Genomic DNA, 60,948 nt, shown 5'->3' with positions numbered 1-60,948 from the left:
AACCATAAAAAATCACATGATGCTTTGGTTTATTTTCAAATTCAATCCGGAGTTTATTCTGTTGAATTTTTCATACATGAAACCTAATTTGTAGTTTTACATTTATAAGCTGAGATCTGAGCTTTTGTTTATGCAAGGTTATCAACATCCGGTTAAGGTTAGTGAGCGAGCCAAAATTGGTTTAGTTAGCCTTTTAAAATTATGTTTTGAATAGTCACACAACCTCTGAAGTTCAACGAACTCTTGGTTTATATTTCAAAGCTTAAAATTAAACCAATGTAGTCTTTTTTCGGTTGATGAGCAAATGATAGGTAATTTCTTTTTAAAACTGAATTCAATCAACTAAAACGTAAGATCATCTATGCACTTTTATGTAACATTTTTATAATAATAAAGTATTATGTGTGATAAACGTTCATAAACCTATTTTAAACCAGCTTAATAAATACCATTTTAAAGGTCTTCAAAGAAAACGCTACTTGAAAATTTTCACTAATTGATAGATATAGCAAATTTTTCAATTGTTCGTGGGCATTTCAACATTCCATTATTGTCCCTTTCTTGCATAGATATATTTCTTGTACATTGTGAAAAATAGTTTTTAAATGTGTTGTGGTTCCGTGATAGTGTCATGGACTCCTGATCAGAAGGTCCAACGTTTGAACATTGCTTTTCCACATTTGATTCCCATTTTACTAACACAGTTATTAAACCCCTTTAGTTTCGGTCTTCTCTTTCTCCTAGGTAAAAAAACTGCCAGTTAGTTTTTTGGTAACCGATACTTGTTAATAAAGGGAGGTATCAGGAATACCTTAGCTAAAATGTTATAAATACGCCATTAAAAATATCTTCCATACTTTGAAAAAGGCGGTTGCGAGCGGGAATCCAGTTTTTGTGTTTAAAGCTGGAAATTTGCGCCCAAATAGCAAAAAACACACGTGTTTAATGACAAATATGTCAAAGATTATTAAACTGTAAAACTATGAATCATGATTTTAACTGTTTGCACGGGAGGAAAGCAAAGACCAATGAAAATTATTATTGGAAAGATTTGCTAGAATATTTTTATAAAAAACTCTCATACGTTTTCCACGTTATGGGATAGGATTATGCCAAAAAATAATATGAAAAAGTGATTGAAAAAATATGCTACCCGGGGGACCTTAGGGCCCTGCTTTAGAGCTGGAATGGTTAAGAACGTCTCCATATTTTTCTGCTTATGTTAAGTTGGCATTACAGAGAAAAGTTGTTTTTTTGGTTTGACAGCTAGGCTCTGGCTAAATTGTATGATTTGTAGTTAATTTCTATGGTAATAATAAATGCCATTCAATCTTATTTAAAATATTTTTTTTTGAAAAAAAATTTAAACCAATTTTATGAAATAAACTCATGCATAGTTGAATGCTCGTTTCATAAACTTTGTCTATTTATTATCAGTTCGAGACCAAATGTTCATTGAAAATTTACTTTTGACACAGTGGTCCCAAGTTCAAACTCATCTCTACCACAACCTGAGTCTTGCTTTTCAATAGTTTGTTATATTAAATCATTAAAAATGGCCCCCAAAATTGAAATATTTGTCCATGTCATAAGTATGAAAATATTTAATTTTGAAGGTTTTTTGTGTTTAGAGGAAATGAGTTTGTCAAGCATTATAAAACGACCATTATTTGCTGTTATTATGGGAGGGGGAAAATAAATAGTGAGACCTTTAAGGGCTGTAAAGAATAACTGAATTACGTTTTTTTAAGCTAGATTAGTGACTCTTTTATTTCTCTCAAACAAAATAATGCTACACCAGCTAACTCAGCTAGTAAACTTATTTAGGATGTGTAAAAAATCATAACAACAAACCACGTAACTTCCTTTTGTAATACAGGCCCCGGTTGCGTATAGGTATAATGACTGATATTTGATTATTGGATTTGAAAAATTCAATCAACTTCATTGAGGAACCAAGAAGTGTTTGCAACAGTTTAACTTACCTATTTTTAAAGGAAAAATTTCACCTTAAAATAAATAAACTTACGTGCGAAAGGTCACGTATGCATTCAATTCCAAGAATGATTTTTACAATCAATAGACGATAATAATTCATAGTTAAAGCTGATTTTGCTAATTCATTTCTACAAGTCATAACAATAAATCTACTCTCCTTGGGACCTGGTGACCCAGAGAAGTAAGTGAGTACAATTACAGAACCAGTTCTCATTATAGACGCACATCCAGAGGGAGTCAAAGAACTTTAGAAGGTCCTTAATGAGGTGAAGGCCATGTTGTATTTCTACCCAGAATGTTTCCTTAGTGTTTTATTTATTTATTGACACCTGCCGTAAAATTTTTTCCACAACTTTGATGCATTTCAGATAGGTATTTTGGTGGATTTGGTTCATTTTGCTTTGTTTTAAAACTATTTTCAGAATAAGTTGACAAAATAGTAAATGGTTTAATACTAGCAGGCAACACTACGACTGTTAAATGTTTGAGCTTCATATTATTGATTTCAAGCACTTGGAAATTTCGCTTACAATTTACTCTTTGTTGTTCAGAGTAATTTAAACTTAGGTAATAAAGAATAATCTGTCACTAAAAATAATACTTCCATAAAGTTAGGCGATTAAGCGATTAAAATTGAAAAGTGATAATTCTAAAATTTAAAATAATAACAGTTAGCTGATGGTGTGTAAAACATGCTAATAGACTCGGCCCTTTGGGTATTAATGAATCTGTACTCTTGGCCTAAAAAAATCGACCATATGGGACGCAGTTGATCGGCTTTTCGGGCTACGGTTAAATGAGATCTCCGATACGCTTGATAAGTTATCCGTAATACAAATAAAAATCAATATCCATGCATTTGTAAAGCGCCCTTAAGGGGTCGTATTATAAAAATGGTGCTGTTTAGTTATTCATTTTAATAAAATTACAAAAAACTGTAAACTTGGTTCCCATTTTTGTACTATACGTTTTAATTTTTGTTTTTATAATGGTTCCATTGGTGAAAATCTGTCAAGCGGGCCTCATTAGGCTCGGCCCATCGTTGGTTAATTAATATAATTCCACACGCAGATCTGTATTCCCTATCCGTCTGGACACAAAAAATAATACATTTTCATAATACAAATAATGTGTTGTTATTTTCTAATACTAGGAGATCATATGTGTTTATATGATCTTGATAATGATTCTGTAAGCATAATTGTGAGCTTGTTACATTTTCTGACCCACGCGGAGGTTTACTACAGCCGCAGGCGACTATTGACAATGGCCTGTATTAAAAGGTGGGTAGTTGGACTGTACCATGAATTTGGTATGAATATAAACATAAATTTACTAAGCGTCAGCGTCATTTACATGAAAAAATGCAATTAATTTTCACCCTTCCATTATTGAGCCAAAAAAATACGCGCGTTACGGTGCTGTGTAGTCATTACACACGCAAAAAATCAGAGATTTGAAATCGAAAAAAGAAGAGATTTGAAATCGAAAAAAGAAAACATTCATAGGCAATTTCTTAAATTATTTATAATGTTATAATGTTTGCATAATTTATATAGCGCCATTTTCGTGAAACCCACCTCAAGGGCGCTGTACAAGAAATAAATATCCCAGCACGTCTTGCAGCTACAGAGCGATGGACGGTTGGAATTATAGTTCCTCGTCTTCAATTATGATATATGAGAGCTAGACAACAGCACGTCTTGCAGCTACAGAGCGCATGGACTGTAAGAAATCTAGCCCCTATTTACATTTTTATTTTTAAACATTTTATTTGACAATGAAGTTTAGAGTTTGAGTGATATTTTAAAAAACGAAATAAAAAGCCAATTTATGAAAATAGAAGTTAGTATTGCAGCTACTGAGCGCATGGACGGTTGAAATTTTAGACCCCATTTACTAAATTTTGATATTTGATAGTTGATAACATTTACATAATATGATAGAAATAATATGATAGCCATCATCACAAAAAGTCTTGCAGCTACAAAACGCATCGACGAATGGAATTTCAACAATATGAGAATGATTTTAAAAAGTTAACAATAAAAAATAATAAAAAAACACAATAATAATACATTGAGAAAAGAACTAGTAAGTATGATAATTCAGTGAACATGTATCAGCACAAAAAGTAAAATATAAAAAACTAAACGATGATAGTATTCCTTAACTTATTATTAAGGTTAAAAAGATGATAGACGCTACTCGAACGGTCCCTGTTTTATTTTGGTATGCAGTTTACCGGATCTTTTGTCCTTTTCCTGGTAAATAACTGTAAAAACATTTGGTTCACATTTGGCTGTTCCCTCGTAGATGATAGTTGAAGTTAAAACACATTATATTTTTATTCTAATTGCTAAAAACATGAAAAAAATAATTTGCTCGTGGTCTCAACGCGAACGAAAGAACCACCCTTAACGAAATTCGGAGAGCTGCTAAAGTACTAATTGGCGTCTGGTAGAAGTACTAGGAACTTTGCTGTTTGCGTATGTGATGGGTGAAATTGTCTGTCTCGCACCTAAATGTATCTGTAGTATCAAGAGTGAGACGTTAAGAGTGTGTGAGATAATTGTATATTTGGTTCTCTTTTATGACATTCACTGCGACATGCGGCGCATAAATAACATTTTATTGTATTCGTAATTTATTTGCGATTTCTGATAAAATGCTTTTTCTTTTCCTAATAAGTATTCATTATTTAGTAAATAAATATTTTAACTGATATGTTAATGTAAAAAAAAAGGAGTATCGAAAACCTTATAGGTATAGAATTAGTTATATATACAGACATATTAAAGTTATTAGGTGTAATGAGTACTAGCTACACATCACCGGGAAGGTAGAGCTAAAATAATCATTTTAAACTTTGTTTAGAATTATATGTAAGTATATTATTTTTAACAGCAATAATCTCGAAATTTAGATAATTATATAAAAATAAAATTGCCATTTTTTAGATCTTAATGAACGTATCACGATAATTTAAAATCTTTACAAAAAAAAAATATTCACGTAAAATTTCCACCCACCATACAAGAGGTCTGGGTTTTAATTTCCGGCATGGTCAAATTAATATTCATTTTAAAAAGTGTTTTAACTCTAGAATATTTTATCGACTGAGAACTGACATATGAAGCGTAAGACTGATCATTTTACCAATACATAATTATCGAGATACGCTGCTGTTGGTGAATTCAAAAAGGTTTTCCTTCCATACAAACAAAATATTGTTAATTTAATTTAATTTTTAGCACCCTTCTAAAAATATGTCGGGCTCGTAGTGTAATAGTCAGCGCATTTGCCTACCATGCAAGAGGTGTCGGATTCGATTCCCGACATGGTTGATATGAAATATTATTTAAAAAGTTGTTTTTAAACTAGAATATTTCATAGTCCCTAGACTGGTACCTGTAGCGTAAGACTGATTACCTTACCTTCATGTAATAAAAAAAGTCAAGATACGCTGCGGTTGGTGTAACAATGCAGTGCCCTATACACCATTAGGTTCGGAAAGGGAATGATGATGATGATGATGATGATGAAAAATATTTCCCTTAATGACTCATATTACTTTTTCTTTCATTTTTCTTTTCTTCTCATACATTTTTTTATAATCTAAATAGTTACGAAATCTATTTTAGGTTAATATAAATCTCAATGTACACGAGTAAGTAATAATGAAAGTGGCGTATACAAATTAAAAAATAAATAAATATCATAATCACAATATTTTGAGTTTGTCCAAATGTTTAAAGACCAAAGCCTGTATTTCACCCACAAAGGAGTCATTAAGATAAACAAATCACAACAGGGATAGAAAACATTTTAGAGAAGGGAATATGGAAGTCTAGGCATTTACAGGGCCATTTACCAAGCCAATATTGCACTTCCCCCGTCCAGAGTGCCACAAGTCTAAATACATCAAACTGAGAAAAGGTTTTCGACTTTTCCAATTTCCAATAAAACAATGTACGTAATATATTTGTACTGTGATACATATTTAACAACAACAATTTCATTAAAGAATACCTTTAACTATTTTTTTTGATACCTACTTAATAAAATATGTTATGACAGTAGATAAATATCATGTTATAGTGACATTATGCACTCTGTATGCGATTTTAATGGCAGTTTGGCAATTCCAAATTCTATCAAATGTCATACTTCACTCAAATCACAAGTTTTTTTTTACGTATAGCACCATTGACGGTGCGAATATCGACTGTAATATTTTTTTCTCAGCTAAAATTAATGGTAGAATAAAATGTTGTATTACCTATGCAATAAAACATATTTCTTCTTTGTCTGTAAAGGGGACTTTCAAGGGTACCTGACCGTGACTTGATTAATCAAGGGAGCATAATATAACTTGGAACGCAGTCTTATGATACCTAAATAACAATATTACGCAATCGAACATTATTGATTGATTCAAAAGGGTGACATTAATAATGTGTAGTTGAACTTTTTACGATAAATAGAAAGTAGACATTTTATAAATCTCCACTGTTCCACATATTGAAATATTACTTAAATTATTCAGTATTAACCGTAAAAGAATTTTATTAGCCAATTTATAATGCCAGTCAGTTTTGTCTGAGTTAGTATCCATACTAATTATTTAACCCTTCGTGAATTAAGTACTGACATTGAGTCGTAACTCAAATATTTAATAGTTCCAACATAACATTAATGTAGTGTGAATTAATTTCATTGTAAGGGCCAGGTGCCTGAATATATATCTATTGAATATTAGAATTAAACAATGGTTGATTTCTTGACAAAACGGGCGATTACAGTTTTATATACGTTTCCACATAAAACAAAAAACTGAGAATAGAAATATTTTGTAATTAAATTATTTTTAACATTTGAACCAAAAAAAATGTGTTAAAAAAACTACAAAAATGAAGTATATTATTATACGACAGTATGTATTATGGTTTGCCCTAACGGAATTTATAAATTTATTTTAATAAATTTTACGTTTTATATTTAATAAAACACATTTTCATCTTCTTTTTAGTAAAAAAAATACAAGAAAATTTCTTATACTTCAATGAAAAGACGATTCTAGCTAGAAACGCCCTTTTTGTTTGGTAATTAAGTAAACGCCTTTATTTTTTAGTGTTAATATGCCAATTTTTGATTCTACTCAACTAAATAAAATAGACGATACTGGCCATTTACTGTTTTTCAAACTAGTAACGCCGACCTAATAATCAATTAACTTCGAAATTACCAGCAGATCTTAAATTTAATTGAAGACGAATAAATACATTCATTTCAGGTGTTTCCAAAAACGGAATAGAAGAAAAAATGAGTATTTTAATCAGTCTTTAATAATAATATAAGTCAGAACGGCCTTTTATATTTAGTAATCTTCAGGACTTTATGCAGTATAATCTAATTTATTAGTGAAAATAATAGGCTTGTGGTTATTTTAGGAAGACAGATGTATTTTTAGTACATGCGTATTTTTTTCCTTATTCCGAATATGTATTAAACTCGTTTTCGAAAATAATGTTGGATGCGTCCTTTTTTCTAATGACAGCAGAGTTTTTTTTGTCTCGTGACACTTATTTTCAACACTAAGATGTTTGCTGTTTTGGGCCCCGGTAGTCAAAAACGCAAAAAATTTTCAAATTATTTTCGTTGTATCTGGCTATAACCCTCTTTTAATAAAAAAAATCTTGGATTCAAAAATTGAACATTTTTTAATTATTTGAAATAACGGATTTGAAGGTACCTTTAATTTTTAAAAAAATAGAACGAAACGTCATCACTTTATTTATGTCGAATAAATGTTAAATTTATGTAACCGTACTGTGTTATGAAATTTAACAAGTATTGGATTACGGGAGCTTTCAAATGACCTTGTTTTTGTAGGTATGTGGGTACAATAAAGCTTTAAAAACTCTTAGTGAAATATTATTATTTGTACCATTTAAAAAGTTCATTTACCAGTATGTTAAAAAGTTAAAATTGATAGTGAAAAGTCATTGTTTGATCATCAATTTGAGTACAACCTAAAAATTACATTACAATTCTTCCAAACTTGTACGGAATATTTTCTTGCATACAGAAACATTGTATTTTATTTTTGAATTTTCTCTAAATCTATTTTTTTCTTATGATACCACTTCGTGGTACCATCATTGGAATTTTTGTATTGTTCGAGTCGCTCTGAATACGAATTTAGAGCTGCAGTATAACCATCTCCTAAGTTTTCAAGATACGTCTTTTACTTACACATCGTTTTCTTTTAACTTTTCAATGTAATATATGTACTCCTCTCTCCGCATAAAAAATAGGTTTAAAAAATATTTATAAATAACGCTTTCAAGAAAATAAAGTAATACACATTTATACATCTGTTTACCAATTATCTTACTTTTGACCATAGCAAAGAATCAAAATTTGTATATATTTGCTATTGAAGTAAAAATAATAAACGTGTCATTCTTTTATAAAATGAAATTCTGAAAAAAAGGAGGGCGATTTAATTTATATCTTAACTTGCTCTTGAAAGGTTAATCGTTAAATGGGTTGAATATTACATAGACCGATGAATGCGATCTCAAGTTTCCTCCATGATCCATACAAAATCGAGAATATTTTAGTAGCAAAATACCAATGATTTATTTATGTTTGTCTGCATGCTGATGCAGCAACTTGCGAACAAATACATAATACATAAATATAAATATACAAATTATTGAAGCTTTGTATATGGAAATAACACAATAAAACGTTTCAATGCATTTTTGAACTGTAGTGTCATTTTAAGATAATAGTTTTTACATGTGAAGGAATTAATCAAAACTTCAAGTCTAATTTCGTTATCTTGGAATAGATTTTTTAGTTAGAATTGACTTTTATTGGGTGTGCGGAATATAAGCGGAATCTTAAAAATATAAAATGGTTTATTTAAAAATTATCTTTCGCTTTCATATTTCGCTGACTCAAATCAGCGATTATGTTAAAAATTCTCAATGAAATTACCCTCGAATACGTAATATATTATAAAATATTATTTTGATCAAGTCCTCGTGACCACGCCTGTGTCTATAGAGCCTCGTAGTGAGTAGAGCCTGAAAACAAATTACGGAAGTCAGAATTGATACAATTTGGAGGTCAGAAACTTAGCGAGATATAAATGGATTCCACTACCACGACTTGTATCAGTTGTCGATAACGGCCATTATCAAGCGCACCTGCAATTTAATATCTACTTTCAAGTGTCAGTTATTTATTCAATGTAAGTGTTTATTTTTTAAATAATATTGAGCCGTCTTTCAGTTTTTCCAACACCATTAAAACAAAAAGTCAACAATATTTTGAGTTTGTCCTAATTTTTGCAGACAATAGTATAGACAGTAGTATAGAAATTGAAAAAATAACATTTTCAGGCGTTGCCTAGTATGTAGGTGAAATAATTCAATTAGATGAATCTCACCCGCATAAATAAAGGTTTCAGCTCTTTAACTTCACAAACATCGACATTTGAAAGAATTGAAGGAATATAGATGTTTTAATATGGGCAGAATGGTGAATGTTACACAGTGTGTAAAGTGTCCACTTAAACTAGCCATTGATGGTCATAAGCCCTGTAGATGCCTTGACTTCTACATTACCTTCTCTTAAATGTTCTTCATCTCTGTTGTAATATGTTAATAAAAACAAATAGTTTTTAACGCAGTAAACTGGTAAAAATAAACTTAATCAATTGACAAATAATGTTCTGTACATCTACATAAAATGCTTAAAAAAGTTTACGTTATTCAGTTTAACATTTTGTATACATAGTTAATAAATTAAGACTTATCGTTAGTGTTAAGGACACAGTAACTTACGTTAGAAAGTGACAATTATATAAATTAAATAACTTGTTGTATTATTTTTTTCGAAACTGTTTCGTTTTGATACAGCTTACCCACCAAATATCGCACGTTCTTAGAATTTAATCAAATATTTAAAATTTGCACCAGTAATTGTTACCACTTGTCAATAACATACAATTCGAAAATGAGAATCAAGTTGAGGCAGAGTGGGTTTCGAACCTCGGACCTCTGATCTCCCTCCCATTACTTTCGAAATGTCTACTAATCATGATAAACTCTTTAGAACATTGAATCCAATGCTTGTCTATTTTCTACAATGATTATGCGTACCTACTTAAAAAAAAAATATGTGTTAGTATCAATTTGTTCTAAATAAACATAAATAATAATTACACATTTTTCTTTATAAATTTGCACAGAACACTTTAATTGACAGTTATTTACTAAGCAGTAACTTTAAAACCGGTCCACGTATCTTAATTAAAATATTGTATATGTATAAACATAAAAACTTAATTTCACAAAGCGATTATGTTTTGGACATTACATGTACATATATTATAAATAATAATTTATTCAGTGTTGTAGGAAAAGTTATCAGAATATTATGTCATACTGATAAAAAAATGTATGTAGATACTTATAAAATGCGTGCTGTTACATTGAAACTGTTGAAAAGTCAAGTTTTTACCATATTATTGTTCTTTTAAAAAGTGTAATTTTCACAATATTTTGAATTGATTTGGTTGTTGATACTTGTTTACATATTCAAACTATCTGTTTTATATTTTATCCTTTACTACGTTAAAAAATATTGAGATGTAAGTTGGATTAGGCACGATTTGCTGTTTTCGAATGAGGATAATTTAGAAAAAAAACTTACAACAAAAACTTATGGCAACAGCTGATGAAAATCGTTTGTAACTGTTTAAGATACAAAGTCCTGGTTACACATTCCAAATGTGAATAAGTTCGTTTTCGTAACGATCTTAAATAAAAAGTGAAATTAAGAATGAAGTAGTTGTGTCAGATAAATACTAATCAAGCAATTCGTAATCGGTTCAACAGTGTGTTGTTGTGTTTAGAATACAAATCAAAGTTTAAAAAAACTGTTATGTAATTTTATCCGAAGTATTTTGCGACAATAAGTTTTATTGATGAAAGTAAAAATATAGGTTATGCAAAAAAGGGCATTCAAGACCCGTGGTTTTTATCATGTTAAAAAGTGAAAACGTGGTTTTTAACACCGAGGTATAGTGGTTAGTGCCGATGTTGGACAATATTTCACGATAATCTGCGGTAATATTAAATTTCAAAGTAATTGTCTTCATCGAATTTAAATTTTCATAAAATAATTGAAATCATTTTTTTTCATGTATTTATTTATTTAAACATTTTATAAACATATACAATTTACTTACATATATGCATAGGGGCGGGCATATTGCCTTAAGGCAATTTCTTACTACTTACCCAAACCGGTCAATTTGAGAAAATCATTGGTAGATGAACATATTGTTGGTTTATCAAAAATTTCATTATTGAACAAAATATTGAAAAGAGAGTATGTTTTTTGAGCAGTAAAAATCGACTAAATATCTACACTATACTTTGAAGAGAGGAGGAAGTAAAAGGAAAGAAAAGAGGAAGAAAAAGAAATGACATACAAAATATTTAAATAAAGAACAAACGCAGGCGTCTTTGACATTAGTGGGTAGATTATTCGATAATCGAGCAGCTACTACTGTAAAAGAGGAGGCAAAAAAGCGATTAATGGGTATTGAAAGAGTTCTCTCGTTACTAGAACAAAGAGTTAGCCTATGCTGTAATAGAAGTTGGAAGAGCTCTCTCAGATAAACAGGCGAAATGGGGTTATTTAAAATATTGTGAAGAAGTGATAGAATGTGAATGCTTCTTCTATGTCTGATACTGAGCTAATGGAGTCGCGTGCGATATTCAGTTATGTGGTCAAATTTGCGAATATAAAATATAAAACGTACACAAACATTGTGCAATCATTCCAACTATATTTATACTTTTTGATATAAAAATACACGGAACTATTGTGCATTAAAAAAAAACTTTATTTATTCCACAATATTAACATTGTATCATTCAAAGTATTTACTTGTATGGCCTTCACTTCCGTCAGCGATTCGGCCTTTATCTCCTCTATGGTCGAGAAACGCCGTCCTTTCATAGTCTTCTTCATCTTAAGGACCAGGAAAAAGTGACAGGGGCCAAGTCCGATGAATATTGTGCATGTAAATATGTTTTTGTCGCAAAATGAATTTGTTGTAACTCTTGGGAGTACAAAGAAATTTATATGATTCAATAATAATAAAATATATTGGTACGTATGCGGTCTGTTTTTTTTGTCAAAAAGTCGCGAACAAGCCGCGAGGCGTGCGCGTATTACTTTCGCGTGCGTTACTGCGAGTCAAAAATGGCTGAAAATTGACAGCTTAGTTATTTTAAACACGTGGAACATTTTAGGGGAAAAAGCTCTAACAATAATGTATTTAAATTTAAATATTTGGTGTATTTTTCAAATAATATCCCCATAAGTTCTAAATACTATCAAATTTAATTTTAATAAAGAAAGAAATTTTAACAGACATGAAAAACATAAAAAAAAATATGAGTCTATGTATTTATACCACACTCCACTCACTTACATACGCATTCTCACACAAATGCAGTTCTATGAATTAATATCTAACTGAACTGGATTTTTATAATTGTATGTATGTGGAAAACTGATTTGGCTTTATTTTATGTTTTTTTATAATGTTGTGATTATTTTTTTGTATTGCTGTTGTTTTTCTGAATAAATAAATAAAAAAAAAATAAAAAAATACGGCTTATGATTTGTCATTGATTAAATATAATATTTGTCAATAAAGTTTTAGACGTAAACAAATCATATGGTTGCGTGTGTGTGCGCATCTATTAGCGTGAGGGTGCGTCAGAATGTTTAAAAGCCTATGTTAATGTGGTGAACAATGAAAACATGTATTTTTTACGTTTCGCACACACAAACAAAGGCTATTTAAGATTTGAACTAGACATAATATTTTCATGTTTGGGATCGGCATTAGTTTGGTTAATTTTAAATATTTCTTTTTAATTATAACATTATTGTTATTAATAACATGACAAATAAATATTTGTTTTAACGGTAGAATTTATTTTATAAATAAATAGTGATTATATTTAATTATTCAATTTAAAACAATTACCATAGGAATGCAACTAAACCATTAATTTATTAGAACTTTACTACTAAGTAATCCAGCTTATAAGATGCAAATATTCAACTGTTGTATTATGAGTAAGTACAGAGTGGCACTGACCTTATTATTAAAATGTTATTGAATAATACATATATTACTGTGAAAATAAATAAAAAATATTTAAATACATCGAAAAAAAACAAATTTATTGGAATATTTCATAGTACTTGGACGGAATATTCAACGTCAGATTGATTATCAAATTATTAAGATTTGCTCAAATAAAGATATTCGTATTAATGAAGATAATTTTTAATGTGCCATTTTTGTAATAGGGCACAAGGGCTCTTTAAGAAGATATTCACTTAACATTGGTTTTAATTTGGCTTATAATTTATATAAACTTTTTAGTACAAAAATAAAATAATTTAATCTAGAGAACGTCATTATTTCCCTATTCTGATCATATAAGATTCATTTAAATTATATGCGCCAAATAGCTCTCAAACCCGCCAAAACAATGTAATCCAGCTTTTACCAGCATGAAATAAAAATAAAATATTCACGGGGTCAAAAGCCAATTAATCGTTTTTAAATTGAATTGTTTGAGTATTTAGCTACTTAAATATCCGTTTTTTTTTATTGCAAATATGTATCACGCAATCGTTTTGAGACCTACGTACCGTAAAAAGTATTGCCCCAGGAGGAATCGGTAGAAGACAATACCGCTAATTGACAATGAAAATCGATGAATAATTCAAAACAGTTGACGATTTTATTATTCAATCCATTTTATTTGCCTTGCATCACAATTACTTTAGAAATTGTCACCGTTCATGTAATTTTCAGATTCTTACGTAAGAAAATATTAAGTCGTTTTTATGACTTTGTTATTAAACATTACGACTCGTTTAACAAATAATTAAAGGTATTTAAAGATGCGTGCTCCTTACTAATAGGAAGTGTTTTCACCCACCTAATTGACGAGTTATTATTTGATACATCTTGCAATATAAAAAGCATGAAAACATTTATTATTATTAATAGTTGTTATCGGCAGGCAGCCTTTGCTGATGTGCCTATGTCTCGAGTACTACTTTTACTGTATTTGTGTGCGAAAAATAAATATTTATTTATATAAACAATTTATAAACATATTCGGTTTACATAAATATGCAGAAGGGCGGGCATATTGTCTTAAGGCAATTTCTCCCTACCTACCCAAACCGGTTAATTTGAGAAAATCAGTGGTTTATGATTATTATTTTTTGAAGTTATTAAATAACCCTGAAGAGGGCAACGTGATTTGCCGAAACTTGTCGGTTGTGACAGTAAATAAGTGGTTCATAAAACGAAGTAATTTTATTTATTCCTTTAAAATATAACAATGAACAACAAAGTTAGTGCTACAAACATAAAAATATTATTCAAATTAATATGTGTAGGCACATTATAATATTTCTATTATAAAACTGAATATTAAAATACTTTTATTTTATGCAAATATCCATTTTGAAATAGAAATTAACTTAATATCTACACTATACTATGAAGAGAGGAAGGGGTAAAGAGAGAAGGAAACAGTGAGGAGAAAGGAAAAAGCTAAAATATTCAGGAAGTGACCGTTCAATCGTGATTTAAATTTAAATGAAAGGTATCTGACAATCGAGTAGCTCCTACTATGAAAGAACATGCAAAAAATAGAGCTATAAATGTGTATTGAAAGGGTTCTCTCGTTACTAGAATATTTATATTTGGATTAAATATACATATTTTTTCTTTAATGATGTTTCGTCATTACTCTAAACTTGTGTACAATATAGGGAGGAATCAAAAATAAAACTTATTATCTACGTATTTGGTAAATTTGATTAATTTAACAATGAAACGATGTATATGATCACAGTTGTTGTGTAATTAAAGCATTTTCTCATCACAGTTTTTTTCTGCGTAGCGTCATGTCTGTTCACGAGGAAAGTCTGTATGGGAATGAAAGTAAAAAATGGACCTACCCACTTACCAAAAAGTCATGCGCGTCGTTGCTTTAAAAAATATTTATTTTTCCGGTCTCCGCGCCCCAGAACTGACCTGATTTGAATGCCTTTTTAAGAAAGAGTATCAGAATTAAATTAACTGTGTCGGTACCTTTTGCGTTTTTACGTACGCTTTTTTGTACGTCCGAAGACGGCAGATAAAACTGGCGCTTTTAAGGCTTTTTTAATGGTCATGGTTAAAAAATACACAGTAAAAAAATATAAAAAAACGGTAGGGATACGCCTATGCTAAATATCTATTAAAAAGGAAGTAAAAAAAATATTGCCGTAATCCTTTGAGAAATTACGGGAATACGTTTGTATGAAGAAAATCAGACTGCGTCTCCTCTCAAGTATCCCAGTATTCTTTTTTATATTCCATGGCTCGTGTTACAATAGAAATATAACAGTTATCTAAATTTTATTATTTACGGGTTATCGACGAAGATACTTTAAATTTTGATACAAATTAATATTCTAAATACCACAAACATGGTAAAGTTCAATTTGACTTTATAGACAGACACACCCTGACACCCTGAGAACTTCCCATTATTATGTGTTGTATTGTATGTGTTGTATTCTAATACCCAATAAGAAAACAGGCATCGAAATAAATTTTTCTTCAATATGAAGATAATATTAAAACCGTTTCTTCATAATACTTACTAGCTTTATTATTTAATATCTGATGGCTGATAACTATAAACAGGCTCGTTACAAAATAATTGAAGCACATCGGCATTGACTTTTCAAAATATCATTTTATATGGCTCCAGATGACGGGAAAAGTAATTAGCAAAAACTGTTGAATGATCATTATTTGTAATAAATTTTTCATAGCTTTAATTTTCTTAATTGGTATTTTATTCCATTGTACCTGTATGTATTATAAAGATTTGTGTTTGCTATTTTTTCAATGGACAAAGTCCGTTAATAAAATAAATTGCATTGTTATTTTTAAAACAAAAATAAAACAAAGCACTCACGTTTTTTTATGTAAGAATATGATTATGGGTTATCGGCATTTATTTCGTAGGGCAGGGTAACATTTAAAATGACATGGTAAAAATATACTATTAATCGCGGTGCAAAAAAGCCTATTTTAAGAACAATATGAACTTCATTGGATTTTTTTTAAATCAGTTATATTTTCAATGACTTAGATTAAATTGATTAGGCATAATCAACCCGCCAAAATGATTAAAGAATTTCAAATCGCTTCAACTTTGATTATTTGTATCACTATTTTTAAAAATTGCCTTATTTAAAAACCTACAGATTGACGGAAGAATTAAAGAAATGTGGATTTTAAGGTAAAGACAAAATTAATCCTTATATTCTGAAACCCCATAAGTTAATAAAAGTATTTTAAAGGGGTCTCCGAAAAACACTATTTTCTTAATTTTCAGCGAATGAATGCGTCTTCTTTTTTATTACGACTACATAAAAAAAATAATGTGTATCATTATTTTATCAAAAATTTAGATAATTGAGTAGTTTCATATTTAATTATTTTTTTTACATTATTTAACTTGTAGCATTTCGTTAATGAATTATGAGGTCTCAAATGGTGCATGTAATTTGTTTTTTCTAACAATGTAATAACAAAAATATCAAAGCAGATTTTAAAGAATGTTGTTTTACTGATGTTTTCATGAGAAAAATGAAAATGGGTTTATCATATTGGATAAATTGCCACAAAAAAGGCTTAAAAAACCAAGGACAGTTCAAAAGGCTTCATGTTACCTTGTAATTTATTTTGCTCATCTGTTGCAATATTTTTATGTATTTTTGTTTTTATTTCAGACAAGATGAACTTCTTAATACTCCTGTCCCTGACTTTGGTTGCTAGCTGCAAGGCGCAGCTGTTTTTCAACCAGCCCATAGCCTACCAGCTGTCCGCTGCCCACCAGCCCGCCTACCAGTTCGCCGCCGCCCAGCCCTCCCCCGCGTACGCAGCCCCGCCTCACAGGGCGGTGGAGATCAACGCCGCGCACGAGTCTCTGCTCCCCGCCGAGCTGATAAAGTCGAAGAGGGTGTACGACAATCCTAGGATCGCTGCCGCCCTGGCACAGTCTTCCTGGTTTGGCGATAAAGAGATGCCGGTCATGCACAGGGAAGCGGAAAAAATCCCTAGGGAACAAATATACAAACTAGCCAAGAATGCAGGATTTGTCAGGAGGCGATAAATTTAAGTGACAAAATATTACTTAATTGTAGTATTTTAAAATTAATTTAAAGACTGTTTTTAAGATATTTATTTGTGTAATTCTAAGTTCAATAAAATCGTACAAAACCAAAATTTCTGATTTTATTTATACAAAGCATTACAAATGATTTTTTTATGAACAAACAAAAAAGAGGAAGTTCAGTGCTATGAAAAGTTGGATAAAAAAGATGTTTTCAAAGGCGCGGTAAAATTTAGGGCATTAAATTGTATGGCTAAGTTTCTTGAAAATTGTTTTAAAAAAAAAGATATTTTCATAAAAACGAATTAATTTGAACGACGTCACTAGTTCTTCTGAATCAATCAATGGTAGTTTTGTGATAGGTTTCCCAGTTTACAGGAAGCTAATTCATCAACCAGTAGAACTCACGAAAATAACTTGTGACGTCACATGCGGAATAATCTCAAAACAACAAAACTTTAAAAAATCATAACGCTTATAAAACGACTCGAATATTATATTTCTATGTCGTATTATAAGCTTATATTTTTTTTTTAGTTCTATAGTCTATCATAAAATAAATTTAAAAAACCACCGGACCTTCTCATCGACTTTTTATAAAGGTAAACCAGGTAATTTTATAAAAAATTGTAGACTCTTTTTATTAAAAGTTAACTTATTAAATAATTGAAATCAAAATCCATCTACAGGAGAAATGTTCAAAACAGAATTTCGTCAAGGGGAAGAGGCCATTCCAGAAGATTGCTGCAAGACATTGCATAAATTAATTTATTATTAATCATAATTTGGTGGGAATTAATGTTGTAATTTAAAAAATGTGTTTTAGATTATACGTATTCTTCCACTTTCTATTATTTTGTATTCCTCATCAGCACAGGGCTTTTTGTCTTATGAAGTTTGGGAAACGTTCCTATTTTATATAGCATGAGTAGGTATGTCCTTTGTAATAAATAAATGATATTTTTGAATAATAAAGTTAAGATTAAAAATATAAAAGACAAAACAAAAAAAAAACATCCGAACTTTGTCAAAACATTCAACGAGATCAAAACAAGATGTGTGGCCAAACATTTGAAACTAATGTTGGTAAATATTCATGATCATTTACCTACTTCATAATGTCTATTGGTTTTGACATTTACCCGTCTTTGCGTTAGTACTTTCGAAAACCTCTGAGTAGTAATCGAATGCAGTTTTTGCATGTTTAGAACCAATGGTTGTTACATCCCTTAAGCTGTTCATTTTATTAAAAAAATATCAGATCAGTCTGTGAAATAAAACCAGAAATCAAAACCAGTAGAATTACTCTCAGGTTAAAACCCTGAATAAGGAAATCAAGTGCAGAGTCTACCTCGTAGTGGAGTGATCGGCGCGTATGCCTACTATTAAACAGGCCCCCGGTTCGTTTACTGCCAAGGTAGGTATGAATTATAGGATTTGAATGTGGTTTTATGCAACAATTTACTGTTCCTGGATAGGCGCCTGAAGCTTAATCATGCTTTTTTAATATATTTATATCTGACTTTTTGTACATCATGTTAATTGTACTTTGGCGGGCTTATTGCCAAATGGCAATTTCTTCCAACCAATCAAAAAAATATAAGCAAAATTAAAATAATTCACACTACAAAACATAATTAATAGAAAATAAAAAAGCTAAAGAAATATAAAAAATAAAAATAACTAGAATTGTATATAAATTTCCTTAAATCAATACTATAACTCAACGGGAAAATGGAAAAAAGAAGAAAGAGGAAAGGAGAAGAGATTAAGAAAGAGAAATGAGATGTTTCTTTGGACGTGATTTAAACGGAGATACTGTAGTAAAAATTTTGATGTGGATGGGAGATGATTCCACAGTCGAGCCGCATGGACACTATATGAGTTAGAAAAAAAGAGGAATTGGAAATGGATATTAAGGGAGTGCTTTGAGAATAAGAACGAAGAGGTAAACCATAAACTGGTAAGCGTCAATATTTTTCACGGAGGTATAAACCTCTATAAAGGAGCGTTAGGACTATGAAGTATATTGAACAGAAGTGAGAGTTGTGAGAATGTTCCTTACTGCCATATGCACCACTGTGTGCGGATAAGTAAATTATGATCATCATTAAAATAATGTTACAACTAATTATATTTTTATGATTAAAATTTACAATTACTTCGAGAAATAATAAAAAATTGAACCCAAGGCCAATAAACTACCTGTCAGTTTAATAAATAAAAATACTTTATTTATTTATTTGTTTTACACAAACATAAGTAGTACTTTTTAGTAGTAGCACAACCGCGCCCACGTAAAGGCATCCATTTACACTTTATCATTTATGTATATATTATAGGTTCTTCACCATTTATATCTAAATACTTATGCAAAATAAATAATAATAAACAACTGTAGGGACAAATTATAAAACAAAAAATAATATTTTTCAAAAGGGGAACCGATGACAGTAAAAAAATGTAAAATAAAAATTACATAAAATAATTGAATGAAACAAAACTAATATTGTGTTATTAAGCCAGAATTATGAACAAGATATTTTTAAATGAACGTACATACATACATGTAAAACAAAATCAGAAATATACCTTTGATATTACATAATACCTATTCGTGGAACAATACTCAACGTATCACAATAAATTAGCTTAGTTTTAGTTGCACCTAAAAAAAAACAGTTTAAAAATGTTTTGTGTCAAACAATAAATTGTTGCATTTTTTCTAAGGTAAACAAACGGGTTTCACAGAAAAGTAAGTAACTTAAATTTAACATTAAGAGTTAAGAGTCATCTGTTGTTATATTTTGAAAGTTTGGAGCAAGCACGATTTTTTTTTAATGTGAACGATTTATTATATTCATATTTTGTTGATCAAAACTCTAAACATCATTAAACGTTAGCAATTTATTCAATAGATGGCATTAAAGAATATTGAACATTATATAATAACATTTTTTTTGTTTTTAAATAAATTAATATTATATCTTCAAGTTTGCTTCGGTAAGTTAGCGTGTGATTTATAAATGCAGTATAATACATTATCCACTATTAAAAGGTGGCAGGCAGGAAATGTCATATTGACTTTTGAAAGCAACAAAAAAATGATAATTAATGCATATAGAATAAAAAATAAAGGCAGGCACCGTGGCGCAGTTGGCTAGACGGCCAACTGTGAAACTGGCGTCGCGGGTTCGATTTTCGCCTGTTGCAAGGAAAAATCCAGCAAAGATTTTTTCTCCTCCTTAACAATTCTTTCCATATCCTTTCAAATTCATTCCATATCCTTTTTTTCCTACCTGCTGACAAGCCTCTACAGTAGAGACTTAGCGGGTTAAATATAGAAATATAAATCGTAAAAAGTTAACCCTGTCGCATCCAAAACCACAATTGAACGTGATTATGCAGAAAGCAGCCAGCCATAGAAAAGTAAAACTGAGATAATAGCACTCATTTACGAATTTTGCTGAAAAAAACCAGCTAATGTATGTCGTGTCATAATGTATTAAACATATTACTTTGTATTTATATAAGGATACTTAATTTTAAAGTACACATATTTCATTTGTTATAATTACGTTCAAAATAATTCAATTAAGTATTCGTCAAAAGAATTTTGGTATTTTTTTAAGTCTGGTGAACCACACAACCTTATATTTGTATTTTGCAGAAAACAGCCGTCTTTATCATTGAATTATACCCTATTGAAACTTTGAATGCAAAAGGCGACATTCTGTATAAAAACATTTTTTTATTACAGATATTTTTCAATTAACGGATTTATCAAATTAAATTACTCATGTACTTTAATTTATTTAAGAGATCTTAATTTCTGTAGGCATTAATCATCCCATTGGCATCTTATACCGTAAGGTTTTCCTGGTGCTCTGGGTGTTTTATGTAAATCGAGAAATGCCATTTTTATGATCAGCACGATTTTCAGAAGGTGATAAAAACAGTTTTTTTTTGTATAAAAGTGGCCTGGTTGACAACACGCTCTTTTTTTAATATTTTTATTGTGGACTAGCTGATTTTTGCAAAACTACGTTCAATTATCAGCATAAGCAAGATGACTTATTAATCAAAATATTTGAGAAGCGTCAAGATTCAAAATAAAACATTGAAAAAACCTTACTTCTGCAGAACGCGAAGCTAGCTACACCCTCCTCATACCTGTTTTCTCCCCTGCAGGACCAACCAACCAACCAACCACTAAGCAACCACTAGGTTTTTAATTTTAGTTTTGAAACGCTTCTAAATTATAACGACGCTTTATAAGTAATGGTATTAATGTGATTATAAATGAAAATATGAAACTAATTAATTATTCATAAAGGCGCTTTTATAATTTTTTATTGAAAAATGCTATTTTTACGTTTTTTTTCAACGGGAATCTTACAAAATTTGGTTTGCAGAAACTTAGGTCCTTTTCTCAAAATGATGATAAAACAAAAAATTAATTTTCTTTTTTTTTGTTTTGTACACCATTTTGTAAGAAGGATCTAAATTATATATTTTTTGGTATTTGTTACCATCGTATAGTTTAAAGTTTTCGAAAACCAAGTTTTGTAAAATTTCCATTAAAAATAAACGTAAAAATAGCATTTTTCAATAACAAATATAAAAGCGCCATCTATGAATTATAAGTTTCATATTTTCGTCGAAAGTTGAAGAATGCTCTGGCGCATCAAAAAAGTTTAAGAACGAAGAATTGAAAGCATTATTCGATGAAAAGCCATGTCAGACGCAAAAAAAGCTAACATAATCATTAGCAGTTGATTACACAATAGTTGCTAGACGTCTAAAAGCATTAGCAATGATTCAAAGTTAATTAATTGGGTGCCGTGCGAATCAAAACCATGACATGTCAACCAAAAAATAGCAAGAACTTATGCAAGTCCGTAATAAATAAAAAATAAAAAAAACAATATGTTTTTATGATCGACCCAAATATTTCAATTTTTGGGGTCATTTTCAACGAATGAGGAACTTCAGCCCTACGGAAAATTGGATACAATAAATGCTGGAGCAAAAAAATTGGAGCATTAAATTGTACAGACAAGTTTCCTGAAAATGAATCAACCTATCGTATGAGAGCTATGGGAGATTTTGGGAGTTTGCTTGTCATGGATGAACCAATGGGATGAATTGTATGAGAATAAGCGGAAACGAACCTTTAACGTCACACGCGGAGTTATTTTAGAAATGCAAAACTTAAAAAAATCGTAGCCCTGATAATACGATACATAAAAATTGTAAAAAAACTTCCTCATTGTGAATAACTCACTTTAAAAAAATGGAAATCAGGTTGTGACAAAAACAATTTCTTAAAACTATAGTAGCACTACAAACATAACTTACACAACAAACATTAGTAAAAACAAGGATATTTACAATGAGAGAACAGCTTTTAAGAAAGAAAGACTCCCTGGGTGGTCAGAGGCAGAGGATCCGAATACCACCCCCGTAAAGGGAGGACAAAACAAAAGAACGTGTGCGTTCCGCTCGGAAGGAAGCACAGTTCCAACTAAATGAGCATCCCAGAGGAACAGTTGCCTGTGCCACCATATTTTACCCACCTAGGCATCCGCGCATCTGAGGAGCTCCCAACGCAATACCCAAGTCCGGACAAACTGACGGAAGAGTGCCAAATTCGTACTGTTGGCCACCAGATCCACATGTCACGCTGGTTGCATGACCCCTGTCATTCAGCATCTCATCTCTGGCATCATTCAATAGCACACAGTGCCACAAGATGTGTTTGGTGTTAGTACTGCCAGTCCGGGACGTTAAAATTGCAGTTCAAACAACCTTTAGCATCAATATTTCACTACCACTTGGCGTTAAGAATTTTAGGCGAACGCGCCAACCACTCTACAACGAGGCGGACTTATCTTCACTCGATTTTCTTATACATGATTTTTACCTAACAGCAGCCATCGAGTCAATGCTGTATTCTTCATCCGTCTGGACACAAGTAATATACTTATATAACACATAAAAAGCAGTGTCAATTTACTTAGATGGAAAAACACTCAGAATAATAATACGCCACTAACTTATAGAGTTACCCAAACGGACAAAAACCATTATATGATTATTAATCACGAAGTTTGCTAGAGTTTACAGCAATACGGGTGGAATGCGCACGGATTGATATGTGGATCAGGCCAAATAGGTAAAAATGTGTTTTTATTTGTGAGTTTAATGTGTTTTTATTATGTAAAATATGTATAAGATTATTTTTTAATTATGTTTAATAAGGCACGCTTCAAAATTATTTAAAATGTCTCTCGCGGCACGGAACACCCCAGTGAGGGAGCATCATCTGAAATGTAAAAAAGTAATACAAAAATTGTATATTTTAAATAAATCGTATTGTTACCATTGAGATAAAATATAAATAGATAGCCCTCTACACAAATCCGAGCTAAAATGTCGTTCCCAAAGGAAAAAGAATGACCAGCGGAGGGAACAGGTATCGTCAGGTCATATCACGTCGACTTTGATTAGCAAAACCAGTAGTACAGTAAAAAGTGCGGACTTTTTACATCGGTCTATTGTAAGTTATATTCAGTATGTCACTCCTTTCCGCAAACGCGTCACCTTTGTTTATCGTTTCACTATACGCCCGACTAACCGAGCATAACAGAGACAGGAGATAACTGGTAATATATTAATAAATCGTTTTTAACATTAAAATAACTATTTTAAACGAGTATTAAGAAAAATACATTGCTTACCGGTGAAAGGTTAAACCATTGCTTTTTCTATTTTTCCAGGGCTGTAGTTCAATCACAAATAACTATTGACATGCTTAAAAACATGCAATTTGAGCGATCACGATGAATAATAATGAACATGGTTAAGTTATCGCGGTCATAAGTCAACGCGTGTGTAATCTCTAAGTCAACGCTCGCGTCAGTTTGTTTTTTATTTTCCTTGTAAATAAATATAGTTTTTTGCCGAAAAATCAGCGTTTATTATAAAAAAAAACAATATATTGCATTTGCAAAATAGTAAGAAGTATCTTATACAAAAAAAGTGTTTTTTTTTTAAATTAAAATTACTATGGCGACTGCTTTAATTGACAGTTGGCTTTCCAACCGCCGCACATAAGGACGGATGACCGATTTAGCGCGCCAATAATAGGATTTCATGTTGTCTTTAAACTAATCAATAATACTCTAAAAATGTTAACAGTAAACCAATACCCAATGTGACGCATAATTTTATTTTGTCCACGCAACATATCAATTTACGCATGCGCGCAAAGTTGGGTTATCTTCGGCACGGCCAACACCAGTCAGTTGCGTTTGGATTGTTGACGGAGTAACTACGCTTGTCCTGTTTTACTTAATTTAAAATCGCAAAGTTTTCAACATAGATATTGAAGTATTAGGTTAGTACTTTAATCTGCAATCATTATTTATGTAACTATTGTACGTACTATAGATATTATCCATGTTTTATGAAACACCGTTTTTGTTTAGAAAAAATATTAATATGGTTACTTTCCCTTGAGTTTAGAAAAAAGTACCACCGAGTTCCACTCTGATCTGAAAATATATAGAATAAGTTTATTATAACCAGCATAACAAACAAAATTCACATCCACTTTCATCCACCTTTTTAAAATATAGCGTATTCTTTGCAGGTCATCGTTTCGAACCCGTTCTAAAAGAAATAAAAATTAAAAGAAAAGAACTATTTGAGGTGTTTAAAAATGAACAGCTTTGCAAGTTATCGGCAGTGAAGTGTAATAAACAATCATTTATGTATATATTAGACAAGTTTGGAGTCAGTAAGTTTTCAGAAGAATGTGAAAAACAAATTAAAATAGCAGTTAAAGTGTTTGTCTCGAAGCTCTTGACAAAATGGCGTAGCTGTAACTACATGTACGAGCGTTTTTACACCAAACATAAAAAATGGCTTGACGAAGAAGTGAAACTCCCGAAGATGGAGTCATTACAGCTTTCATCCTAACCGCCAAAAAGTTCAGGGGAAAAGAAGCGAGGCAGGCCAAAAAAAGTTCGCAAGCGTGCAATGTATGTAAAGCTACTCCTAATGATTTAAACAATCTCAAAAAACTAAAAAAACAGAGTTTGTAATAAAGATACCTTTAAATATGGTATTTCTGTGTTACATGCGCACCTTAGATGCTATGAATATTTGCTACATATAGCATATAAATTAGAATTTAAGAAGTGGCAAGCAAGAGGTATAAATGCAAAAGAAAAAGTAAAAGAGAGGAAAAGTAAAATAGCTACTGAATTTTACAAAGAAATGGGCCTAGTTGTCTATCAACCAAAACAAAGTGGAGGCAACAGTAATGACGGTAACACGGCACGGAAGTTTTTTAAAAATCCGTCACTTGTTTCCCAAATAACTGGGATTGATAAACAACTTATTGAAAGATTTTCGAATGTGCTTTCCGTTATTTCTTGTGGGCATTACGTAAATGAAAAGCTATTTCAAAAATACTGTTTCGAAACATCTCAAATGGCTGTTTCTCTTTATGGCTGGTATAAAATGAGTGCCAGTGTTCATAAATTGTTATTACACGGGGCAGATATCATGAAATATCTACCATTACCAGTAGGCCAACTGTCTGAAGACGTTATTGAGGCAGGACACAAGGAATATAAAAAACTAAGAAGTAGTCACTGTAGAAAAACATCTAGAATTAACACAAATATTGATATATTTAACTGGATGTTTGTCTCTTCAGACCCTGTTGTGACAAGTAAGCGAAAAAAGCCAAAAAAAAATCAAACTCCATTGAATGAAGTTGTATTAAGCATGCTAAGGCTACCTTCTTTCTATGGTGGTGATGATGAAGGCATCTGTGATCAAATGTCTGATGATGATGATGATGATGATGTTGTAGATGGTAAGGATGTTGATGTACAGTAGAATTTTATCCAAATTGTATAGTATGTACATATACTTTAGAATACAGAATCAAATTGATATGATTTTTTTATTAGAATTTATGAGAACCCAACCCCAAATAACCCTAAGTGGGCATTTTTTTGTAAGATAATTATTCAAAAAGGCATCTTTCATCCTTTTCCGATCATAATATTAAATAAAACCCAATATTATATTTTTGGCGCCCTAAATTGGTCATTCGTCCTTATGTGCGCCGGTTAAATGCAATAAATAACTTGATAAATAATACATAAATTAAAAAAAATAACAGATTTCGAATATTTTCCACATTAACACGGGTGAAATTCAAATATGTGATTGAACAACAGGATTATACGTCGCGAAATGTAAATATTGGGACATTTAATATTGGGTGTTCACGGATGTTCCATTGCGATCGCGAATACGGTAAACAACCACGGTGATAAATTGTTATCACGTCAATTATTAGCACGTCGATAGTTATTTGTGATTGAGCTACTGGTATTCTAAACGGAATTGCACACGAAGAGATTGCTCTGTTAGTGTGTATTTAGTATGTAAATACGCGATAAAAATGCGTTTTCTACGCGCGCTTTTACGTTCTTCTTCTTCTTCGTTTTTTCATGGCCTTTTCATCTCTCAACTCGGGTGTTCTGGCCAGTGTCGAGTTTTTTTTTTTTTTTACATATATACACATGTGTTAGTAATATAATATGTACAAGTTAGTATGTTAGTATTTAATATAATATATACATATAATAATAAAACATATTTACAGCTTTGCACCATTTACAACTAGATATTTACATAGGATTTTAAATACACGTTTATTGGGTGGAGACAGGAGAGTTAGAATATGAATAGGGAATGGGATATTAATATCAGAGAGGTCGGATAGGACGCTGTTACGTTCAAAATACTAACCCAGATCGATTTGTGCAGTATCTTAGCGTAATTGTGAGGAGAAAGGTAGCCGGGGAACGTTCGCCATAGAATAAAGTCCGTTCTTTCAAAAATGTGCCAATTGGCCGCAGGTTGACGGAACATATTTTGAACGCTCATGTTTTTTTTAAAATTTTTCTTTTGTTATTTGTTTATTTTTCCTTACATTTATAATTTACATAGAAGTATAATTACAAAAATACACTTTAGAAAAATACATATTAAAATGAAGCAATAACACGAATAGGAAAAAATGCCCACAAAGACTACAGCGTCTGAGCGTAGGCCATTCCTTTTTTAATTATTAAAAAGTTTATAGCACATATATATGGTATGAAATGACCATGAAAAGAAAAGAAAAGAAAAGAAAAGAAAAGAAAAGAAAAGAAAAGAAAAGAAAAGAAAAGAAAAGAAAAGAAAAGAAAAGAAAAGAAAAGAAAAGAAAAGAAAAGAAAAGAAAAGAAAAGAAAAGAAAAGAAAAGAAAAGAAAAGAAAATAAAAATAAAAGAAAAACCAAATTAACATGTGCTGATATTACGAAAATATGATTTATTTGCAGTTATTTGTGTGCATTTTTTTTTTTTTTTTAAGAATGTGTATCTGCTCTTTCCATGCTAATCCAAGACCTCAAACCTACTTTAAACTGTAAGAGTGATTTAATGTTTTGCACTTTACCCTAGTTATTTACCTCAATGATTGTTACATTATCTTAAGTGTAAAAAAGAATGACATAAATTTTGAGATAGTAAATAAACAAATAAAATAGTGTACTGTGGTCAAAAATTGCAAGCACAAATCGAAAATTGTCATAACACGTTTGTTGTTATACCAAAAACCAAACCTAAAATTTCAAATTTATGCAATGGAGCGAAAGGGCATTTCTATAAGCGGGAGCAAATAATTTATCTGAGGAAAGATACGATTATGTCTATGAACTACCTTGACCCGAAAAACACACATAAACTGGTTTGCCGAAACGTGCTTTAAAATTCTTGTGAAATTGCCCTTAAATTTGAGATAATTAAAAATGCTCCACATGAAAGAAACTGATTGAATGTGGGCGCAAAACGGTGCTATAAACAATCATAAATAATTGTTAGCCGAAAGAGGCTTTGTAATGCTCGATAGTCATAACCATCAGTCATCAGATGATATCCTTGCTTCACATCCAGAATCACGACAACAATGCGAACATCACAATATTATAATACATTATATCAAACACGTTCCAAATTTCAGAGCGCGCTCATCAATCACGGTGATTTGAAATTCGTAATATACTCGTGTGAACTGTATGCTCGTATTTTGCAAAAATTATAAGGCACCGGGTATGAAAGAGCCTCACTGGTAGGAGAAAGGAAAATTGGTACTTGAAATAACTCACATGTATGAATGCCTTTATTTCAAAATGTTTACACTACGGCGTAGTTCAGAGACAGAGCAAAGGTCTCCAAACTTTGCTCACTATTATATGAGCTGTGTCAAAAAAATGGTCAGTAAAATTGTACAATCTTTGTTACAATATGGTTTTGTAGGATGGGGTGGTGCATATGCCAATATATTAAACCCTCCTAAAATAGTACAAATATTAATTATTAAAGTAATTTTAAAGAAACCCTCAACATTTTTATACGGAAAGTCTATATTACATACAAATACAAATAAAATTTGTAAAAAGATCTCACTTCCTCTACATTCATACATCTTTTCATGCATGCGCCCTGATTATTCCGACTTTTGACATGTCCATCTTGAAATATTTGTTGGATTTGGTTAAGCCATGTTTTTCTCGGTTTTTCTCTGTTTCTACACCCATGAAAATTCGCATCCCAAATCTTTTTAGCCATTCTTTTGCTGTCCATTCACTTTACATGTCCAAACCAACGCAGATGTCCTTTCCTGAGTTTGTCGATAATGCTTATCTCAGCCTTACATAATGTACGGATCTCGACATTTGTGCATCCATCGTACATAGTTTTACCACCCATTCACTTGAGAGATCAAATTTTGTGCGCATTGAGCTTACTCACATCCCCACGTTTTCAAGTCTTTACTTCGCTCCCATACATCAGGGTCGGTACCAGGACTATATTGTGAACTGCTGATTTTGCCTCTCGCGACAAACATTTATTTTCCAAGGTTTAATCAAGTGCACCATTCACTCTGTTCCCAGCACTCACTCTCATTTCAATATTTTTATCAGTCATTCCATCCCTAGTAAACATACTTCGTGGGCTTATTCATTAATGTAATTTATAAATGCATAACATCGCTGCTGTTTTCATTATTATCCATATACGTATATCGTATATGTGTATGTCATCACTGTCATACGTATTATTATATAACTTTTGATTCCATTTTCAACATGTATTTTTTTATTATTTTTATTATTTTTATTTTTCTATTATTATTTTGTTTATTGTTTTGATTATTTTGCATATTGTTTTAATTACCTGTTTATTGTTTCAATATGTAAATAAATATTTTTGATTTATATACCGAAGAGTCCCGACTTAACACGGAATTTTCTAACTAGTCGGGACATAAAAAACATATAATTGTGTCTATGTAAAATTGTGTATTTTGTGCATTAAATAAAAAATGAATAAAAAAATTAAATATTTTATTTTAATGCCAAATATAATTTTTTTCCAATCAACCTATTAAATGAAAGTAAAGTGAATGAAGTGAAGTGTAAGACTGAAAATCTTATTTTTGTGTAACAAAAATATCAAAATACCCTATTTTTGGTGTACCAATGCAGTGTCCTATGTACTATTTAATGCTGATTAGGAAGGATGATGATTTGTTAAAAGAAAAGCCTCTTTTTAATCTAGTAGCTTTTGTATCTAGGCGATTGAAGGATACTTTCGCGTTATTGTCAAGCGTCCAAAAGCAGTTTTTCATAAAAATAGCGCTTAAAGCTTAGTATTTATAAGTTTGTTAATGAAAATTCTTTGTGGAGGTCCATTGTTGTTTATTATAGATCAGCCTTGAAAGTGATTAAACCGGTTATCAGTGATTCCAAATTTGTGGATTTAAGTAACACTCGTCTTTTTCTGTAATAAATTTCTTATTATAATTATGATAAATCAAGACATGTTTGGAATCTCTGGAATCGTATGGATGCAGCATGGCGCATGTCGTGACACACGATACGAAGATGATACACCTACACACGTAGGACATACATTATATATCACGTGTAATCCTAAATCACTACCACAGACACTAACCGTTACTATTCAATAGGCAAAGTATTTTGTTACGAAACTAACTACATCGAAGCGAGTTGCGGTCAAACGTCGAGACCCACACGCACGAATTCGTTTAGGCGTCCGACATTTTTTGTCGTACCAACCATTTTTTCTTAACTCGTTTTTATCCGCGGCCTTGCTCGCGTAGTATTCGGGAGAAATTGGTTGGTAATAAATTATTTTTGTCGCAATGAGAATTATATTTTTTTTCGAGATGATAAGTAAGTAGACTGTATCGATTGCTGGTCCTCTAATCATCGCCATACAAAAAAAAAACATTATTTATTGGTTTATGGCAACGGAACATCATTTTTCAGTTTTAATTTATTTTTAAATCAATAATTTTATTTAGTAATTATATTCATTTTTCTACTAAGAATTTTCTCTAGGGAGAAGTATTTTCTTGGAATTAAACGTTATTTGTGACAGTTGACAGTTCTCCTGCTATCCTTATGCAAAAAGTCAAGTCGATCGGTCGCGACGTGGAATAAGAATTATTTTTTTCACTGTTGATTACAAATAACTTATAATCAACATATTTATCATTTTATAGGAGTTCAAACGAACCGTCATATTTTTTGTAATGTTTGTTTAAACTGTGATCTTCTTCGCATTCATATATGGAGTAGAAACATGGGCATTGAGAGATTCAGAGGGAAAAAATATTGATACCTTCAAAATATGGTGCTGGAAAAGAACGCTCGGGTTTCCATGGACGCCGATGTAGACTAATGAATCTATACTGAGCTAAAAATTATGGATCGAATGTAAACTATACATTATGTGACAGGCAAATTCTCTAATATTTTAAACAAATTGTCAGAAGAGACCCATACAGTCTTGATAAGCTCATTATGGTGGGTGGAGTGGAAGAAAGAAAATACTGCCAAGGCTTTGCCCTCCTTCCGGAGCTTAAGACGCTGTAAAACCTAAATATACAAAATTATTAAAACTTTTTTTCTATCATCAGTAATTTCTACTGCCACTATGTTTGCATCATCTGCGGAGCATATGAGGTTAACGACTTTATCTTCCTTAGTTCTAGATGTATCACTTTCTCCATTCTCTCCTTATCAGCGTTTTTATATATTTATTTTGTTTGTGTAGTAAAAGTTTTTTGACTCATATATTTTGTCATAAAGATGTTTGTTAAACATGGTTTGTTGCTTTATTGTTTTGAATATGTGCTATAAAAAAATTTGTAGTACCATATTAGTCCCGAATAAAGTTGTAGTAACTCCTGGGAATATGATTCCTATTATGCTTTGTAAAATATTTTGCATTGAATAATTTATACGTAAGAATAAAAAAATTAAAAAGATGCAGAGGTCGCTCACCTACCCGATGGAGTGACATAATAAAATCTACGCTGTAGTCTTCAGTGCCTGATGCTCTTTGCTCTGCCCAGAACAGGACTACCCGGAGGCCGACCATAAGAAGAGTGATATAGTGCAGCCGCTATATTCAGTCATGAGGGCAAGGACGAAAGCGATTTATCATGTTTCCATTACAGTATTATCTGTACTCACAATCGATCATGCATTTTTGTCTGCCGACTTATTTTTTTGCGGGCGACCGTCATCGTTGGTCGGCGCGGCGATGCATCGGCAAACGTGCGCAGCGGTGTTTTATCAAATTTTTCAATGTTGCGAAATAAAAATGAGATTAATGATTTATAAACGATGTTGCACTAATTGGGCTGTATCTAGATTCACGAGAGTTTCAAGGTCATGGACGATGCTTGATATTGTGATATATGATTTGGTGATTTAATCGTATCGAAGTGTTTAATCAGATTCTTGGCCTGTATCTTCGTTTCCACTTACATTTAATTTAAATTTGAAGGGATTTTCATTCAAATACTTGTTCATTTTACGATTATGACTAAGTTTTATAATTACTAAGCGTGCGTGAGCTAAGATGTTTCAGGGCTACATTAAAATTATTAATTACTAAAATATTTTTTTCAATTGAGTTCTAATAACGGTGCATTGTTTTATCTTTGTCCGGGCGGATGAAGAACTTAGTTATTTGTGTGAAATACAAATAGAATCCTCCACAAATGTTTTTGATTCGATGGGTACTCTCGGGTAATATGTATTAATTAAAAAATTAAAACATTTTTATTTTAACCACAGCAATTTATTTGATTATCAACCGGTTTCTGATCAAATTTTAATCCCATGCCTCCATACCTCTACAAACACAAAATAATACTTGGCATAAAAACATCGTTTTCACCTTCATTTATAAGATTGACTATTTAGTAGACACTTCACATTATAAGGTAGATAATATTAATTTCTAAATTATATTGTAACAAAAAACCACGTGCTCGCTAAGAAACCGGTGGGTAATTAAATAAATAATAAGTGGTTGAAAACATTTTTTTATTTTTTAAATTACGAAATATTTTATATTTTCAACGTAAATAACACGAAAAAAATAATTTAAAAAAATATAAATAAAACTCTAATAAGTAATTACATGATTATTGGCCAAAAGATTTTACGTGGTACTAAAAACAATTTTGTATTTATGCTCATAATTTATTATTCTGCATCGTTTTATTAAGTGACCCAAATAATAATTGTGCATAACTATGAACTGCAATTCTGCACGTAATTCGTTATACCCGATAACTGCAAGTTCTCGTTAATGTTTTTCTAAACATAAAAATTTCGCACGCTTACAGTAATAAAACTCTTATAATAGTTAGTAATATTATAAGAGTTGTTTTTTCAACACTAGTCAGTCACACGAGATGATATGAAATCGCACGATTGCAGATGCAACAAGCTAAGCTTCCAATTTCTCTAGGCATCACGATTGCACCCGGAATCCAAACCTTTGCATATTCAAGATGTTAACCTTTTCGAGACTAAACGTGAAAAAATTCCACGCGTTCCTGAGAGGAACCAGGAATACCCCAGCTAAAATGTTATTAATACGACTTTGTCATTATGATTGTCATGGCAGTGTTCATACGCGTTTTGATAAAATACTGTTGCGACAGCATGCTATATCGTCGTTGATATTGCGATACTGCATAACTGTCAAATAAATTTATCGGCAGGGGAACTACCAAAAGTATTGCTGGAATATAAAAAAAAAAACTATCATTATTTAGAGTTAAATAAGCACTTAATCAAAACTAACGGCTCTTAATTCCTATAATAAATTCAGTGCATTAAAACATTTTTGTTCAAAAACAGATTGCGCGGTATTGTATCGACAATGTGACTTCGCGCTCTTTCCGCTGCTATACGTTGAATTAGCACTGGTCTTAAATCACTCAATCCGTTAGCGAGAAGGTATTCTTTTTTAAATTATTAACTTTTTTTATTTATTAATAACAAATTAAAATACAATATTACAACTTAACACAATTTTTATAATAATCAAATACATATATTTACATTAACGTTTCCCATTACGTAAAAGAAATAAACAATTCTTGTGTACATAATGGGGAGTGACGTCTTACAATAGATTATTTTATTTTAATCAAAAATATTTTTTAAATAACATATATAAATTACAAAAAAGGTATTAACGATGTTTTCAATCAGTGTTACGTAAAGAAGAATTATAGATGTATTTTTTTACTTCTTTCTTAAATATATTGTATTCCTGACTGTACTTTCAATTATCTTTGTTCATTTCATTAAATGTATGGTGGGAGTTGAGATAAAAAATGCATGTAAAATCTAACGCACGAAATACGATTTTTTGTAGTTATTGCTGGAAATAAGCGACCAAATAGAAAGACGCACACATGCAAACTGATCAACGTTTCAAAGATTATTAAACACTGTAGAGCGATCAATTGTAATGTTTGCTGTTTGCACGGGGAAAAAACAAAGAAAAATGTGAATTATTTTTTAAAGATTTTTTTTCCTCCTGGCTGTATATCCCATTTACTTGGGGTCGGCCTTCCTAGTCCTCAGTCTACATGTCGGACTATGTAAGAAATTTGTTGTTAAGTTGCTGTTTAATGGCCGGTTGACACCCGACGCCAAGACAGTGACCCCTCTTGCTAACTGGGGCTTAGGATACGATCGTTGACTATTGTTCTTCCGCTGCCATTCTCAACACAACGTCCTGCCCGATGTCGCTGTCTTTCAACGGCCCATGGTCCGAAGGGTGTCCGAGTGGCCTGAGACAAAATAAGTACCCCTTCCGCTTGTTCCGCCTTACTGATATATTTCATCTCCGCCATCACAGCCGTTGAGATCTTCACCTGTAGCCCTGGGAAAGGGGTTGCGTTATACCTCGCAAAACTGGGTCCTCACCCAAACTTAGTCACCTAAACACTTCGGTCTACTGAATTAAAAGATGCCCACCTCCGCGAAGTGGACGCGCTGAATGATAATTACTCCAGTGAGAACTGAGAAGGTGACATAGTCCTCCAGGAGCAGGGTTAATGGTCTTATTAAGGTTGATATATGCTCACAAACCATCGCCCAAGACCAAGTGCATGAATGAATATTGAAAGATTTTGCAGAAAAATATTTTCATAATTTTGATTCATTATTAATATTATGATAAAATAAGGTGGTAAGATTACGTAAAAAAATGAAATCAATATGATGATTGACAAAAAAGTATGGGAAAAAAAAATGCTTCCTGGGGGACCCTAGATACCCCCTTAGGCCCGGAAGGGTTAAGATAGCGACAATCATACGTAAGTCTTGTCTAAAGTGTGACAAATAGTTTGTTCTAAGTGCATGATGAAATAAATGTTCAACTTTCAAAAAAAGTATCATTTCTCTTGAAAAACATCTGAAATTAGTGGTCAACATATTTATTTAATCTTAAACGTTATCATACATAATTTATGAATGTCCTTACGTACTATAATCTAATTATCAGATAGTATTATTAATCTTTCATCTCCGTTTGCTATAAAATATACGATTTACACATTTAAATGACTAACTTATTTGCTGCTCAAACGTAAACAGAATGGTGAATGTTAAACCGCTGATTTTTCGTAAGTGGACTTGGTTCATGATGAAAAATGTGCATGTGTCAACAGCTATTTACAGCTACTCTCTATCTAGACACAACGTTATGCGATAATCTCGTGGAAGAATACATAATATGTAAACAAATAATAATAATGATCGGTGAAGATATAGAGATCGCACAATAGACGTATAAAAGGAAAGCGCATCCGTAATTCGAGGCATTCATTCGTTATTTGTCGCCAAATCTGGAAGTGAAACAGAATCCCTAATGAAATTGCGATCAAAACAGATACCTTAATCAGTTTGGAATAAAATGAGATGTTTCTGTTAATCACAACTCTTCTGATCTCCGTCGCCTCTGCTAATCAGGTAAGGACGAAACAGTTCTGATTTGGAAAGAAAAAATAATTTCGTGCGAAATTTAAACGTCGCCTTAATTATTATTGCGATAGTACAATCATCATCTTCATCATTTCCCTTTCCGTACCTAGTGGTGCATAGAGCACTGCATTGGAACAGTAAATGCAGCATATTTTTATCACCAATATGTTATACCAGTCAATTACACAAAATTACATATATTGAGGCACAAAAATATTAATATCCTCCTACTTTAATTAAAGATATATGAGATGCAAATAAATTGAAATGAAATTACCTAAACGTTTATTTAAAAAAATGCTAGATATAATATACCGGCGGCGGCTAGGCGGCCTCCGTGGTGCAGTGGTCAAGACGCTTGACTCACGCACGGAAGTTTCCGGGTTCGATTCCCGGTGAGAACACAAAAATTAAAAATGTGATTTTTCTCAAGCCTGGGTGCTCTGTGATGCAATTCACCACTGTAATTAGGCCTCCTGGCCTGTTGTGGTGCAAAAAAAAAAATGTAAAAAATGTAAAAAATGTAAAAAAAAATACCATAAGGAATAATGGAAAAATGCCAAATTCTATTGATACTGGTATTAATGATAATTCTGTGTAAGCCCGGCTCCTAGCACAAGACAGCATTAGAAAAAAAACATGAACTTTTAAATAAATATGAATTGAAACTATAATGTACCTTCATTATCCCCCTTTCCAAACTGAGTGGTGCACAAGGCACTGCATTGTAATTGCAGCGTAGTTTGATCATCTGTCAAATGAAGGTAAGGTGATCAGTCTTACGCTTCTGGTGCCAGTCCAGAGACAATGAAATATTACAGTTTAAACAACCTTTATTTTCAATATTTCATGTCCTTCTTTCCAGGAATCGAACCCAGGACTTCAAGAATGGCAGAAGAAAGCGTCAAACCTCACACAACGAGACGGAATTATCTCCACTCGATTACCTTATTCAGGTTTTTTCACCTTAGAGCGCCGCCATCGAGTTGAAAACACTTATCCAGTATTCTGGTTCTATTTCACACAAATAACTGTATTATTAATGCCCCTGAACACAGAGAGAAATGTTGCCTTACTTGTTATAAATTAAATAAATAAATAAATATTTTATTGTTTAGCCAACAGAATATCACCACGACTTTCACAATCCAACATATGATCAAAGGTCGCGAGAGTCATTGAGCATCTCTCCAAACCCTGTAGAAGCACTTCCTGGGCACATAGATAATAACGAAGAGCATTCCTCCCATCATCAGCTGAACACCAAGCGAGGAACGAGAACCTTCAGTTATGAGGAGATCGAAGATGATGGGTCCTATGATGGATCTCTGGTAGACACAATTCCAGGGAAGGCTGGAAAAGATTTTCCAGCATATTCAGAGGTCCCTAAAACTGGATTTAGCTGTCATGGAAGAATTCCTGCGGGATATTTTGCGGATGTAGAAACAGATTGCCAGGTATGATAAACGATTCTCATAAAACTATTTTATTTTTACTAAGTCATAAGACTCCCTATTCTCTCTAATTTATTACATGTTTTTATGCATCACTTTCCAGAAATTTTTTACTAAAAAGCAATTTTACGAATATTTATTGTGGAAGTAGAAAATGTTTGACCATCTTGGTAAGCAGATGAACACATTTAAAAATTGTAAAAAGTAATTAAATTTCAACAGAGGCGAAGAACATTTTACAGAAGGGGATCTAGAAGTCTAGGCATTTACTGGGCTTATTGAGTCCTTGACTAGTTTTGTCTTGTCGTCGGCTAGTTTCAAATCTAAATAGAATTACATTTTTAGTGCTGTTATTTCATTATTTATTTATTTTATTTTATTTGTTTATTCATTCAAAATTACACTAGTTAAAATATTAATTAACTTATTAGGCTTTTTCGGCTATACCCGTGTACAGCCATAATAATTAACAAAAAAAAAACACAGTTAAATTAATTATATTAAATTATATTAAATTATAATGACATGTAATGCAATAGAATAACAATCTAGAAAAAAAAGTATAAGTAATAAATAATAAAATTCCAAAGAATACAATGCAAAAAAGATAATCAGAAATAATTTTAAAAATTTAAATTATAAAAATTCAAATTCACACATAATCAAATATTCTAAATATTGGTATCATTTAAATCAACAAAATAACAGTAGAATATAGAAATATTAAAAAAAACAAAATAATTATTGAAATCAACAGAAAAATAATGTATATATAAAAACATAATGTGAATATGGAATTGTATTTTGATAAAGAGTGTGAATAAATAAATAAATAAATAAATAAATAATTGAAATGATAATTGAGATATGCTTTATAGAAATTCACTTAATACTATAGTAAGAAATATTAGAAATAGGATTGAAAAATAATATGCCAAATAATACTAAGAACTTAATTAAATAATACAAAAATACATAATCAAAAAACATAAAAATATCAACATATATAAAAAGCAAAAGTAAAAGTATGAAAGAAAGGCAGATTTATACGTTTTTTCTAATTGCTAAACTCGAACTTTAAAAAAATTGACAACCTCGTCTATAAATGCCCATATTACAACACAAATGGAGAACATTTTAGGGAAGGAAATTTGAAATTACAGGCGTTTATAGGGCTTATGACCAGTCATAGACTGGTTTAAGTAGTCACTTTAGACATTGTGTAACATTCACCATTCTACCTTTGTTTTAACATCTATATTACTTCAATTGTTCAATCTATTGATCCTTGTGAAGTTAAAGAGCTAAAACCTTTATTGATGCCGGTGAGACTCTAACTGAATCATTTCACCTATATACTACTAGGAAATGCATAGATTTACGGTTTACGGGGAGCTAATTCACCAATCAATTCATTAGTTTGACAGTTTATTAACATGTTTTTACTGCTGAACACCCTTGTTGGTAGATGGTAGACTTGGTGATAATACAGTTACTAAAAAAAGAAAGTTTGAAAATACCTTTTTAATGATAATTGAATCCAGTAGCCTATATTTAAATTGAAAGAAAAGTGTATACCCACACGCAAGGCAATGCTTTTGTGGGTTTTTTTGTTTGTTTATGTAATAGTTTTTTGTTATACCTTTTGTAAAATGCAAAAAATAAATAAAAAATAAACACACTCTCCGAAGCACAAAAGCTAGTCTTTTTTTGGAAAAAAACAGCTATAACATTTAAAAAATAAATAAAAGAAGATTGCATAGAATAAAAAAACATGAGTCAATTATTTTATTAAATAAATCAAGAAAAAAATAAAATAAAAAAATATGTTCAAGAATCTAAAAAATCACCAACGAGACCGATTGCATGATTGGACAATTCAATTAAAAACTTCTTATCTTTTACTAAAAGGCAGGCAAAATTGCCATCATGAATTACTGTTTTTAATGCCCGTTTGTTTTTAAGGTTTTTCACATCTGCCTCGAAGGCGGACAAAAAATATCGTTCCTCTGCCCTAACGGCAGCATATTCAATCAAAAGGTCTCGGTCTGTGATTGGTGGTATGACGTGGACTGCTTGGAGCCGCAAGATACATCCCACTTCTCCAATGACATCCAAAGAGATCAGGTGTACCAAGATCCCGACGACTATCAGCAGTACCAACACTTCATTGTGGAAGAAACATATGACCTTAACTTAGCATCTTCAGGAGGAAACCAGAATCCCAGCAAAGAATTAAAAAAACCCGATGAAAAGAAAGGACATCAAAACGAAGAAGAAAATACTAGATCTGAATTGTCAAGGAAGAAACATAACACAAATATAAAGAAAAAAATATCTAATGAGTCTGTCAATGTTTGATAATACTTAGTCATTTATTAAATTTTTTCACTATGACATTATATTATATATATATTTTTTTTTATGATATTGTTTAAATGTGAATACTTTTACTAATGCATTTAAAACAAAATTTATACTGACAAAAAACTCACGGTTTTTAAAGCAATTAATTGATAACATCTTATGTTTTATAAACATATTAAATCAATTATTTGTTTGATGTAATTAAAATTTTGCGTTTTTTTAAGTAAAGCATAAACATCTTCTGAAAATATAGCAAAAAGCTTTTATGAATCTTTTATGAAGAGAATTTATGATTTGTCTCTCATGATAATGTATCTCTTATAAAAAGATATGGTTTTTAGCAATAAGTCCGCCAAAGTACTTATTCTTTGTACTTGAAGTTTTAAATAAATAATAATAATAATGCATTTATTACGTACCGTAATTGGAGTCATATATTATATTATGAAATTATTTTTTTATAATTTTTCTGTTGTTTTTCCAAATAAATAAATGATTTTTTTATTTTAAAGCGTTAGAAACACTGAGCAGATTTAAGCCAAAACGTAAAAAGTTCTTAATTAAAAATAATTCTGCAGTTTTATCCTGTTTTGAGGACATGAAAAAAAAATGTAAAAATATTTTTAGTGTATTTTGTTAAAATAATTGCAAACCCTACCTTAATAAGTTTTTTTTTTCAAATGTATAAAACTCCAAAAATACATTAATATCGAATTTAAATGTACGGTAATTTATAATTTAGGTTTTAGAGAAATACAAATATTGTAATACTCTCAAAGTAAGAAAAAGAAATGCCCTTTCGCTCTATTGCATAGAACAGTAGAGTTCTAAATTTTTGGTTTGGTTTTTGGTTTAACACAAACGTGTAATATACGGTTTTGGTTTACGCTTGCAATTTTCGACCTGAGTTCCTACCACCCGTTGTATTTATGTCAACTGTAGCTAGCTTCATGATTGATATTCATTTGATGGTTTTTGTTCATATGGGCGACTTTATAAGCAGGTGGTGTATTATTACTCTGAGGTTATACCTAAATATTGTAAAACCAATAAATTACTTAAACCATGTCACATTTCATAGTCCCTGGACTAGATCTAGGGTGTAATACTGATAATCTTACCTGCAAGTCTAACCTTTCCGAGCCTAAGCGTGAAAAAATCCGCGAGTACCAGGAATACCTCAGCTAAAACGCTACAAATACGACTCAAAAAGAATAATGAAAAATCACCTCATGTTTGTCGTGATAGTGTTTTTTAAACTATTTCATGATATTTAGAGTTTTCTGCAATTTCATAAAATTCTGTTGCGAGATTATGCTATATGAGATCATGCTGCTCTCCTGCTACATGTTAAATATCGCTGATCAAAAGTCAGGCGTTTTTGTGGTTACCGCTGGAAGCGAGAAGCACACGTGCAAACTGACCAACGTATTAAAGATGATTAAACTTTACAGCGATGAATTGTAATGTTTGAAAGCAAAGACAAATTTCATTTGAAAGAATTAGGCAAAAAAGAATCTTAATATTTTTTATACTTTTTTAATTATGTGGTAGAATTATGCAAAAAAATAAATCGATATGAAGATTGAAAAAAAATATCTAAAAAAAATATGCTTCTGGGACCCTAGTAATCTCTTTTAGGCCCGGATAGGTTAAAATGATATACACTGCAGTAGGAGTACCGATACAGTGACCAGTGCATAATAGATGCCGAAGTGGTAATGATTATAACGAAAAGCAAGTTTAATAAACGTTTTTTTTACACATCTTTACTTTTATTAAATATCTTAATTACTATAGTGAACATGACACTGCTCAAATATTTTTTTTTAAAAATCATTCTAACATACTTTTCATTACTTAACACTTCAAACATTAAACGAATGTATTAATGGCAATTTTTTTGTGGCTTGCATTTCTTACCCATAAATCACAAAATTGTATTGAACTAACCTTGAAGTGCGATCACGTTATTCAAAACCTGACAAAGAAAAATAGGTCACGTCTGGCTGAAGAGATGAGGTTTATAAGAATAATGGCTGGAGTAGCATGGAATTACCATATTGGGAGGCGTGAAATAAGATAGACACTCAACAGACAACCTTTGCTTCCCAGAAACAGAAATAACATCTGCGTCGAATCAACGTTAGATTTTCAACACAATAATATTTTGTGCCAATCAGTTAAAGAAGGCCGCTGGAAAAGTGAAATCATTCGTCATAATTGGATATCAGCACCAAGTGGTGTACAGAACACAGCTGCATTGACACGGCAAATGCAGCAAATATTTTATATCAACGGTTGAGATTCCAGCGCAGAACCTAGAACTTCAAACAGGCGAAAGCTCGTCTATCTTTACTCAATTTTTTTTTCTTAGGATTTTTATTTGGGCTAAAAACGAGTGTGTTGAAGACAGTAGACTGGGATTTTTTTCACTTTTTTCGAGAGAAAAAAACTGTTTTCAAAGTGTATTTTTTGTCACTTTGAAAACAGTTTTTTTTTCTGCATGGACTCCGAAATGATAAGAATAATTATTTTAACAGAATCATCTAGAATTTTATATAATAGATTAGAAGAATCTTTCCTAGTTTTAGTGATATTTAACTTAGAGTATCCAGTATTTTAAGTAATGTTCATTATGTGCAACGTGCGAGTTGTATTCGTTAACAAATCAACTGAAATATTATTAGCATTTTTTAATTTTTTACTAACTATTTTATTTCCCTCTATTCTGACCTGTTTACGATATTTTTAAGAGGAAATAAAGTTTTTCTTTATTTTTTCTTATAAATTAATTAATATTGAATTAACATACCATCATGGTGCCGAGATAAATTTGTTTTGATGGTGTTGGTGTAACAGTTAATGCATAGGTCTTTTTTAAATATAATATTAGATATGTTCAATGTGATTATACGTGATTATTCGAAAATAAATGTTTTGTGTTATACCTGTGTTAATAATGATATGTTTTTAAGAGAACCTTGAAGTTTCACCAGTTTTCGGGATTCAAACCAAATAAGAAAGTACCAAAAAAAATCTTTTACTCATGATATAGTTTTCGACAGGATCAATTTGTTGTAGTTTACACAATGATTTTTAAAACTTTATAAACATTCCGGAACCAATCTGAAAAGTTCGCTTGCCTATGAACTGTAGAAATGATAAAAAAAATATATGGGTAATATCTAATTTGTCATAATATACAAATGTTGTAATACCTTTGTAATATTAGTTTCCTAGTAAATGATTAAGTAGAATCTCATCCATTAAACTCTAAAAAATATTTAAGTTAAGTCATGTTATAATGTATTATTGTTTTCAAAAACATTTTTCACTTTGTGGTATGACATTTTACACTTATTTGTTTATAAATTTGTATAAACCAATTAATTTTTTAAAAATTAAACTTCGACCGGTTTCGAGGTTACTACCTCATCGTCAGGAATTTAAATTTCTGACGATGAGGTAGTAACCTCGAAACCGGTCGAAGTGTAATTTTAAAAAAATTAAGTGGTTTATACAAATTTATAAACAAATAAGTGTAACATGTTATAATGCTTTGATTTTATTTTTAACAAGTTTGGTAAATTTCAAAACCTGGTTCTGAAAATAAGGCGAAATGATGCATTGATTATGCACTTCTCGCATCATCTGGATAAAATAAATACCGATTAAATAATAATCTAGATTCAAAATGCATATTTACAATGCACGATAATTGATTTGCGGCTTGGCTTTGTTCACGAAAAAACAAAGTTGAAATGCTAAGGATGTGAATTATTAATTAGTGGCAAAGATCAAATTCCAAAGTATTGCGTAATAATGGTGATTGAATAAAGTCAACTGTGCAACTCAGTTGTTTTAAACTTAGACTATACCCTGTCTGGGTAATCTGTAAAGGGTGTAATTAATCCTTCAGGAGTCGCGCTTTGGGCAAAAATGCAAAAGCAAAAGCTCATGCTAATTTTAAACTAATATTTTTTGCATTTAATGAAAATATTAGTGCGTGTGCGCTTAGTTACCTTCCCCCGCACGTTAGTGCAGCGAAGAATTTTTTTAAAGGATATCATCTTTAGCGCGACATTTTGCTCATCGCACGAGCAACGACGTAAGTATTTTATTTCGGCTTTATTTAAAAATATATATATGTTTCCGTAGAAATAAACGTGAAAGCCCGTATCTATTCATAATGCTTAATATTTTCCAAACAGAGAATTTCGGTCATCGTCCAAATAAAGAATATCTAGAAAATTATCAAATTTCTTCTTGGTTAGAAGATTTTGATGATTACATTGTGATGGACTGTGAAGACTTTGTTTTGGGAAAAACAAATTTGCGGTCTTGTTGACCAAATTAGAAGATAAAGAAGGAAATTTTCATGTTTTCTTGATTTCGTTCGGATTGACGATATTGATGAAGAATCTAAAGTTAACACAAAACCCAAGGTTATAACATTTTTTAATTAAAATAAAGAGAAAATGGATACTGTGAACCAAATGAAGGAGGACTATTCAGTTTGAAAAATCACATGTAGATTTCTTAATAAAATACTATTTTGAATGCTTAATCTAGCCGGATTTAATGCCTAAATTGTATGCAATGCAAATAGTCGAATTGTAACCTGGAGACGATTGTTCCTAAAAGTTGTATCACTTGAACTTGTAAAAAGGTTTAAAACAAACAATAAAACTTTTCGTTCCATATTCTGATGATGAAATAGAGGCTGCAGTGAATGCGTTTTGTTCAATTTGCCCAAGAAGGAATTACAGGCATAAAAAAAGCGAGTTCTTAATGCAAAAAAAAATACCTTTCATTGAACACGTAAACGTAACATACGAGTACATGTTTCATTCGTGTTTTAAAAGACACAATAATAATTCTCTAACAGAAGACTAATTGTTTTATTTTAAATGAGTACTTTAAGTACACAACAATATTGTTCCTAAGTTACCGAAAAAGTCTTAAAAAATGGCAATTGTTTTATTTTCTCAGAACTGCATTAAAGTATCGTTTATTTTTCTAAAATATAGTAATATATAGCTCAAAAGACGTTTTTTTAAACATTTAAGTTCGTAAACGAAAATTCTTGATGAAAGTTCATTGTAATTTACTAAAGAAATAAAAGACGAGTGATTCTTTAATCCACAAATTTGAAATATCCAGTGACCGGTTTCATCGCTTTTGCGACATTTTTGAGAATACCAATCAAATTCAGGAACTTACCTTCTTAATTGTAATGACTGTAAAAATTGCTTGTAGTTTATTGCTAGTAGAGTATTTTAAACATGCATAAAAGAGCATATACAATCATAGTATTATAATAAAGATAATTTAAATTCAAATTTTGCCAATCAATTAATAGAACATAAACATTCCTTCGAGTTAAGAAACAATGTAAAAAAATCGAATTGCACCTCTTTAGGTGACTTTTCTTTATGGTCTTAACCATAAACTTGACAAACAGGAAATTCTCGAAATTAATAGATTAAAAAATAAACCAGACGTAGAATTACTTAATGAACAGCTAACACACGTGCATTCCCCATTACTGTACCCATTGTTTTAATTTTACCAATGACTTTTTACCTTTTGTTTTTCACAAATCATAATTTACAGAAATCAAACTCGAGAAAGATGGAAAAATAAAAAATAGTACATAATAAAATATAATTAAAAAAAAAACTAGATACTGCAATTGGAACGGTAATGCAGTGTCCTATACGCCTTTAAGTGTGGACAAGGAAATGGTAATGAGGATTTTTTTAAAGCATCCTTAATCAAATTCTTAGTTATTATCTACCCACATATGTATATATTATGCATAATCATGATTTATCGTGCACTATTTATCCTTGATCCTTTAAAATTAAATTAGCATACAAAGTTGTAACTTAATTTGCTATTACTTATTGAATTAAACTTTTTTATACAATTGTAATTGACTTATAATATTAGGCAACTACATACGTGATCGCTCGTCAAACAAATTTATACGATTGTACAATTAATAAAATAGATATATCTCATTCACATATTGAACTGATGACGCCAACATAAAGAACGAGTATATTAAATTTAATCTAATTACAATATAATTGAGATGAGGTTTGACTGAGTGGTAGTGTTAAAAAAACGTTAGAAAATAGTGTTTCAAAATATGAATTGGAAACTATTATACGCTTATTTAAAACTTACACTTACAATTCATGATTTTAAGGAGGCATCACGATTGTTTTATGCTCGGAATTCAGGCCATCGGGTCTAGTGTAATCAGCCCTCTGAGCCTCGTTAATTCGACCCTTCGGGCATAAGTTGAACAGCCCTTCAGGCCTCGGTTGACTGCAATCTCGGGCACCTAAAAATATCAACCCTTTGGGCCTCAGATTTTTTCGCTATTTGGAGCACTCCAAATGAAGTAAATAAGAATCTTTTATATAAAATAATGCAACTAAAACCACACAAAATTAACAGATATATTAAATACTCGTACATACCCAAACAAATAAGGTTAAGTGATTTAATTAATCTGTCCTCTTGGCCTTATTAAATCAACTCTACTTATGAATCTGTCTTCATGGCCTTTTTAATTTAGGTACACTGGCCTCAGTTGACCGGCTCTCCGGGCCTTAGGATTTTAGATGCGCCATTTTAGTTAATCCATAATACAAATAAAAATAAATATTAATGAATTTTGGCGCTATATAAGTTATCCATAATAACTATAATAATAAAATAGAAATATCATGTTATTGAGGATACAGTTCAATTATTTACGCAATGTAAACCAATATTAGGTTTATTCGTATTTTTATTCTCAAAATCAAAATTTTTATAAATATTTTTTTTATAATTTAAAGTTTTAAAAATTTAATAATTATTTTAAAGAGAGTTATATATTATCATAAGTATACAAATATAGAGAAACTAATCTTTATTTCCGCCACGTTGCACGTGCAACACAGGGTAAATAAGTTAAAAACGTCAACATATCTTTCTGAATATTCTATTTACATTTTTAACTTTTTAATCGGACATTTCATTTGATTATCCGTTTTTACAGTTCTAGATTATGGGAGTTAAGGTACCAAGATAGCGATTCGCCCTGTATAAGCAGGTAAGGTTTGTATTTGGAGAAATCATACAAAAAATTGACCCTTTGCATTATTCGTGTGTAACAGGTACGCCGGATGGCGCGGATAGATCTATGTCAGAAATAATACTTATATTGATCACCTAATTAACTTTATATTATCGTTTTCAAAAAACAACAGCCGCGTTCTGAAACCTATAGACATTTCAAAATAAATACACAGTTTTTCATAAATATGCGTATGGTTTGAGTTTCTCGACTGGAATTTAATAAAATGTTTGTATTATTTAAACTGTAACTGTCGGTCTCGTGGCGTAATGATGAGCGCATTTGCCTACCATGCAAGAGGTCTCAGGTTCGATTCCCGACATGATTGATATGAAATATTAATTTAAAAGAGTGTTTGCACACTACAATATTTCATCGTCCCTGGACTGGTACGCGAAGCGTATGAATGATCATCTTACCTTCATGTAAATAAAACGATCAAAATATGCTGTGATTGGCGTATCAATGCAGTTCCCTATGCATTATTGGCTGCGCAAAGGGACTAATGATGACGTACTAAAAACATTCATTTCATTTTATTGTCATCATCAAAGTTTAGTTACATCTGATTTAGTGCATAGGGCTCGCTATTGGAAAAGTTAACCATTTAATATCCTTTTTCAGGATTTTTACCCGAGAGTAGCCATGGAGTCGAAAGCACTCGCAAGATTTTGGTTCTATTTTACACGTATGTAGTACTGTAATTTTATTCGGCTGGACAGAGACTCAACACTTTGAGCACCGGCCGAGTACACATAGAATTAACCCTGTGCCCGGCCCATTTTGGTGCAATTTCATGCATTGTGAAGGGTTTTTAAAAGTGCCATAATTATGAAAATCCTCGGTTAAATCCATTGAAACTTTTCATATTTATTTTTAACAATTTAACATGTCATTTTTGTACGATAATTTTGCCAACATTGGGCTTTATGGAGAGTCACATTGTAATGTTCACACATATACAGGGACTCACTCTTTTTTGTGATTTTTATTCCAGAGCCGTGCAAACACGTGATCACAATGACCAGGCGTTGTGTCCCGGTCCTGTGTTTTCACGTAGTTTACCAACAGTGAAAACACGAGACCGGGACACAACGCGTGGTTATATAATCACAAGTTTACACGGCTCCGGGATACAAAGTGTTAATTTATGTCTAAAATATTATTAATTAAAAAATTAATTTATTAATGCAAAAAAAAAAAAACATTTTAAAAATAGAAATAATTCAAAAACTTGCGTATAAAAACATTATCAAATTATGACTGGTTTATTTAAACGTGTGATGTATAATAATAATGAGTCAATTTAAAGTAACAAGAACACATCAGTAAGTACGCGATTAATAATAGATTATTATCAGAAACGTATAACTGTAATTTATTGATTGAAAATGTTACGATCATCAAAACAACTTAATTAATAATTTATTAAAATTATGTTACACATCAAGTTCGCACTAGCTTATGTGTTATGTTAAAGATTAACCTTTTGATAAGTTTAGTAGGGTACGAATTGCACACACATTTTAAATTCCGTTTTGCATAAGCTTCGGGCATTTTAAAGCTTAACAAATTCTCAAATAAAGCCGAAATTGTTTTCTAGGCAGGCAAAACAAATATTCATTTCAATTAAAACGAGACCTGCTCCGAAACTTTATTTGACGAATTCAACTTTAATTTACTTTTTAGTGGTTTTAATTTTTTTACGTGGTTTAATTGCTGCTACAAAAAATAAGTGAGTACACAATTTAATTTTAATTATTTATTTAAAACTTTACGCATTAAATTTCTTTTATAATCAATCTAATTTATCAGTTAGATCAGTATAATAGTAGTTTATTTTTTTCCTTTAAAACACACGACGATATTGTGAATATTTTTTTAATTTTTTACGGTTGTTATATTTTAAGTCATATAAATAATCCATTTTACAATCGTACTATTGCTTTTTGACAACGTTTGCATTACTTATATACCAACTTTTTAAAAGGTTTTTTTCTTTTAATTTTATTAAAACGAGTTTAGTTATTAAGGCAGTCCGTTAAATTAGAAAATTATCATGGTAATGTTATTTGTGAAGAAAAAAAAATTGTAGTAGCCAGGATGAAAAAACTTTGATAACTTTGTGACAAGGTTTGATTTGATACTAAGGTTTATAATGATCGATGTGGCGAAATCAAATTAAACCCATGAGTCAATTGCATCTTTACAATTATTAAATTTAAAAAAAAATCAAAAGTATAAATGTGGTCGATAACTTCACCTTAGTTAAGTCATTCTAATTCAAAACTATAATAAAACTTACGAAAAACAACAAACTGTCTCTAAATTTATTGTTAGCCGTAAAACTTTACAAATCTAAATGTATGGTAGTTTTGCATAAAATATATTGAACAGTGAAAACAAATGTTATTTTAAAACTTTTTTACTATAAATACTTAATAAATAATGTACAAAAATACATAATTGGTATATAATACATTATGACACTGTTTGACGTAAATAAAGTCAATATTATTAGGTAATTACAAAGTTGGCAGGTATGATCTTTCCGGTTCTCTCACGTTTCCTTGAGCTGATGGTCCACTGCCATTAAAGGAGTCTCCATTGTCAGAAACATTAACTTCGATGCTGTCATTATCAACAGAAGTCAGCGAGCTGGGGCCATTTCCTAGTCCATTTTTATAAGCTTGGTTGGGGAAACCATTTCCATTTCCATTTCCGTTTCCGTTTCCGAATCCACCAGTCGTGGGAGGCAGGTAGGAGTTTTCAAGAGAAGCGATGGTGTTACCATTAGCATTGCCATTCAATCCGTTTTTGTAAGCTCCAAAGCTGTTTCCATTTCCGTTTCCGTTCTTGTACTGACCATTTCCATTCCCATTACCATTGCCATTTTTGTATTGACCATTTCCTTTGCCATTCTCATTATTGAACTGACGATTTCCATTGTTATTTTTGCCAAAGCCATTTCCGTTGCCAAAAGCACCATTTGAAGTTCTTTGGGAAGCGAAAGCTGGTACTCCATATTCTGGTTTGGGAGCAAATCCATTTCCATTGCCATTTCCGTTTTTATAAGCTCCATTGTCATTGCCGTTTCCATTGGTGTAAGCTCCATTACCGTTGCCATTTCCATTGCCATTTTTGTAAGCGCCATTACTATTTGCTCCATTTCCATTGGTGTAAGAACTTATAGAGAACCCTTGCGAAGCAGAAGCTGGAACGCCGTATTCTGGTTTTGGAGCAAATCCATTTCCGTTACCGTTTCCATTTTTGTAAGCTCCATTACCGTTTCCGTTGTTATAGGCTCCGTTTCCATTTTTGTATGCACCGTTACCGTTTGCTCCATTTTCACTACTGTAAGCACCCTTGAAAGTTCCTTGAGAGGCAGAGGAAGGTACGCCGTATTCTGGTTTGGGAGCGAAACCATTTCCGTTTCCATTTGAATAGGAGTTAACGTTGCTATTGTAACTATTGGTTAGTCCGTTTCCATTTTGTTTACCGTTTCCATTTCCGTTATATTTTCCGTTTCCGTTTCCGTTGCCATTTTCACGGTATTTTCCATTGCCATTCCCGTTGGAAGATGGGACTCCATATGCAGCGCTAGGATCCTGGAAACCATTGGGTCCAGCAGGGTAGCCTTGTTGAGCAGCGGAATAACCTTGTTGAGCTAACCTAGCATCAGCCTCTTCCATAGCTCTCACAACCTGTTCATTAACTCCATAGAGAGACTCAGCACGGCTGCAGTCAAAATTGTACCACCAGTCACAGACAAGATATTCCTGGTTAAATACTGTTCCATTAGGGCAAAGGAACGAGTCAGACTTTCCTCCCTTTTGGCAGATGTAGAAAGCCTGGCACTGGGCCTCGGGATCAGCATAGTAACCTGGATACTGCTGGTTCTCGCAGCTGAAGGAGGTCTGAGGTACCTCGGAGTACACGGGATAGTCACGACCAGCTTCTCCGGGGATCTCTCCACCGTTAGAGCCATCTTCTCCATTGTAGTTGTATCCTTGACCAGATGAGGAGCCATCATATCCTAGCTGATTGCTGGGGTTGTCACGGGAGTAACCATTCTGCGCCACAGCCACAGCCAACATGCACATCGAAATTACGGCCTTGAAGTACATCGTTTTTATTTATCTGAAATTAAGTAAAAAAATCTTTATTAATTTTAATATACCAAATTAAAAAAAAAAAAATTGCCGGATTGAAACGCTTAGAATGAGTAATTAATATAAAAATTTAATCAAAATTAATGAAATTTAATTTAACATTTCAAGCTCGTTTACAAAAATAGAAACGAACTAAAAGTATTCCCTATAATGTCAAATATTTTTTGAATAAATCGTATTTATTTATATTAAATTTATATGTAAAACACCAACACTGTGGTTATTCATTATAAAATTATAATTCAAATAATAGCACCTTGTTTTAACATTTTTTTATTTCATAACCGACCAGTTTCGATGCAACACAAGCTTCCTTATCAATGTAAAATAATTAAGAAATTTCTAAAGTACGAGTATACTTTGATAAGGAAACTTGTATAACCTCGAAACTGGTCAGTTACAAAATAAGTAATAAGAGGATACAAAGTATTTTTTTATAAATGTTAATTTTATAATTATTTTGCACACGTTCATGTGAAGTTAATTGTACTTATGCTTTCAATAAAAATAAATCAAAAATCCAAATAATACCCATCATATATAAACATGAATTTTATATTAACATGAGTTTTTAAAAAATTATTTGAAAACAAAAAAAAAACACCCTAATCAGCAAATATAACTATTACACAGGCTTGTTTCATGAATATTTTTTTTTTTTTTTTTTATCCACTATAAACTTTGTAATCCATTTGATTTAAAAAAAAATAGACATCATTACTTGACGATTGCGTAATAATTATTTTATTTGAGTGATATAAACGGTTTTTTAAAAACAAGCGGTCAAAATTGATAATGTTGATACAAAATAATCACCACAAAAAACTTCACATCACGAAAACAATATCAGATTATTACTTTCAGGATCACTTTTATAAAAATATTATTTCAGGGGAGTACACTTACATCGATCAATGAAAGTTTTCGAAAAGGAACAACCTAATTTTTTGATCGGTAACTATGCAGCAGCTAATAGTTCACCAATCGCCGAACAGAGATGATCTGATGTCAAATCAAATACGTGCCCATCTTTATATAGCGATTTTAACTTTTGGCATTGAATTTTGATAGATAATCTCAATCATCGTCTCCCGCCTAAATTATTTCATTTGCTTAGAAAGTAGACCATTTTTTTAAATCGTGGAATCTGCGGCTGGTATTTTATATATGAGTTTTATTATTAAGACACGAGGATCAATGGCATCGCGTATATCACTTATTCATATATGTAACTATTTGATAACAGGTTGTTGGTAAACGCAATAACCACTTCTAATTCATATGTAAAACAAATTTTATTGTTTTAACGAGAATTCTGCTCACGTATGTTTGAATATCCATATGATTTCAATTTTTCCATCAGTCAGATTAATCTCAGTTACACCAATTAAAATTTCGGCTCGTTGACTTTACCAAGATCAATATAATTGAATAGCATAAAATACCGAAAGCTGTAATAAAACTCTCCTAGATTATTTTACACATGCCAGCTATTTTTCTACTCGTATTAGGATGGCGTTTACAAAAATAAAACACAGCTCTATGTAACATTTTTTTCTTGGGAATCTAGAACATTCACTTACAATAGCAAAATACAATACAAATTAATTCCGTTGATAAACTAATAAAAAAATAAAAACAATAAAAACATTTATAAATGTCACACTATTAATTATGTACGAAAATACACCTTTTAAACAGTGAAAACGGAAAATGTTGGAAATAAAAAATCAATCCTGAATATTGAAAATAAAATCGTTAATACACACTGTGAAACATTTAACATGCAGTTTATTTTTAATATGAATGAACTCATATATTAAAAAACTGTGTGTAAAATGGCCACTTAAACTAGCTGCAAGTCACAAGACTTGTAAATACAAAGATATCTATATTCCCCAATGAAAAGTTCTACTTCTCCTTTGAAATATCTGTCAGCATCAATTTTTTTTCCTCTTGAAAATTTGCATGAAAAATGGATGGTGGTTCGCTTTGCACATACAACATAATTAAAGCTTACACGTTTACGGCAATCGTTTCATATTGGCTAACTGAGTGGCGTGCGATACACGTCCATTAGTGATATAAATAATTACAAATCAGTTGGTAATGCTTAATTCACCTGCGAACAGATAAATATATAGTCTACATACATGTAATTACTGTTACCAATTTCGGCGTATTTACGGCTATCAAATACCATTATTATCTTTTATTATTCATACACAACGAAAATGATAGGAATTTATTTATTAAAAATACATAAAAATATATATATTTAAAAAAATAAAAATCAACATTATAATTCCCTGTCTTTAGAGGCGCAAAGTGGAGTGCATTGGAACTTCGATCGTAGCATTTGGGCGATGTTTGTCATTTTTGTATAGCACATAAAAGTAAAATTAATTATCTTTAGTAAGTTTTTGAACATAAAAATACTATGCTGGCATTTAAAGGGTCTTATTACAATGAAAATGGTAACATTATTTTTTTCGTACGACACAACGCGACGTCGCGTCGGATGAATATTCTACAATGGCTTAAAATATGCATATTTTGAACTAACTGAAAACGAAACGTTTCACGCCCGATGGGACAAACAGCATGTACAAGTATAATGTTACTATATTTCCCCGTGATGTTTGTTAAAAGCGCACTCGGCGGGCATAAGAACCAATTATTCTTTAAAAAATAAAGAAAAATTGAAAACAAAATATTTTTATTCGTATTTAAAAAAAAAAAACCTTTTATAAATTATTTTTATAAACCTTTGTATAATTAACCCCAAAAGGCTTTAATAAATAATTAATTAACGTGTGATGTCAAAGTGAGGTGACGCTAGCTGCAAGCCGTTTTGTATGTGTTCGTTTTTAAACCTAAAAAAAAATTGCATATATCATTGGAATCGTATAAATCCATTTTAAATAATTAATACATTTCAATATAATTCCTGATTTGTAAAAATGCCATATTAAAAATAAAGACGCTTTTTCATATATATGTTAAAAAGGCAAAATACTTATACGCCATACAGAGAACCTTGCAAGTAGTCAATTAAATATTTTTTAAATGAAATGCCAGCTCATAAAAGGCATTTTATAATTCTAAAAAACGTGTTACATATAAATTAATTTCGGCCATATTGGCACATCAGTAATACAGCCGTTTTAACGTCAATATAAAAAATAAATCCTTTATAGCCATTTTCTTGAATGAATTATTAAGCATTAATCTCTTCATTAGTTTTTATTTAGGGCCCATTAAATGTTTTTTTCCATATTTGATTTTCTAGAACATTGTTTAAAAATTTATTAAAAAAATATTTTAATCCATTATCTGATAGTCGTAAACAAAAATGTTAGAACAAAGTTTTAAATATTTCACGTTGACTTTGCTAGGAAAAAAACTCAGAGCCTCAGGTGTGGAATGCAAACGCAATAATCAATACACTTCTAGACGGATTAATCTGCACTCGAGTTCTTTTGCAGGATTTTTTTCTTGAGAGTAGCCGTCGAGTCGAAAATACTCGTCTGCAGTTCTAAATCTCATTAAGGGTTCTACATTCTGCCAGAGCACGGAGTACATAAATCATAACTCGTTATTTTTACAAAAACAACATTGTGTAAATGAAAAGTGCCTAAATAGAGTAGGCACATTGTAAATGAGTAAAAAAAAATGCATAAAATATCGAGACTTATTTATTTATTTATTCATCAACGGGTTAAAGAAACTTTTTCGGAAATCGCAATACAAAAATAATAACAGCAATGTACAAATTACTCGAAATAATATAAAATTAGTAACACAAAATATATTTTGTCTAAGTAAAATTAAAACCAAATTGCATGAAAGTAAAATAAAAAAAAACATAAAAAAGTTTACGAAGTGAAATGCAACAGTAAGATAGAAACATAACATCGGTAAATAATAAAATAACTGTAAGAATGAGAAAATTTTATGTTCTTAAATATAAATGTTACTAAGTAAAATTGGAGTTGTATAAAATAATATAAAGTAGAACAAAAATAATACAATATTAAAGGGTTACTAATTTTATATAAAAAAAAAGCAAAATAATTTAAAGTTTATATTTGAAGCACTAATTTTGAGGTTATTCATTATAATAAAATAAATAAAACAACTTTGTTTTTAACCACTAATTTTTATTTTTCACAGACCGGTTTCAAAGCAAACAAGCTTCTTTGTCAAGGTTTACGTAACTAATGAATTGATTCCGTTATATTTTATTTCTATAAGTAATTAATCAGTAAGCTGTGTAACATTCTACATTCTGCCATTTTTTTATACAGTTCTCTGACAAAAAATAGGTAGATTTTTAAAATTTTAAAAACGCGTGCTGTTCAATTTTGACAAATCTAAAGGCTGTTCGATTTTGACAAATCTTTTGAAAATCTACTTTAACAATAATTTCAAGGATTGGAAAAAACGTTGGCATAAGTTCATTGTATTGGAAGGGGTGTATTTTGAAGACGATGAAATGAAGATGATGATTTTTTATTTTTTTTATAATTTATTTCATAATTGAAAAATGTTTTTTGAATTCCATACAAATCTACTTTTCTACATATTGTAAATGTTTTAACTGTAACTCTCCGATAAAAAGAGAAAAACCCTTGTGCTTGGCGAGTTACTTACACTGTTATAGTTATAGTTGTTTATTTATTGGAATTTATATAATTTTAAATATACGAGTACATGAGAAAAAAAAACGAAAAGGATATATATTAAGAAAAATAGAAAATAATAATACATTCATACTAATTAAAATTGAATGCAGTTTTCGCACTTCTTTCAAAAATTATAGGAATAAATAAAGATTTCAAAAGTTATAAACAATATATCCTTATTTTTTTATCACTGTGTCCATCTGTTTATTGACGTGATGTTTTTACAAAAAACACCTCTTTTGATGTGGCTTGTTTATAGGGGTTGATTTTTGTTTTGAAAATGTGTTTTCATACATGGTAATGCATGTGCAAAATCCTTTGACAGGTTTTTACACACCTACGGCTTTGGATTATATTTAGCAAGTCATAAAACATCAGATAATTAGTTTTAAAACTAAAACGTATTTGCTGAATTCATCTTAATTACAAATTACAAAATCTGTTCGGCTTTAACCTTAAGATGCCCGCCCAAGATGACACTCGAGGATCGCAAGCATATCGTTTTAATATTTCTACATCAAAGACAATCTCGTCTTGAAAAATAAACATTCCACGTTTGCGTCCTACAAAACTACACGACTTAATTATGATCTGATTAAGGCCAAATCTTACAATATACGTTTAATTAAACCAACGAAAAATTCTTTTGAAACTAACAATTCAATATCTCAAGTTATAGTTAACTAAACATTTCGAAGTTTCAATTGTTAGTGTTAAGTTGTATTGTTAAAACCTAAACGCCAATCACGCGCAAATGTTTTTGATTGATAGTTTGTTAACTGATGGTTAAGGTTAACTGTATTTGTATCAGCAGGATTCACAATGCTCATTGTTGAGGACATAATAAAAGTTAATCCTTTTGCAAACGAATTTTCTATTAACTGGTTACTGTCAAAGGTAGTAGTGAAACATAAAAAATCAAAAAATTTAGGAGTTGAAAATATCAGGGTGTTTATGCATACCTAGGCAAAATAGTGAATGCTTCACAAATCGAATCAATTATCTTTGGCGGTGCCAAAATTCAGGCAAAAATTGCTCGTTGCCAAACGAGAAAAGCTACCCGAGGGAGCTCTCTGTAATATGGTATTCTTGGCATCTTTGTGTTGAAAGAACATCATCCAGAAGTACATAATATATACATATTTTATTGGATTGAGGAGAATAAGGAGTTTTTTTTGTTTACTGTTTACTAGCCAATGAAAGGTCATAAGCCCTTCAAATGTTTGTACTTCCGAATTCCAACTTAAAAAATACTCTCTACCTTTGTTGTAATCATTGTCAATTTCGATACCTCTGTAGGGAGCAAAATCCAGTCTTAGTCTATATATGAGGTTATTAAAAGCAAAACTTAGAAATCTCAGTTGAAGAAGTTACTGAGATAATTGCGAAAAGCTTTGAAAAAATAATTATGAGATTTCTAATTATGCCTCACAACTCTATGGAGAATTTTAAGTGTGCGGTATTTTATTCTAATTAATGAACAGTACGTAGGTTATTCTTGGTAGTATAACTGAAATCTATTTTCACAAGATTTGGAGACGGCTTTGAATTACGCTTTTTTTTGCGTAGATAGGTTTTTATGTAAAGTATATTTTTGCATCAATAACTAATTTTCCGTTTTTGATGGAGATTTCTAAGTTTGCTTCTTAAACCCTTATACATACACATGCACACATTAAAAAACATGTCATAATTTAATATAAATTTAATTTTGATTTGGAAACTTTGCTGGTATGTTTTAACACTTTTATATTATGTAATTCAATAACTGTATGAATAATTTGGACGTGCTAAAAAGGATAATAAAAGAAGTAGAAAAGCATTTTAGGGCGTTACCTATGAGGTGAAACAATTGGGATGAATCTTACAAGCGTCAACAAAGGTTTTAGATCTTTTATTTTGCTAAAATGAACAAATGAAAAAAATGAACAAATAAAGATGTTCAAACAAAGGAAAATATGTGAATATTGAGTGTGAAGAGTTATCATTAAAATCAAATAACGATAAGTCGCTAGGCAAGTAGCCTTCACTTTCATACACACCGTTTTAGTAAATAATAAGTAGATTAAACTTATTTCTTAATTATTTTATTTAGCGTTGTATGTAAGAAGGGGTTAAGATCAGGAAACGAAGTGTCGTGATTGTGAATTTTACAATCTTCAGTAGTTAAGTAGCCTTGTCAATTATGCTAAAGATTTGATTTTCATATGAACCCGTTCCCTTTTAAAATATGCCTACTTAAAATGTTTTTTTTTTCTGAATTATTTTAATAAACACTTAAAGCTAATGATCTGTATTCATAAAAAAAATGAACCAACTTCCTTAATCAGGCTTTATTGAAACAAGGATCCACTCTAAAACGCGGATATAAAATGCTGTTTACAACCAATTTATTTTTTAAATACTTAATAATTCTGTGGCTGGGATCTAGAAGGGCAGATTTCATATTTTTCTTGTCGTTATTTTGTAGAGGGTCGACGTCAATGAAAAAACTTGTATATTTAAATATTTTATTCCCCATACATGTGTTGCAATGTTTTTTTATTAATATTTCTTATTAAATATGTCGAACAATTCATTCTAACACCACAAATTGTTAAATAATTACCCTCCTGTAATATTACCTTTTACGACATTGACCCTTAATGATTCAAGCCACAGTATTATGTACGTGGTTGTTTGAATTTACTGATAAGATATTTTTTTTTAAATGATTCTACTACTACTAAGTTCTTCCATCACGCTTTTTTTCCGTGGTGAACAATAGAGAGGATAGACCGCCAAACGTGCCTTTCATGACACAAGTACATTCTTAACTTTGTACATATTCACACACTTTGACGAACATGCCCTACAATAACGTGGTTTTAGTCATTTAAAGTGAGATTTAATTATTTTATTATTAAAAGTATTTAGAAAATCAGTGAATCAGCAATTTATTTAAAGACAGTATTTCTTTTTCGACATAATATTTTGTCGTAATTAGATTTATTTTTTTTAAAACATTTTTGTTTCTGTTTCAATATCATGCAATAAAATTCAAACATGTAAAAAAAAAAGTTCTCCCCCAATACAGGAAATCCTGAGCTTGTCGAGATCTGGGCAGCAATAAAAAACATAGCTTTCATATATTTATTAATATTTTTTTATTATTTGTTTATTATTTTACAATTAACGATTGTTTATTTTTTTATCAATAATGTTCCAGTGCTAAGGGAAATATTTTACATGTTTTTTTTTTATATGTCTAAAATGATTTTTTTTTTAAATTTTCTATTAATAAATTTCATAAAAGGTACATGTTTTTTTTTAAATTCTATACAAATCTACTTTTACACATCTAGTAAATGTTATCACTGTTACTTTCCAAAAAAAGATGATATGACATTTTAAAATTCCTAAAACGGTATTTATTTATTAAAAAAAACCAAAAAAAAAAAAATACAAAATTTTCAAATATACCTACCAAAATTACAGCCCAATTATAATTTTATATATTTAACTAAATGCAATGCCAAAAATAAGAAAAAAGGCGTACCCGTGAACAGCCACTTCGTATAATTCCATTTGTAAGAAAATAAAATAAAACAATAATAATGAAATATAATACCTGAAAATATTTTTTTCGTTTACTCGGTCTTAAAATATGGTTTAATTTTTGTCTGTACGTATCTACCTAAGTATTAGAAAGCCGGCTCTATCGACATTTCGATGCGTTTTCACAGAAAAATAATAAAAAATGTGGAAAAAACATTATTATTGTATTTACTTTTTTTAATGAAAATATTTTTTACCAAATCTCAAAGATCACGCAATCTTACGCATGTGCTCTGTTTTAAAACCAAATGGCTAGATGCTGGTATATTATTTTAACGTATTAGCATCCAGACACATTATCTCTGAATCTAGCCGTTAGGTTTCAAAACTGGCAGTTATGTCAAAATTAATTTGGCCTTTAAAATTGTCTTTTTTCTCTTTCGCATTTTGAGTAGGCTTTTGAAAAAAAAAAACATTAATAAAGCGATAATTGCCCGGCGGAACAAGTTTTTTGTCCTTCAGCCGTCGGTACATACCGATGTATCTATCTCAAAACTTGAACATAAATGGTCGGTAGTGTATCTTCGCGATCACTCGGGAGGATTTTTATTCTACTGTGACGTCATTATAAAGGCATGTCACCGCAGATATGTGTACTGTGGTGTACGTGTCCTCTTGGTACATCGAAATACCTGCACAAAACTTGAAGGTAGGGTCGGTGGTGTATCTTCATGATCATTTGGTAGAATTTATCTTTAACTATACTGTCATTATGAAGGTATGATGTCCTTAACTTTCAATTGTAATTGTGGCCCTGAAACAATGAACCTCTGTAAATAGTGAAAAAAAAAATATTTGTAATAACCATTCAGACCACACGATCAAAATTTCGCTTCGGGCGCCAGTGATTATAAAATATTGCAGTGAAAACCCGTAGTGTCGGCTGTTGGCCTCGTGGTGTAATGGTCAGCGCATTTGCCTACCGTTCAAACGGTCTTGGGTTCAATTCCCGACATGGTTGATATGAAACATTTATTTAAAAGGGTGTTTTCACACTAGAATATTTCATTGTCCCTGGACTGGTACCTGAAGCGTAAGATTGATCCTATTACCTTCGTGTAATGAAAATTATCAAAATTCGCTGCGATTGGTGTACCAATGCAGTGCCGTATGCACCATTAGGTGTAGAAAGAGAATGATGATGAGAACCCCTTACATGATCAATGGAAATCGGACCCAGTGTTAACACGTCAACTGCTCGATCACGAGGCGAAACTACATAACTTTCACTTGATTTCCTTTCAAGGATTTTTTCTAAGAGAAGCAATTGAGTAGAAATATCCGTCCTGGTAATTTTTTTAAAGAATATTGCAATACGTCGTACACAAAACGTGTAGTTTTTATTTACTTATATTTCAAATTATTATTATATTCCAACTCAATTTATTTATAAAAAAATGTGTTTTTACCGTACAATAGTTTATAGTCATTGGTCCGGTACCTGAAGCGTAAGAGTAATCATCTTACTTTCATGTAACAAATATGATCAAGATAGACCACGATTGGTGCACCAATGCAGTGTCCTATGCACCATTAGGTGCGAAAAATAAATGAAGATGATGATGATGATAGTGAGTATTTCTATTTACGACATTGACTCCTATACATCCAAGCTACATAATTGTTATTTCACGTTTTTTTACTTGCAGTCTTGAATTTTAACTAATACAACTACATGCATGTATTAAAAACATTTGTGTCGCTATGTTTTTCCCATATATTTTAAATTTAGGGTCAATTCCTTTTAA

The 60,948-nt window shown here is 31.0% G+C and overlaps 3 protein-coding genes across 3 annotated transcripts; 2 read left to right on the top strand and 1 right to left on the bottom strand.

Moving 5' to 3' along the window:
- Positions 1–9,202: 9,202 nt before the first annotated feature.
- Positions 9,203–17,401, top strand: LOC148278414 (uncharacterized). Its single transcript, XM_088231424.1, has 2 exons — positions 9,203–9,265; positions 16,927–17,401. The coding sequence occupies exon 2, from the start codon at positions 16,932–16,934 to the stop codon at positions 17,307–17,309; it is 378 nt and encodes a 125-aa protein (XP_088087550.1). The 5' UTR covers positions 9,203–9,265; positions 16,927–16,931; the 3' UTR covers positions 17,310–17,401.
- Positions 17,402–35,558: 18,157 nt separating this feature from the next.
- Positions 35,559–42,550, top strand: LOC148278413 (uncharacterized). Its single transcript, XM_088231410.1, has 3 exons — positions 35,559–35,769; positions 36,900–37,238; positions 39,201–42,550. The coding sequence occupies exons 1-3, from the start codon at positions 35,719–35,721 to the stop codon at positions 39,594–39,596; spliced, it is 786 nt and encodes a 261-aa protein (XP_088087536.1). The 5' UTR covers positions 35,559–35,718; the 3' UTR covers positions 39,597–42,550.
- A 6,602-nt stretch (positions 42,551–49,152) lies between these two features.
- On the bottom strand, positions 49,153–51,903 carry LOC148278412 (uncharacterized). Its single transcript, XM_088231429.1, has 2 exons — positions 51,822–51,903; positions 49,153–50,883 (listed from the first exon to the last, which is right to left on the bottom strand). Exon 2 carries the CDS (start codon positions 50,868–50,870, stop codon positions 49,269–49,271), a length of 1,602 nt encoding a protein of 533 aa, XP_088087555.1. The 5' UTR covers positions 50,871–50,883; positions 51,822–51,903; the 3' UTR covers positions 49,153–49,268.
- Positions 51,904–60,948: the final 9,045 nt, after the last annotated feature.

This window comes from Micrasema longulum, unplaced genomic scaffold (genome assembly GCF_059751315.1).
Source record: "Micrasema longulum isolate JH-2025_06_02 unplaced genomic scaffold, ASM5975131v1 h1tg000883l, whole genome shotgun sequence".
NCBI classification, from domain to species: domain Eukaryota; kingdom Metazoa; phylum Arthropoda; class Insecta; order Trichoptera; family Brachycentridae; genus Micrasema; species Micrasema longulum.
This window is presented reverse-complemented; position numbering and strand designations above follow the sequence as displayed.

Bases quoted from the DNA above. Each gene is read 5' to 3' on its own strand.
- LOC148278412 (XM_088231429.1), bottom strand. From the start codon at position 50,870: ATGTACTTCAAGGCCGTAATTTCGATGTGCATGTTGGCTGTGGCTGTG.
- LOC148278413 (XM_088231410.1), top strand. From the start codon at position 35,719: ATGTTTCTGTTAATCACAACTCTTCTGATCTCCGTCGCCTCTGCTAAT. The intron at 35,770-36,899 runs GTAAGGACGAAA...TTTATTGTTTAG, and splicing joins CCGTCGCCTCTGCTAATCAG to CCAACAGAATATCACCACGA. The intron at 37,239-39,200 runs GTATGATAAACG...TTTGTTTTTAAG, and splicing joins ATGTAGAAACAGATTGCCAG to GTTTTTCACATCTGCCTCGA.
- LOC148278414 (XM_088231424.1), top strand. From the start codon at position 16,932: ATGAACTTCTTAATACTCCTGTCCCTGACTTTGGTTGCTAGCTGCAAG.